Genomic DNA, 72089 nt, shown 5'->3' with positions numbered 1-72089 from the left:
GTGTGTTCTGTGTCTATTTACCCTATGTTGTCTCTTGTAAGCTTTTGTGATTATAATTGGAGGTGGTACATTGTTTTACGCAGTTTTTATTAGCACGACGTTGCTGTTGATGTAGTGCCTGAACCTTTTTTTTTTTCGTGTTGATTTTTTTATTTTTTATGAGGAGCCTTGTTGGTACTGCTGCAGGTATGTGTACATGTGGGTATGAGAGCCTGTTTGGGGAACTGAGAAAGCTTTGTTGTGTGTAAAAACCTACACTTCAGTAAGTGGTACTGCTGTTAGATTCCTTCATCGATGAATGCTAGTTGGACATGCAGTAGTTATGTAGATTTTTTAAAAACAGGTGTGTATGTGGGGCTGGCGGAATTTACTGCTGCCTGAAGTGATCCCCACACTGGCGCATTGGCTAATTTTAAAAAAAAGCTGTGTATTTGGGGCTGTCAGAATTTATTGCTGCCTAAGGTAATCCCCACGCAGGAATAGTGGCTGTTTCTTGTGGCCACAAACTGCGAGCAGGCACAGTGGCTGTTCCTTGTGGCCATGACAGAATTTACTGCTGCCTGAGGTAATCCCCACGCAGGCGCAGTGGCTGTTCCTTGCGGCCACAAACTGCAAGTAACATACACGTCATCGTTATACCCATGTAGGTGCGGTAACAGCTGCGTCGTTACTACACATGCGTGAGAATAGCGCTGACGTGTATGTCACTTGCGCAAGCGCAGTTCGCACGAACTGCGCCTGCACAAGTGACATTGACGTCACTGTTATTCTCACACATGAGTAGTAACGACGCTGCTGTTACTGCTCTCGCACAAGAATAGCGGTGACGTGAATGTCACTTGCGCAGGTGCAGTTCGTGGCCGCAAGGCTGTTCACAAACTGTGCATGCGCAAGTGGGACTGCCGTAGTGCCTTATGGGATTCGGCGACAGCGGCCAACTGGTGATTATTATCTAGATTATAGGCAGTTTTAGCATTGTCCCCATAGGCGCTGTGAATTTCAGAGTCCATCCTTCAAAAACTAAACAGAAAGTATCTCATCACATCACACGCATCACATGCCCAGATAAGGTAGAAAATGCTAAAATTACATTTGCCGGTCACTACCTGTGGGTGTAGTTTTATTCCCCCTTCACTAATACATCTACTGTACTCATGATGATGAGGAAACATGGTCAGAAATGGCCCAGCTATTAAGTGTTGGATGGGGCGGAGTTTCTTTTCTCTTTTTAATTTTTCTATATATACAAGTTATTATACAGGAAATAATGTTTCCTAACATTTTTTCCTATAAAATCCAGTTTATCTTCGGTTTTGTATGTTTTATTGTCAGTCTGTAAAAGTGGGACAATACTCTAACAACATTGTTCCCAACAGCGACCTGGAAGTCCGAGATGCATCCAGGCGTCTTCCCTATGCTGTTCCCATTCCATTTGAGTGCTGTTTCCATCCATTTCAATGATTTTTCTGCCTCTTCTGTTAGGGTGTTCTGGAAAAATGCTTGAATTTCACATTGAGTTCTATAATACTCAATATTCGAGTTGAGCCTGTCTGAGCATCCACCTGCTTGTTTCTAGTACCAAGTACTGTTAGTGTTTAGTGCTCGATCATCACTACTTTTTAACAATAAAAAGTTTGAAAGCCTTGCTTTGTGGTTGATATAGGGATATAATTGATAAAACATTAACACTCAAGGTAATAAATTATTGTATTTTATGAATAAATGAAATATTTTATTATATTAAGCTAATTTCAAGCAGGCATTGACAGCTAACATGCAGTCATACCAATACGAAGCTGAAAATTACAGCTCTCAAGGCTGGAGTTCAGTAGCAGAAAACTATGATTTGTTCCATGCTAATGGCATGTATGATTATTATTTCCGTTCTTCCTTGTCAATGTCAAACGTAATCTTGCGATTATCAATATGGTTACACCAGCAGCCACTGGCTATAAGGGCCTCCCAGCCACAATTCTGAGCTTGTGTCTCATGTTACATAATAATCATTAAAGGATGCTCCAAGGAGAAATCTGCAATATTAAGCTGTACTGTAGCTAAAAAGAAACAAAACATTTTTCTACTTGGAAATACCACTATTTTCAAAAATATGATATAAGTGCTAAGTATAATTAGGAGGGCATAAGAAGATATTTGACAGCAGAGGAAGACTGTTCGGCAAGCATTTTTGCTTTTCATCCACTGTTCTCGATTGAAATAGAAATAACAGGTATACACAAATTAACGGAACAAAATTGTAAGATTGGGTCTGAAATTTTTATTCAACTGTGTAGGTCATAATTCAGGAGTGTTTCTCATTTTCTTAGATGGGTAAACTTGTAAAAACTAGCAAATTTACAGTTTACTTATTATTCAAATGTATTCCCACTTCCCCAAATCTTTAGTTTTTTTGTTTTTATTGTTTACTGTTCGTTGCCAAAAATATTGGCCAGTGCTGCTGTGTAGGAGCCGTCCAAAGAAATGAGCGGCAACACGTTGGTACAGTACAAGTGCAGTGCAGTGTGTAGGTGCACATTCACAGTGTGGCCATTTAGAAGAAAGATGCTAAAATAAAATCAAAATGAGCAAATACCCTTTAGTAAATAAACAGTAATAGTATATGAAAATAAGCTTGGGTACTTAGCTGACACTATTTTGATCAAAAGAGCATAAAAGCCATCCCACCATGACATGTTGTACCCAATCCGGATTGCAACTACCATTTAGTTCACCCTTCTATGTGTAAACAGATCTCAAAATAGATGGGGCAGAGCAGGACCCTGATCTTCCTGTTCAGAAACCTGACTGTGGAGAGTTGCGTAGACAAAATGCCATGTCCAAAAAAGAGGGAGACACACCACTGTTTGTACAAAGTACAAAAAACAAAAGCAAAACCAAAGACATGAGCCGAAACACATGTTGGCATAAGTAAAATTTGTGGGTGCACAGTCACACTATTGCTATTTAATAGATCGATCTTGGGATAAAAACAAAATGAGCAAATACCTTGTAGTAAGTAAAATATAGCAATAGTAGATGTAATAACATAGGGTACTAAGTTGAAACTGTTTTGATCAGAAGAGTATAAACGCCATCGCATAAAGTGTACCCAATCAAAATGGACTCTAACTCTTGTAGTTCACTTGTCTGTGTGTCAGTAGACCTCAAAATAAACAGTGGCAGGACTCTGACCTGACTATTTAGGCACCTTAACCCCTTCACGCCACAGTCCATTTTCATTTTTTTGCTTTATTTTTTACCATCTCTTTTTCCCAGAGCCATAAGTCTTTTATTTTTCTGTCCACATACACATATGAGAGCTTTTTTTGCGGGACGAGTTGTACTTTTAATTGACGTCATTAATTTTACCATGTAGTGTATGAGAAAATGGGAAAAAAATCCAAGTGCAGTAACATTGTGAAAAAACACAATTCTGACATTGTTTTGGGGGATTTGTTTTTACAGTGTACATTTTGTCTTAAAAATGACCATGCAAAATGATTCTCCTCATCAATACGATTACAGCAATACCAAACAGGTCCAGTTTTTTTTTAGCATTTTAGTGGTGAAAAAAAATCTGATGTTTGCAGAAAATTTTTTTGGGAGTTGTGTTGCCATTTTCCAAGACCAGTAAAATTTTTCTTTTTCTTCTAATGAAGCTGTGTTATACCATATTTTTTTGGACTATAATACGCACTTTTTTCCCAAAATATTTTTGGGGAAAATGGGTGGTGCGTCTTATAGTCGGAATATACTTACAAATACTGTGGTGGCAGCAGGAGTCAGGCGATTCTGCCTTCCCAGGCTGGTGTAGCAGGTGCGGCAGGTTCAGCGGTGGTGCCTCTGTGGTATGGGGGGGCTCCGCCGGCATTTTGTGAAAGCCCGGAGGCCCCGCACATTCATTGCTGCGATGTGGTGGCCTCCAGGAAAATGGCTGCCAGGGGCGACACATGCTCAGATTGAGATCTCGGCAATGAGATCTCGTCCCGAGATCTCATCTCCCGAGATCTCAGGACAATATCTTTTTGCCGAGATCTCAATCTGAGCATGTGCCGCCCCCCGGCGGGCATTTTCTCAGAGGCCACCGCATCGTAGCAATGGATATGTGGGGCCTCTGGGCTTTTACAAAATGTGTGAAACAGGCCTAATCTTCAGTGGGTAAGGAAATTCTATAGCTATAGAAAAAGAATTGACTGGCATGGATTGTATCACTTTGCCAGTTGTTCCTAGTGGAGAGCCTAGCTGAACAATGAAGATTAATGGGCATGCAGGGGGCAAGGAGGGGATTTCATAGAATCATAGAATCGCAGAGTTGGAAGGGACCTCCTGGGCCATCTGGTCCAACCCCCTGCTCAAAGCAGGATTTGCTAAATCATCCCAGTCAGATGTCATATTTTTTGGAGAACTTGGCCATTTGATGCATAAAGAGTTCATTCATACCTTCAGCTTGCACAGGCGGCCTGTAGTAAATGCCTACAATGGAGTCCTTTCCATTGTTCTGTCCTTGTATTCTTACCCAAACAGTTTCCACAGAACTCCCAGTCTCTGAAGCTTCAATCTCTGTGCAGTTATACGCGTTTCTAACATACAATGCGACATCCCCTCCTCGTTTTTCAAGTCTGTTTCTTGCAAATAAGTTGTATCCTTCTAGTCTTGTATTCCAATCATGTGTATTGTCCCACCAAGTTTCAGTGATTCCAATTACATCATATTTCTTTTCCTGTGTTAGTAGTTCCAATTCTCCTTGTTTGTTGCCCATGCATTGTGCATTAGTATAGAAACATTTTAGTTTGTGATTGGTTTCTCTTTCGCCAATATTTGTATTAATTAGATTCTTTTGTCTTTGTTCTTCCTTTCCACTTCTAATAGCAGAGTTCTCAATAGCATTTGTCAGGTGTATGGCTTTTTCTGGTCTTTTGCTTCCCTTCCCATGTTGTTCTAGTTTAAAGCTCTCCTTACAAGTGTAGCAAGGCAACTTCCAAATACATGTTTTCCAGTCTTCGTAAGGTGCACCCCATCTCTAGCAAGTAGTCCATCATAAAGGTAATTCAATCCGTGATCCATAAATCCAAATCGTTGCTGACGGCACCATCGACGTAGTCAGTTGTTCACCTGCAGAATCTTATTCCACCTCACTGTTCCATGGCCATCCACTGGGAGGATGGAAGAGAAGACCACCTGCGCTCCCAGTTCTTTCACTTTCTTGCCTAAGTCTTCAAAGTCTCTGCAGATGGTTTCCAGGTCGTTTCTTGAGGTGTCATTTGTCCCCACGTGTAGTAGCAGGAATGGGTAGTCATCTGTAGGTCTGAAGAATCCTGATATCCTGTCAGACACATCTTTAATTTTTGCACCTAGAAGACAGCACATTTCTCTTGAAGTTATATCCGGTCTGCAGATAGCGGCCTCTGTTCCTCTCAACAGGGAATCCCCCATGACCACCACTCTCTGTTTCTTCTTCACAACATTTTTCTTTCTCCATCCAGGAGGACTCTGAAGGCGTACAAGGTTGCTGTTTGTGGGCAAAGTCTTATCCTGATGTATATCTTCATCGTTTTCCTGCGTGAGAGCCTGGTACTGGTTCCTGAGAAGTATGGGTGCTGACTGCCTCCTGATCCTCTTGCTTCTCTGGGTCACATGTTTCCATTCCTCTGTTTCTTCAGGTGCACTTCGAATTTCTTCTCTTTCTGTAACATGAAGAGATAATTCTGCTCTGTCTAAGAACTCTTCACCTTCCTTAATGATCTTCAACGTAGCTAACCTCTCTTCGAGATTTTGCAACTTTTCCTCCAACAGGGAAACAAGCTTGCATTTGTGGCATGTGAAGTTTGGCTTTTCCACTGGTAAGTCTGTGAACATGTAGGAATAAATGCAGCTCACCAAATGGCTTCTGGCCTCTTCCATATTGAGATTTCTTAAAAACGATGAAAGATGAGCCAAAATTCACGCACCGATCGGCACGCGGTTTTCCGATTTCCTCTTTTCACCTGCAACGGCCAAAACCCAGTGATCGTTGAGCTCGCGGAGACTCTTCACTTATCCCAGAAGGCACTGGGAATATGCAAATGATCTCCTCAAGACTCTTCCCCTGGTTTTCCGATTTCCTCTTTTCACCTGCAACGGCCAAAACCCAGTGATCGTTGAGCTCGCGGAGACTCTTCACTTATCCCTGAAGGCACTGGGAATATGCAAATGATCTCCTCAAGACTCTTCCCCTGGTTTCTGAAGGGTATGGAATAGATACCTCCTCAAACATTATGCACATATTCAACAATCCTTACTTTTATTATGCAAATGAGGGCGTTGCTAATGATCTATGCCAGGAGATGAAGGAAATCTGATGATATCCGACCACTTCATCTTACTGTTTAAAAAGTGTTTTTATCTATTAGTATGCATAGAAGAATTAATATTTTATTTACATGATGGGATGTAATTGTACATGCATGAATGGCTTGCACAATTAGAATAATTTGTTCTTACAATTAATGTTTACTTAGCGGGATTTACAGCTAGAACATATATGCCTTAAGAACATTAACAGTAAATCATATTTCTTCTTACATATTTTTGCTCACATTAAAGTAAAAAAGAGCATGGAATGTCATAAAAGTAAGAAATTAGTTATACTATAAATCCCCCATCACTCCAACACCAGCTCTCCTGTGATAGCTGACAGTCATAATAATAATAATAATAATAATAATAGAATCATAGAATCATAGAATCGTAGAGTTGGAAGGGACCTCCTGGGCCATCTGGTCCAACCCCCTGCTCAAAGCAGGATTCGCTAAATCATCCCAGTTAGATGTCTGTCCAGCCTCTGTTTGAAGACTTCCATTGAAGGAGAACTCACCACTTCTCGTGGCAGCCTGTTCCACTCATTGATCACTCTAACTGTCAAAAAGTTTTTTCTAATATCTAATCTGTGTCTCCTCCCATTCAGCTTCATCCCATTGCTTCTAGTCTTTCCTTGTGCAAATGAGAATAAAGTTATAATATAATTATATCTCAAGCACCAATCCTATGAACGATACAACAAATCACTGGCTTGAATGGTCACACTTGAATGTAGGACACATGATTATAGAGTCCAGTGATTGGTTCTTGTGGTCACATGACTAATATGCAGTATCAGATAGGATGGGCAGCACGGTGGCTACGTTTTCCTCTGATCCAGAGTTCAGATCCCATCATGGACATCTGCAAGGGGTTTGTATGTTCTCCCCATGTTTGCGTAGGTTTCCTCTGGGTTTTTTGGCTGCTTCCCACACTCCAAAAACATACGGATGGGGAATTTATTTTGCAAGCCCCAAAGGGGACAGTGATATTTGTACAGAGCTGCAGAACATGTTACTGTATAAACAAGCATAATAAATAGGCATGAGTTAACACTAAAGGGAAAGTTCAGGGTGAATACTGGACACCTAGTGCACGGTTCCGAATCCCAAAAACTCCTTGTTCAATGTTATGAAACCTTGAGTGAATCCACTGGATCACTGTACCCACCGACCCTGGGCAAGCTGGCCAGGTGGAATCGACCCCTATACAGGGACCGTTAGGGACAGGCCCAGGAGGAAAATATACCGCAATAGCTAGTGCCAGAAGATCGGCTCAAAGACAAGAAGAATCAGGATACTCACCAAGATTGAGACAGAGCTGAGCAGCCGCAGAGAGACACGGGATCCAGGACAAGGCAGAGTTCACAGAGCAGAGAGACATGGGGTCTGGGACAAGGCAGAGTTCATAGTGGGTGCGAGATCCTGGGCAGATCAGAGCATGCCCTGGCAGGCGTACTGGGACAGAGCAGAGCAGAGCACACACTGGAGAGCGTACTGGGAAAAAGCAAAGCAGTGCACGCACTGGAAGCGTACAGGGACAGAGCGGAGCAGAGCACGCACTGGAAGCATACAGGAATAGAGCAGTGCGCACACTGGAAGCGAACAGGGACCTGGGAGAGCACCTACACAGGCAAGTGTAGGAAATAATCAGGCACCGAGGAATGGCCGAAGCCATCTGATATACCTGACACCGGGTGCCCAGCGAGATCATTTGCATGTCAGGACTCTGGCAGAAGCCTAGTGAACCTGGCAAGCAAGTGGCCGAGGCCTAAGAGTGCACATTTGCGGACAGTGAGGAACCTGGGGAGGCTGCAGGGCCAGGATCACAGTGACAGTGCTGCACGCCCCAATCCCAGCAGCCTGTCGGGAGACCGGAGCGCGGGGAGCATGGGCGGACATGGTGGTAATAGTACCCCCTCCCTTATGTCCCTCTTCCTTACGTCTGGAGAGGAACCTCTCGGAATACGGGGGGCATGAGTGTTCTCTCAGGGCTCCTAAAATCTCTCCTCAGGACTGAAACCCCTCCAGTCTATCAAAAAGAAGGTTATAGGGGGCGTGGCGATGCAGAGGAGCTCAGAGGACATGCTAAGGCAGAGCTCCTATGATCCTGACTCAAATCCTGTCTTTATATCACCCGAAAGACCCACCTTGATAATACTGTGGACCCCCTGGGCTCCGGGGAACCTCCGGCTTCCGAGGAGGTGCGGAGTGTGGCTCCAGTCAGGGACAGATCACAGGGGACTCGGACAGAAAGCAGAGCCTGCAAGGAGGCAGCGGCGATTTTCTACCGTGTGCTCTGTAACTGAGATGCAGCCTGGAAGACCATCTCAGGTGCGGCGGGTTGGACGGATCGCAGGACGCAGGACGTACACAGGAGGGTACACACGGTGTGAGCTCTGAGAAATGAGCCCCGTGCTACCTCATTGAAGTTATACACTGCCTGTTGATTACATTCACCGCTCTCATCACCTCTCGGTTGCTTGGGACTGGGGCTGCGGGCTCCGTGGCAGTTTGCTGACAGCACACTACATTAGATCGCACGCCAGGGTCTGTTGTAGGACCTTTATAATATGATCTCACTGCCCTAAAGCTAAGGTAGCATTGGGTATTATACCCTGTTGATAAAACTACATAACAGACTGTGCTGGTATCTCTGTACTTTTACTTTCAGTTCTCCAATTCCCTGAGGCTGGAAGGGGGAATAACGCAGTGATTTGCTGACAGCAGCATGTTATCATATTAAAACTGAAAAAGAGTTGCACAACTGACCCGATAAGTTTGGTTGTTCTATCTCACTATAGTAAATTCAGGCAAATTAAGCTCCTGCACTACAAGAGAGTTGCTATAAATTAGGGGCAAAGGAAAGAGACAATTAACTTCACCAACTTGCTATACCACATAACTCTTAACCATGAGCCCGCCGAGGAGTTCAGGGGCGATTGAAAAATTAAAAGAATTTGCAAGTCCCAACACCTCTGATAATTCAAGATCCCGCAGAAATACTCCATCAAATGTTAAAGCTGTGGACCAGTGTAAAAATCGCAATTCTAATGGCAGAGAGGGAGGGGATCAAGAAGACTTGATTCTAAGGCAAGCGGCTGAACAATTAATGCAAGCCATATCTCTAACTAGAACATCCCTGACTGGGAAAATAGAGGAGGTACATTCGGAAGATGGGCATCTTCAGCAGGATATGCAAGCCATGAGAGGGTGCATTACGGAAGTAGAAACGAGAGTCTACAGCCTGGAAGATACCCTTACACCTTTGGAAACTAAACTGACAAAAGTAGCTGGCTCCATGAATGCCTGGAGGCAGAAGGCGGACGACCTGGAAAACAGGTCGCGCAGGAATAATATCTGAATCATTGGATTACCAGAACACTCTGAAGGTAAACGGCAGGATCAATTTTTGGAAAATTGGCTTAAAGACACTCTGAGAGACGCTATCCACTGCATGGCAAGGCAAAAAAGCCCCATTAAATTCAATAATGCCACAATATCCATTTTTCCAGATTTTTCCATGGAGCCACAGAAGCAGCGGGCTCAATTTATGGAGATCAAGAAGCAATTCAGAGAAAGAAACATCTTATACTCAATGATTTACCCAGCTCGACTCCGTATTGTTTACAAGGGCTCTTCCATATTCTGCACCACCCTGGCGGAGGCCGTGGAATGGCTGCGGTCCTACGTGTGAGTGACCGGAACGTCACCCTGATTTGACTGCTGCTGTCCCCTATATGGGTACATAGGGGGAAAAGGGGCTCTTTCCGCCAACGTCCAATGTAACACCGATAGCGGACACCATGTTCAATGAGGGTACCCTCTTTTTGGGAATATGACAGGAGCTTGGGACTGTGCTGCTCTTTGAACTTTATTTTGTTTTTTTCTTGTTTCAGTCTTGTTAGTTGATGTTTATATAGATACTGCTGCCAAGATACTAATTATGCTGCCTGTAAGGATCAGTCTGCATGACACTGTATACCATATTAGGACAAGGGACCATGGGGTCTGAATTAATATGCATGGCTTATTAGTTAGGGTGATCAATGAGTGGGACAAGCTACCACGAGAGGTGATGAGTAGTGTTGAGCATTCCGATACCGCAAGTATCGGGTATCGGCCGATATTAGCGGTATCGGAATTCCGATACTGACTTCCGATACTTTTGTCATATCGGATACCGGAATCGGAATCGGAAGTTCCCATCATGCTATGAGCCTGCTTGCTTTGATTAAGCCAATGGGAATCCTCCGATGTGTGGGCACATCCTGTTAGGCATGTAGGCATGTTAACTATTGGCATGGCTGTGATTGGCTGCCGAAATGATGTCATGATGCACTATAAAAGCCACCGCAGCCGCCATTTCTGGTTCACTCTGCTGTGAATTCAGTTAGGGACAGGCTGCTGTAGAAGACTGTGAGGGACAGTTAGAAATAGCGATTCCACCAAACATCTAGTGCTTTACCCAGGCTACATAAACCACCACTGCAGCCTTCTTTGCCCTAGCAGCAGTGTTCACAGCTGTCTGCAAGGGCTGTGTGAGTGCAGCTCACGCTGTGGAGTGGGTCCTGCAGCCACATCAGGTTGTAGGCTGCCCAGCGTGCCTCACTGCTGCCTAGAGTTGAGCGATACCGTCCGATACTTCAAAGTATCGGATCGGAATGGATCGGCCGATCTTTAAAAAAAGTATCGGTATCGCCGATTCCGATACCGGAAGTCCCATTCAAGTCTATGGGACTTCCGGTATCGGAATAAGAAAAACCCTGTTTTTGCCTTGTACAGCCTCTCTGGGGTCTGTACGGGCCTTTCGGGGGGCTGTGCCGGCCTGCCAGGGGGTCTGTGCAGGCTCCGGTGGTCTGTGCCGGCCTGCCGGGGGGCTGTGCAGGCTCCGGTGGGCTGTGCCGGCCTGCCGGGGGGCTGTGCCGGCCTGCCGGGGGGCTGTGCAGGCTCCGGGGGGCTGTGCCGGCCTGCCGGGGGGCTGTGCCGGCCTGCCGGGGGGCTGTGCAGGCTCCGGGGGGCTGTGCCGGCCTGCCGGTGGTCTGTGCAGGCTCCGGGGGGCTGTGCCGGCCTGCCGGGGGGCTGTGCAGGCTCCGGTGGGCTGTGCCGGTCTGCCGGGGGGCTGTGCCGGCCTGCCAGGGGGCTGTGCCGGCCTGCCGGGGGGCTGTGCCGGCCTGCCGGTGGTCTGTGCAGGCTTCGGGGGTCTGTGCAGGCATCGTCCGATGGGACTACAAGTCCCATTGGGCGATGCCTGCTACCATGACAGTGATTGACACATTAGCCAATGATGGGACAGTAGTAGTCCCATCATCCGGCTAATGTGTTAAATGTTAAAAAAAAAAAAAATTACATGCTACATACATGCTACATACATACAACATGCATACTACATACATTCTACATTCATACTACATAAATACTACATGCAACATACATACTACATATATACTACATACATACTACATGCATGCTACATACATACTGCATACTACATACATGCTACATACATACTACATGCATGCTACATACATACCACATACATACTACATACATACTACATACATACTACATGCATGCTACATGCATGCTACATGCTACATACATAACACATATATACTACATGCATGCTACATACATACTACATGCTACATACATACCACATACATACTACATGCATGCTACATACATACTACATGCTACATACATACTACATGCTACATACTACATATATACTACATGCATGCTACATACATACTACATGCTACATGCATACTACATATATACTACATGCATGCTACATACATACTACATGCTACATACATACTACATATATACTACATGCTACATACATACTACATACATGCTACATACATACTACATACATACTACATGCATGCTACATACATACTACATACATACTACATGCATGCTACATACATACTACATGCTACATACATACCACATACATACTACATATATACTACATGCATGCTACATACATACTGCATGCTACATGCATGCTACATACATACTACATACATACTACATGCTACATACATACCACATATATACTACATTCATACAATACATACATAGACATACAGTACATATAACATAGAGTAACATACTTACCAATACTTGTCACATTGTTCCCCGAAGCCATTGTCTTTTCCGGAATAAATATTAACATAACAAACCACAAAAATACTCACCCACGATCTGAAGCAGTCCACGAGTGTGTCCCACGACGATCTTGGGTAGAGAACGGCAGCATCAGCTGTTGCTGCCGTTCTCTACGGGCTGCAGGATCCAATGACGGAAGGTAGGTATCCTTCCGCACTGTATTCCTCCGCCACTTAAAAAAAAAAGAAAAAGTCCCTAGTCTCACTTTATGCCATTGCTGTGTGGGAATTTCCCACGCAGCAATGGCATAAAGTGAGACTAGGGACTTTTTTTTTTTTAAGTGGCGGAGGAATACAGTGCGGAAGGATACCTACCTTCCGTCATTGGATTCCTGCAGCCCGTAGAGAACGGCAGCATCATCTGATGCTGCAGTTCTCTACCCAAGATCGTCGTGTGACACACTCGTGGACTGCTTCGGATCGTGGGTGAGTATTTTTGTGGTTTGTTATGTTAATATTTATTCCGGAAAAGACAATGGCTTCGGGGAACAATGTGACAAGTATTGGTAAGTATGTTACTCTATGTTATATGTACTGTATGTCTATGTATGTATTGTATGAATGTATTGTATGTATGTAGTATATATGTGGTATGTATGTAGCATGTAGTATGTATGTAGTATGTATGTAGCATGCATGTAGCATGCAGTATGTATGTAGCATGCATGTAGTATATATGTAGTATGTATGTAGCATGCATGTAGTATATATGTAGTATGTATGTAGCATGTAGCATGTATGTAGTATGTATGTGGTATGTATGTAGCATGTAGTATGTATGTAGCATGCATGTAGTATATATGTAGTATGTATGTAGCATGTAGTATGTATGTAGTATGTATGTAGTATGTATGTGGTATGTATGTAGCATGTAGTATGTATGTAGCATGCATGTAGTATGTATGTAGTATGTATGTAGTATGCATGTAGTATGTATGTAGTATGTATGTAGTATGTATGTAGCATGTAGCATGTATGTAGTATGTATGTGGTATGTATGTAGCATGTAGTATGTATGTAGCATGCATGTAGTATATATGTAGTATGTATGTAGCATGTAGTATGTATGTAGTATGTATGTGGTATGTATGTAGCATGTAGTATGTATGTAGCATGCATGTAGCATGCATGTAGTATGTATGTAGCATGTAGTATGTATGTAGCATGCATGTAGCATGCATGTAGTATGTATGTAGCATGTAGTATGTATGTAGTATGCATGTAGTATGTATGTAGTATGTATGTAGTATGTATGTAGTATGCAGTATGTATGTAGCATGTATGTAGCATGTATGTAGTATATATGTAGTATGTATGTAGCATGTAGTATGTATGTAGCATGTAGTATGTATGTAGCATGCATGTAGTATATATGTAGTATGTATGTAGTATGTATGTAGCATGCATGTAGTATATATGTAGTATGTATGTAGCATGTAGTATGTATGTAGCATGTAGTATGTATGTAGCATGCATGTAGTATGTATGTAGTATGTATGTAGTATTTTTTTTTTTTTTTTTTTTTAACATTTAACACATTAGCCGGATGATGGGACTACTACTGTCCCATCATTGGCTAATGTGTCAATCACTGTCATGGTAGCAGGCATCGCCAGATGGGACTTGTAGTCCCATCGGACGATGCTTGCACAGACCCCCGGACATCAGCACAGCCCCCCGGCAGGCCGGCACAGCCCCCCGGCAGGCCGGCACAGCCCCCCGGCAGGCCGGTACAGACCCCCACAGGGTGCACAGACCACCGGCAGGCCGGCACAGCCCCCCGGCAGGCCGGTACAGACCCCCACAGGGTGCACAGACCACCGGCAGGCCGGCACAGCCCCCCGGCAGGCCGGTACAGACCCCGGGCAGTCCACACAGCCCCCCGGCAGGCCAGCACAGCCCCCCGGCAGGCCGGCAGAGACCCCTGGAAGTCCCGAAATGACGGCGCATCATGATGCGCACACACCGCGCATCATGATGACGTCAGGCTGTCAATCATTTTGAACTTCCGATTCCGATGCCGAATTCCGATATTGAAAAAATATCGGAAGTCGGTATTGGAATTCCGATACAGCAAGTATCGTCCGATACCCGATACTTGCGGTATCGGAATGCTCAACACTACTGCTGCCTCATACATCTTTTAATTTTTGAGCTGCATTTTTTACATAATTTCAATCTAGTGTGCTTCCATCCGTATCCATATACGTTGGTTGCAAACACTAGTAGTTGACAGCGGAGCCTTTCTGCAGCCTTTCAGTGCTAGTGTCCACTTTGCTGCACTGTTCACGGCTGTCTGAGAGGTCTCTGACTGTGTGTGAGTGCAGCTCATGCTGAGTAGTGTGTCCTGCAGCTACGTCTGGTTGTAGGACGCTCAGCGTGTCACTGCCTCACACATTTTTCTTTTATTGCAGCTCATTTTTTCTTCTATTAGTGTGCATCCATCCATCTCCATCTACGGTGGTTGCAAACACTATATAGGAGTACACAGCGGAGCCTTTCTGCAGCCTGTCAGTGCCAGTGCCCACTTAGCTGCACTGTTCACGGCTGTCTGAGAGGTCTCTGACTGTGTGTGAGTGCAGCTCACGCAGAGTAGAGTGTCCTGCAGCTACGTCTGGTTGTAGGGCGCTCAACATGCGTCACTGCCTCACACATATTTGTCTTTGAGTGCAGCTCATTTTTTCTTCTCCTATTAGTGTGCATCCATCCGTATCCATCAACATTGGTTGGTTGCAAACACTATATAGGAGTAGATAGAGGAGCCTTTTTTTCTGGCTTGTGCCCTGCCGGAGCAGCCAGATTAGTATTACCCAATTTTTTTGGAGCCTCATCTTTTGCATTGTAGGTTACCTGCCTGCATTGTAATAGCTCCAAAAAGTTGGTGATACTATCAGTTTCAATTCTTTGTTCACATACTTTGAGTTTGTTTCCAACAAAGAAACCACAAAAAAAGTTCACCAAACACTACATTTGGAACTTGTGTAGGCCACATCAGCTCCTATTAAAGTGTAGTCCACACACACACACTTCATAAAATTAGTGTTTCTTGTACCTGTAACCAGCTGTTCAGGAATAAGCACACTAAGGCCCCCCTTTGTACTTTTCTGCCTATCTTAAGCAGTCTGGCAAGATGAAGAAGGCAGGGAGTAAGGCGCGTGGGCGTGGGCGTGGGCGTGGAGTTTCAGCAGGGAGAGGACGTGGGGATTCTGCAGGGAGAGGACGTGGGGATTCTGCAGGTAGAGGACGTGGGGATTCTGGGCCTGCTGCGGGCACCAGTGGATCAGCATCCCCCAGTTTTAGCAGGCAACAGTCCTTTATGCGCAGCTTTGTAGAGCCTCAATGTACCCCACTGCTGCGGGAGGAACAAATTGAAGCCGTTGTCGGATGGATGGCAGCTAACACATTGACTTCAATTACTTCCACAGCCTCTCAGGACCAGAGCACCGAAGAGCAACCATCTGTCTCTTCACCACCTGCCAAAGTGCCCAGGCAGTCAGAGAGACATGGACAGGAGCCATCACAGTCTCTACTTCTGTTCTCGGAATCTGTTGGCTTGGAAAGAGGGGGCCAGCCAAGCAGCATTCCTGAATGTGAAGAAGAGGGAGTATGCAGTGATGCGCAACTTCTTTGTCCCTCTGAATCTGAAGAGGCGAGTGGGCCAGTGCCTATGGTCAGCACACCTCAGTACGCATCAGATGATGACGAGACTCAGTTGCCACTTTCTGGTGCGTACGGTGCTGGTGAGACAACCCCGGAGAAGCAGCTGTTTGAAGAGGGGAGGGAAGATGATGAGCTCCTTGACCCATCATGGCGTGAGGAACAGGAAGGTGGTGGGAGCAGCTCGGAGGAAGAGATTCCCCTACCGGCCAAAACAGGAGGCAGAGGGAGGGGGAAGACTTGGTTGCCTGTACCCTCCACTTCGGCACCCGTTAGGAGCATTCCTCATTCCAAAGGCAAAACGGGTGCTCCCAAGACTTGCAGTGCGTGGTCCTTTTTTGACACAGTTGCAGATGACATTTGCTTTGTCAAGTGCAAGCTGTGTCATCAGAAAGTCAAAAGAGGGAGAAATGTCAGCAACCTCAATACCACAAATATGTGGAAACATGTGCGCACCAAGCACGAGTTGGAGTTGCAGAGACACCCTGAAGATGTAGGCCAACGTACAGCACCACCTACCACCTCTTCAGTTCGTGTTGGGGCCTCTTCCTCCAGCTCACACACTGCTGGTTCGGCTTCCTCACAGGATCGCCAAGGAAGAACCTCTGCCACTGTTGTCCGGAGACCCTGTCAGATTCCACCCATAGCAGCACGTTCCCATCCATCACAGCCATCGGTAGCACAGGCATGGGATAAAAGGCGCCCTTACTCGGCAAACCATCCCCGAGCACAGTCTCTGAATGCTGGCATTGCCAAACTTCTGGCAGTTGAAATGCTGTCATTCAGGCTGGTGGACACAGACACCTTCCGGGACTTAATGGCATTGGCAGTCCCCCAATACAACGTGCCCAGCCGCTTTTATTTCAGCAGGCGAGCCGTCCCTGCCCTGCAGAAACATGTTGAGGGCAAAATAAAACATGCGCTACTAAACGCCGTTAGTAGCAAGGTCCACCTGACCACCGATGCGTGGACCAGTAACCATGGACAGGGACGATACCTTTCCCTCACTGCCCACTGGGTCAATGTTGTGGAGCCGGGTACAGATCTGGAGAGTGGCGCTGTACGTGTTCTTCCAACGCCACGGATTGCAGGACTCCAGTCTGTACACATAGACTCCTCCTCCTACTCAAGTTCCTCAGAAACAGCAGAGCAGGAGCCTGTTACGACCGATATGAGCACAGCCGTGGCCAAACGTCAACAGGCTGTACTCAAATTAATTTCTTTGGGGAATTGAAGCCACACAGCGCAGGAGCTCTGGAATGTTATCAAGCAGGAGAGCGATGTGTGGTTTGGGCCAGCGAATCTCCAGCCGGGCTTCGTAGTGTGTGACAATGGCCAAAATCTGGTGGCAGCTCTTGGCCTAGGCAACCTCACACACATCCCATGTCTGGCACATGTGCTTAACTTGGTCGTGCAGAGCTTTCTGAGGGACTATCCGGATCTTGATGCACTGTTGCACAAGGTCCGCATAGAGTGCGCTCACTTGCGGCGTTCCAGCACGGCAAGATCGCGCCTCGCTGCTCTGCAGCGACGATTTGGCCTTCCGGAACATCGCATCATATGTGACCTACCCACCCGGTGGAATTCAACGTTACATATGTTGGAGCAGTTGTGTGAGCAGCAGGCAGCAGTCATGAAGTACCAGCTGCATCAGGCGCAAACAAGTCGCACTGTGCGCCGTTCACACTTCAGCACCATTGAGTGGGCCTCTATGAAGGACATCTGCCAAGTTTTGCGTGCCTTCGATGAATCCACGCGGATGGCGAGTGCAGATGATGCACTAGTCAGCATGACTGTCCCCCTTATCTGCCTGCTTCAACAAACACTGCAAGCACTAAGGGATGAGGTTTCGGAAGAGGTGGAGGATGAGGAGTCCCAAATGCCATCTGCTTCTGGACAGTCTGCGCTACGTGTTTCCTCACAAAGGCCTTGGCAGGGGACACTTTGTGAGGAGGATGAGGAGGAGTCGATGGAGGAGGAAGACATCTCTCCAGAGGAGGGAGGTACACAAACCTCTACTCAGTATGTACAGCGAGGGTGGGGTGATGCAGAGCAGGCCGAGGTCACGCCTCAAACAGGGGACAGCGGTTCTTTGACAGTTGGGAGTCTGCAGCACATGGTTGATTTCATGCTGCAGTGCCTGAGAAACGACCGCCGCATCGCCCACGTTCTCGTCTCGGCTGATTATTGGGTGTACACCCTCCTAGATCCTCGCTACCGGGACAGCGTACAAAGGCTCATACCAACGTTGAACCGGGAGCGTAAACTGCGGGAGTACGAAGAGTCACTGGTGCAGTCCATAATGTTTTCCATTCCACCCGACAGCATTGTTGCTAGTGCTTTACAAAGCAGCTCTGTGCGTCGAGGCAGTGGAGGAAACTCTGCACAAAGAGGGAGCAGAGGCAGCGCCGCAGCACAAGGCAAGACCACTATGGCCCAAATGTGGCAAAGTTTTGTGTGTCCACCACAATTGTCTACACCATCAGCGACGCCTCGAGTCAGCAGGAGGCAACGCTTCCGTCAGATGGTGTCAGACTACATGTCTTGCCCTGTCACTGTACTCCCAGATGGCTCTTCCCCCTTCAAGTTTTGGGTCTCTAAGCTGGATACATGGCCAGAGCTTAGCCAGTATGCATTGGAGGTGCTGGCTTGCCCTGCTGCCAGTGTATTATCGGAACGTGTCTTTAGTGCCGCAGGTGGTGTACTAACAGACCGTCGCACGCGACTATCTTCCGATAATGTTGACCGGCTGACTTTTCTGAAAATGAACAAGGCCTGGATCTCCAAAGACTTTGCCATTCCTCTTACAGACTAAATTAGTGGTTGGCAACTGTATCCAGGTCTGCTGGTGTGTTCATTTTTCTACCACCTGAACTATAATCCCTGTGCTTCAACACAGCCAGTTGTCGCTCAGATGTGTCATCTGCACAGAGAAACACACTAGCTCCTGTGTTAGTGGGGTTCAGTAACGCCAGCTGATCCCCTGCTGTGTGGACGGCAAAGTCACCAGCTCCATCAACATTCAAACCACTACTGATTTTTAACCGTGCCCAACTTAGGTCTCTGGCTCCACTGTCTCTACTATTTCCCCTGGCCTCCAACCCCGCCATCTACATCTCTGAAGTGGCGTCAGCACAATCTACACTTGTTCCTATGTTCCTGTGGCTCAGTCACATCAGTTTATCCCCTGATGTGTGTCCGGCAAGGTCTCCTGCTCTGTCCACATTCCCATAACCAGTAGTGGGAATGAGGACAGAGCTGGCGAACTTGCCGGACAAACATCAGGGGATCAACAGACGGGACTGAGCACCAGTAACACAGGAACAAGTGTGGATTGTGCTGACGCCACTTCAGAGATGTAGCTGGCGGGGTTGGAGGCCAGGGTAAATAGTAGAGACAGTGGAGCCAGAGGCCTAAGTGGAGCATGGTTAGAATCAGTAGTAGTCAACAACCTCCATAAAAACCGCTGCCCATTGGCCTCTGCATGCGGCATGCGTAATCCTGGGCTCCAACAGTGTCAGTTGGTGTTCAGAAGTGTCGTCTCCACAGAGCCAAACACATTCGTTCAAATGTTAGTGGGGTTCAGCACTGCCAGCTGTTCCCCTGCTGTGGAGATGGCAAGTCTCCTGCTGCCTTCACCTGCCAAAAGCAACAGGCCCCAGCCTGCTCCTCGCCTAATCCTGGGCTCCAACAGCGTCAGTTGGTGTTCAGAAGTGTCGTCTCCACAGAGCCAAACACATTCGTTCAAGTGTTAGTGGGGTTCAGCACTGCCAGCTGTCCCCCTGCTGTGGAGATGGCAAGTCTCCTGCTGCCTACACCTGCCAAAATCCAGTAGGCCCCAGCCTGCTCCACGCCTGATCCTGGGCTCCAACAGCGTCAGTTGGTGTTCAGAAGTGTCATCTCCACAGAGCCAAACACATTCGTTCAAGTGTTAGTGGGGTTCAGCACTGCCAGCTGTTCCCCTGCTGTGGAGATGGCAAGTCTCCTGCTGCCTTCACCTGCCAAAAGCAACAGGCCCCAGCCTGCTCCTCGCCTAATCCTGGGCTCCAACAGCGTCAGTTGGTGTTCAGAAGTGTCGTCTCCACAGAGCCAAACACATTCGTTCAAGTGTTAGTGGGGTTCAGCACTGCCAGCTGTCCCCCTGCTGTGGAGATGGCAAGTCTCCTGCTGCCTACACCTGCCAAAATCCAGTAGGCCCCAGCCTGCTCCACGCCTGATCCTGGGCTCCAACAGCGTCAGTTGGTGTTCAGAAGTGTCATCTCCACAGAGCCAAACACATTCGTTCAAGTGTTAGTGGGGTTCAGCACTGCCAGCTGTTCCCCTGCTGTGGAGATGGCAAGTCTCCTGCTGCCTTCACCTGCCAAAAGCAACAGGCCCCAGCCTGCTCCTCGCCTAATCCTGGGCTCCAACAGCGTCAGTTGGTGTTCAGAAGTGTCGTCTCCACAGAGCCAAACACATTCATTCAAGTGTTAGTGGGGTTCAGCACTGCCAGCTGTTCCCCTGCTGTGGAGATGGCAAGTCTCCTGCTGCCTTCACCTGCCAAAAGCAACAGGCCCCAGCCTGCTCCTCGCCTAATCCTGGGCTCCAACAGCGTCAGTTGGTGTTCAGCAGTGTCGTCTCCACAGAGCCAAACACATTCGTTCAAGTGTTAGTGGGGTTCAGCACTGACAGCTGTTCCCCTGCTGTGGAGATGGCAGTCTCTCCTGCTGTCTCCGCATTCCAAAGACAGTAGGCCTCTGCCTACACCCTCCTATTTCCTGGGCTTCAACACAGCCAGTTGTAGCTCGGAAGTGCCGTCCACACGGAAAGAGACACTTGCTCCCGTGTCTCAGTGGGGTTCAGTAACGTCAGCTGATCCCCTGCTGTGTGGATGGCAGTCTCTCCTGCTGTCTCCACATTCCAAAGACAGTAGGCCTCTGCCTACACCCTCCTATTTCCTGGGCTTCAACACAGCCAGTTGTAGCTCGGAAGTGCCATCCACACGGAAAGAGACACTTGCTCCCGTGTCTCAGTGGGGTTCAGTAACGTCAGCTGATCCCCTGCTGTGTGGATGGCAGTCTCTCCTGCTGTCTCCACATTCCAAAGACAGTAGGCCTCTGCCTACACCCTCCTATTTCCTGGGCTTCAACACAGCCAGTTGTAGCTCGGAAGTGCCGTCCACACGGAAAGAGACACTTGCTCCCGTGTCTCAGTGGGGTTCAGTAACGTCAGCTGATCCCCTGCTGTGTGGATGGCAGTCTCTCCTGCTGTCACCACATTCCAAATACAGTAGGCCTCTGCCTACACCCTCCTATTTCCTGGGCTTCAACACAGCCAGTTGTAGCTCGGAAGTGCCGTCCACACGGAAAGAGACACTTGCTCCCGTGTCTCAGTGGGGTTCAGTAACGTCAGCTGATCCCCTGCTGTGTGGATGGCAAAGTCTCCTGCTGCCTACACAGTCCTACTACTACTGATTTTTAACCGTGCTCCAATTAGGCCTGTGGCTCCACTGTCTCTCGTATTTCCCCTGTCCTCCAACCCTGCCAGTTACAGCTCCGAAGTGGCGTCTGCTCAATCCACACTTGTTCCTGTGTTACAGGTGTTCAGTCCGGTCAGTTAATCCCCTGATGTGTGTCCGGCAATGTCGCCTGCTCTGTCCACATTCCCATAACTAGTTATGGGAATGTGGACAGAGCAGGCGACATTGCCGGACACACATCAGGGGATTAACTGACCGGACTGAACACCTGTAACACAGGAACAAGTGTGATTGTGCAGACGCCACTTCGGAGCTGTAACTGGCGGTGTTGGAGGACAGGGGAAATACGAATATCAGTGAAGCCACAGGCCTAAGTGGAGCTTGGTTAAAATTAGTAGAAGTCTACAACCGATCTTAAAATTTCTTCAATGCAGCCTCAGCCTGCTCCGTGCTTGTCCCTGGGCATCAACACAGCCAGTTGTTGCTCGGAAGTGCCGTCTTCACAGAGTAAAACACTAGCTCCTGTGTTTGTGGGGTTCAGTAACGTCAGCTGTTCCCCTGCTGTTTTGATGGCAATCTGTCCTGCTGCCTCCCAATTGACAGCACATCAGGCCTCAGCCTGCTAAGTGCTTGTCCCTAGGCTCCAACATCGCCAGTTGCTGCTCATAACTGACTTTGGCACGGGTACTCCCTCCTGCCCAGCTTGGTTCCAGCCCTGCCTGCTGTTTCCAGGAAGTGTCAATGTCAGTTTGCCACCCCAAGTTGCCATGTCGTGTTGCGGTTGGGTTAGCCGAGGCTAGGGTGCCAGCAGTTTAGGTGCTTCCTATGTGGACTGTGGGTTCTGGTAAGAAAGGCTTGTTCCGTAGTGCCAGTAGGACAAGCACCCCCTGTAGGACTGTGTGATTCGGTAACTGCGGCCAGCTTGCGGCATGCCAACTTTGCTTTTCAGGGGTAACTTCAGCTGCCCTCCGGGTTCCAGCACTGTCAGCTGGTTCTCGTCAGAGCCTTTGGCCTAGGTGCCTCCATCTCGGTATCCGAGTTCCGGCAACGTCTGCTGGTCCTTGGTAGTGCTTTGTAGCACAGGTACCTCCTGCTTAGTAACCGGGTTCCAGCACCATCAGCTGGTCCTCGGTTGTGCCATTGGCTCTTATTCCTTCTGCTGCCCCTCCGGGTGCCAGCACTGTCAGCTGGTCCTCGCTATTTCCATTTGCTCTTGCAGCTTATGCTACCCCTCCGGGTTCCAGCACCGTCAGCTGGTTCTCGTCAGAGCCTTTGGCCTAGGTGCCTCCATCTCGGTATCCGAGTTCCGGCAACGTCTGCTGGTCCTTGGTAGTGCTTTGTAGCACAGGTACCTCCTGCTTAGTAACCGGGTTCCAGCACCATCAGCTGGTCCTTGGTTGTGCCATTGGCTCTTATTCCTTCTGCTGCCCCTCCGGGTGCCAGCACTGTCAGCTGGTCCTCGCTATTTCCATTTGCTCTTGCAGCTTATGCTACCCCTCCGGGTTCCAGCACCGTCAGCTGGTTCTCGTCAGAGCCTTTGGCCTAGGTGCCTCCATCTCGGTATCCGAGTTCCGGCAACGTCTGCTGGTCCTTGGTAGTGCTTTGTAGCACAGGTACCTCCTGCTTAGTAACCGGGTTCCAGCACCGTCAGCTGGTCCTCGGTAGTGCCATTGGCTCTTGTTCCTTCTGCTGCCCCTCCGGGTGCCAGTACCGTCAGCTGGTTCAAGAGGACAAAGAACAGGAAGACAACCACCAAGATGCAGAACAACAAGAGAGAGAAGACAAAGAAGCATAAAAAAACAAAGCAGAAGAACATTAAGCATAAGACTAATACTCTGAGCAAATGATATTATCTTATTTATAAGTAGAAGAAGACTAAGCAGTGTATGGGGGTGAGTCCATTCCTCCTCGTGGTGCCCCTGGAAAAGGCCTGCTGCTGCAGGCCAAACTGAACGCGGACAAATCCTGTTGTAAATCTTTTGTGACAGGCAGAACGGAAGGTGTAAACTTCTAACTTTTCTAGATAACAACTACAGGAATGCCTGACACAAACAAGAATATGATGAAGAAGAATAGGAAGAAGATGAAGAAGTTGAATATGTAGAATAATAATTGTTGAATAAGAAGAATATGAAGAATGTAAGAAAAGGAAGAAGAAGAAGAATGTAAAAAAAGAAAGTAGAAGAATTAAAAAAAGGAAGAAGAAGAAGAATGTAAAAAAAGGAATAAGAAGAAGAATGTAAAAAAAGGAAGTAGAAGAATGTAAAAAAAGGAAGAAGAAGAATGTAAAAAAAGGAATAAGAAGAAGAAGAAGAAGGTAAAAAAAGGAAGAAGAATAAGAAAGAAGAAGAAAGAAGAAAGAAGAAGAAGACATACATGTCTGGCAAAATATAATGAGGCTAACATAGTCAATATCTTTGTAACTCCTAACGTCTTTAAAAAAAAAGTTTAATTCCTGCTATTCCATTTGATTGGGCTAAACCTCTATGGCTTTAATGTCTCCTCCACCTCCCACAATACATTCTACATTATTCTTAGTTGTTTTTCTTCATGTAGAATTAACCTACAAGGAAAGAAAGGGTTTTTTTTAATTCCGATATTTTGGCCCCATTGACTTGCATTGGTTCCCGGTATCGGAATCGGCGATACCGATACTTTTTTTTTTAAGATCGGCCGATCCATTCCGATCCGATATTTTCAAGTATCGGCTGGTATCGCTCAACTCTAGTGATGAGTTCTCCTTCAATGAAAATCTTCAAACAAAGGCTGGACAGACATCCGTCTGAGATAGTTTACTGAATCCTGCATTGAGAAGGGGGTTGGACACGATGACCCTTGATGTCCCTTTTAAATCTAACATTCTATGTTTCTATGATGGATGAGGGTTGATTATTGAGTGGCAAAATTTTGACGCTAATGATCGGCAGGGTTTGGTCTCGCTCTTGGAGCTAAATGTAGGTAGTCATCTAATGTGGCATGCTGCAGCACATAGTTTGAAGTGCGTCATGAGCTGTCATGATGACTAAGTTCGGGTCAGAGTCTTAAGCTGACACTTCTACTATTGCAACATGCTGCTTCTTCTAAAGCCTGTACTTCAGCTTCTGCCGCTTCTGTGTCCACGGCTAGTTTTGCAAGGTCGGCTTCTAGATGTGCTATTTCCTTCTTTAATTTCAACTCCTGCTCAGCAAAGGCAGCTCTAACTTTGGGACTTCCACCTTCACCCTGGCGCTGGCAATTCCAGTGCTGTTCACAGACTTCCTTGAAGCTGGTGAGCTTACATAGGAGCAGTCTTGCATAATTTTCAGATTCTCTATATGACATCATGTCTATATGCAGCTTGACTGCTCTACGATAGAAGCCAGTGTCTGTACTTCAACCCTGTTTTATAGCAGTTGTTTTACTGTTCTGGCACCCTCACTCTGTGCTTAAGAAGAACGAGTTGACAGACAGCTAAACTTTTTCCTATCAATGCGTTGATGTAGATGCAGGGGGTCATTTACAACTTTTATTGATAGGATCAGTGTAAAACTACAAGAAAAATGAAAGTACTCAGTAGAAGTCATACAGCATATCTAAAGTACATAGCATTATGTATGGTACAGGACACACACAGTGTAATTATACAACATGGCGGTAGTATAAATAGCTATAAGAGGATTCATATGATTGAGAAATTCATGTCTATATCCAGTGAGAACAGCTTTTATTCTCCTTTCATTTAGTTTCCTTTAAAAGCATTTTCGACCTAGGCTGTAATCAGGAGCAATTGGAGTATGGCATCTTGCACGCTTAACTTGACATGCAGCAGCAACAAATTGACCTGGAGGCACAAAACATATACTTACCACAAACTATGACACATAAATGCATGTAACACTATATACAGTTGTGCTCAAAAGTTTACATACCAGGAATTTACAGGAACTGGAGGCTTTTTGCCAAGACGAGTGGGCAGCTTTACCATCTGAGAAAATAAAGAACCTCTTTCACAACTACCACAAAAGACTTCAAGCTGTCATTGATGTTAGAGGGGGCAATACACGGTATTAAGAAATGGGGTATGTGAACTTTTGATGAGGGTCATTTGCCTTTCTTCTGGTGACTCGACCATGCAACCCATTTTTCTTCAAGTGCCTCCTTATTGTGCATCTTGAAACAGTCACACCGCTAGGTTTCAGAAAGTCCAGTATTTTAGCTGGTTATTTGTGGGTTTTTCTTTGCATCCTGAACAATTTTCCTGGCATTTGTCACAGGTCACAGGAGAGCATGTTACCTTTAGCAGTCATTCAAACCCATTTTTGTCAACTTCTGTGCATGTTTTCAGGCCAAAATCACCAGGGTATGTGAACTTTTGATCAGGGTAATTTGGATGTTTTGGGTTGTCATTATGATTTAAAAGGAGAAAACAGAGTAGTTTGACAACAAATGGCTTCACCCAACCACTACCCAAGAGTGGAGAAAAAGTTTTGGTGTTATCATTCATATTCTCTGAAAAAAGGCCAAGAAAGCAAAAATTCTGCTGGGGTATGTAATCTTTTGAGCACAACTATATATGAGGGAGCAGGTATGAGAACAGTCATAGCTCCTATAAATAAGGGAGCAGGTAGGAGGTTGGACATAGCTTCGGCATATCAGGGAGCAGTTAGGAGGTCGGCCATAGCTCCTATATATGACGGAGCAGGAAGGGGAAGGGCCATAGCTCCTATATATGATGGAGCACGTAGGAGAGCAGCAATAGCTTCTATAAACACATGGTCAAAATTGTTGGCACCCCTGGTTTAATGACAGAAAGACCTAAAATGGTCACAGAAATAACTTGAATCTGACAAAAGCAATAATAAATCAAAAATCTATGAAAATGAACAAATGAATGTCAGACATTGCTTTTCTCTTTAACAATAATTTTTATTAGAATTTTCAGAATAGTAGGCAAAATGTAAAATTTACACTTGTACAGACCCATCTAAGTAAGTTATTGTATTGATGTAAAAAAAATATGAATACATCACAATATGATGACATTTCAATAGTATATCAACATTGAGAGTAAATATAGTAAACACTAAACAAATAGTACCAGAAAGAAATAATAAAAAGAAAAGTAAATTTAGGCACTTGAATATGTGAGATATTGGCACATCATAAACCATAAGAAGTAAAATATGAGTTCAGGATATGAAATCTTTTTCTATTTTAGACTTTAGTTCCATCCATTTATACCATCTGTCATCAAATATTTTAATTAAGCCTTTATTAATATAATGAATTTTCTCGTAGACACAGTGTTTGTCCACCAATAAAATAAGGGTGACAATGTCTGGAGGTTGCTTCCTGTTCCAACCCTTCGCTATAAGGAAGGCTGCAGACATAAGGATATGAGCCGCCAGGAATTTATTTCTTTTAAGTCTATGTATATCTATTAGTAACAAGGCTAGAGCAGGTTGTGGTTGAATACACCAATTGCATATGAGTGAAAGCAAATCGAACACCCTGGACCAGTACAACTTCAGCATAGGGCATCCCCAAAAAACATGTAATAAATCTGCCTGAGATCCACAGTTACGCCAACACATTCCAGATCCCCCCCCTCCAAAATGTTTCAATCTATTTGGGGTAAGGTAATATCTATGAATTAATTTGTAATGCGTTTCTAGTATATTCATACATCTTGTGGATTTGATTGCAATTTTAAGAGAGGAGATCCACTGAGGACCATATATCTGTCTCTGTAATGTGGTTTCCCATTTTTCAAAGCATCCTTCATTAGTGAAGGTGTCTTTGTTGGTCAGGCTATTGTATAAGGGTCTAAGATAACTCTTATGTCTAGATGACATATTAAATAAAAAATTGTTAATAGTATGGTCAATTGGAACCACTCTAAAAAGGTATTTCTTATATTTGTTGTATTCTTCCTTGAGTAGGAGATATGTCATATACTCCGAATTGGGAACCCCAAATCTATTCTTTAATGACTCAAAGGGTATGACTCTGTTATTGTCCATCAAGTCATCTACAAAAGTGATCGGAAATTTGGTCCAGCTGTCGAACATAGATCTTAAAGAAGTCCTGACAGGAGACAGATAAGGGAGTCTCAACCTCTCGAGTGAAAAAGAGGAAGAGTTAGTCTTTCTTTTGCATACACACGACCAGCACAACATAGAGGCCTTAAGTATGGGATTATCTATTTTCATAATTTCCCTTCTATGTAGAAGGAAGTAGGCTATGAATAAAACTGGTTCCCTATTGGGCATCATATCCCTTTCAATATTTGGCCACCCCAGGTCTGTCTGTTCCACAAACCAGCCTTTTGTCAGTTCAGTCATAGTGGCATAATAATATGCCTCAAGATCTGGTATGGCCACCCCCCCTTTCTCCTTGGATTTAAGTAAAGTGCGCTTTTTCACTCTAGGTTTCCCATTGTTCCAAATAAATTTGTTCATCTGGTGTGTTAGTTTTTGTATATACTGTACAGATATAGGCAGAGGGACGTTCCTGTATAAAAACAGGACTTTGGGTAGGCAGAACATCTTGTATAGCACTATTCTGCCCATCCATGCGGCTGGGGTCTTCGACAGTTCCTTCAACTTAAGGTCGAGAGACTGTAGAAGATGGTCCATGTTTACCTCACTCATATGCATGGGATTACCTGTGAGCCAAATTCCTAAGTACGGTATCCTGGTACAGTCCCAATTAAAGGGATACTTGTCTCTTAGTTGCTGTTTCGTAGAGGCTGAAAGGAAAAGTGATAGAACATTAGTCTTTTTTACATTTAATTTATAGTATGAAACTGAGCCAAATAAATTTATGATATCCCATATCTTTTCCAGGGAATCAGTTGGATTTGTCAGTGTGAGTATAATGTCATCTGCATAGAGGTTAATCTTATGCTCTGAATCTTTCAATTGTACACCGTGTACTTCACCAGAATCCCTTATCATTTGAGCCAAAGGTTCCAGGCTCAGGATAAAAATTATTGGGGATAGAGGACATCCCTGTCTTGTCCCATTAGTTATAAAAAATGTATCTGACATCGTGTTGTTGACCAGCACAGAGGCAGATGGCCGAGAGTATAAAGCTCGAATACTTCTCATCATCTCCCCACCAAAACCCATTTTCTCCAATACTGTAAAGGCATAGGCCCAATTGATCCGGTCAAAGGCCTTTTCAGCGTCAAGAGCTACAAACAAACTGGAAATCCTATTTTTGTAGCATGAATATAAGTGATGCAGGACACTTCTAGAACTGTCTGAAGTTTGCCTAGATTTTACAAAACCGACTTGATCGGGATGTATAAGGAATGGAACAACGTCCTGTAATCTTTCTGCTAATATTTTTGCATAGATCTTGATATCCACATTTAGGAGAGAAATAGGCCTATAATTTTCGATTTTGGTCGGATCTTTATCTGGTTTGGGAATCACCACTATTGTGGCTCTCAGCATATCTGTGCTGCACTTTCCTTCTGATTTAATAAAATTCAGGGCATTAGTTAAGTGTGGGATGAGTTCCTTTTGAAATTCTTTATAATACTCTATAGGAAAGCCATCTGGACCTGGAGCCTTGTCATTTTTAAGATTATTCATCGCAAGAGAGACCTCACCCTCAGTAAAGGGTGCGTCAAGTGACTCCTTCTGCTCTAGAGACAAAGATCCCAGCTTTACTTTTTCCAAAAAATTATTTATCATCTCTGGTGAAGGAGAGGGATGAGCTCCATTGTTTCCTATGTTGTATAATTTAGAATAGTAGCTCTCAAAGGCCAGGGCTATCTCTTTGGGTTTTTCTATAGTCTTTGAGCTTTGGGTTATTTTTTTGATTGGATGTTTTTTATTTATGGGTTTAAACCTATTTGCCATATTTTTGGAGAACTTATTTTTATTAACATAAAACCCTGCCCTATTAAATAAAGTCTTTTTCTCATATAAGTTGATGAGGAGATTCCTAAGTTCCAGTCTGAGGGAGTACAATTCATTATATTTAGCAAAATTTTTGTCTGCTTTAGCTTGGGATTCTAATTTTTGGATCTGTTCTAACAACATCCTCTGTTGGCTCTCTCTTGCCCTTTTTTGTCTCGAGGCAACTTGGATCAAATGACCCCTAATGACACATTTGTGTGCTAGCCACAATGTTTCAGGTGTAATTTCTTGGGAACAGTTCTCTTTGAAGTAGTTCATTAAGACATTCTTTGCTAATGATATATTTTCTGGGGAGTCAACAGTGAATTTACTATATCTCCAATTGTATTGTTTAGGGATCATGGAGGAAGTATGTAAGGTCAGAAGGATTGGGGCATGGTCTGACCATGTAATAGGACCAGTCTGGAAATCTATGTATAAGTCTAGTAGCGAGAAGCTAGTGAACACATGATCAATCCTAGTGTAAGACTTGTTGTGTGGACAAAATCTTGTGTACTCTCTTGAGGTAGAGTTCAATATCTTACAGCTGTCATGCAAATTGGAATCTCCCAACCACTTTCCCAGATTCACGCTTCTATAATATGGGGCATCAGATGAGCAATCAGTACTTGGGTCAACTATACAATTAAAATCTCCTCCCCAGATTATGTGACCTCTACTAAAATTGGACAATTTCTTCTTGACCTTATTTAGAAAACTAATTTGTCGGACATTAGGGGTGTATACGTTTACAACTGTATATTCCACACCCTCCAAAGTAAAATTAATAGCAAGTTGTCTTCCATTGCTGTCCCTATATATGTCTGAGACCACTATTGGCAAATCTTTGTGGAAGGCGATGGCCACCCCAGCTTTTTTCCTTCCCTCAGTGTTAGAAAAGAAAATCTGAGGGAAGTCTTTATTTTTGAGTCTTGTGTTATCAATTTCTAGAAGGTGTGTTTCTTGTATCATTGCTATGTTGGCCTTCAATTTTTTAATCTCCTTCCACAAAGCAAATCTCTTGAATGGGCTATTGAGCCCATTTACATTAAATGACAGTACCCTCAATTCCATAATGTGTCAGGAAGGAAAAAAAGCATTAGATGATTCACTGAAACAGAACATTTCACCCGAAAATACATCCAAAAGACAGTGGGTTTCCTTAGTGATTTTTTGTTAGTGCCTGGTGTGCCTGTAAACAAAAACATGTTACAACCTAGAACAGAACAAAACTTATGAACTAGATAAATTTAGATTTCTCAAAAGAAATGGTACCGAGAGAATGTCTCTCAGTTATCACGTGGGGAGTGAAAAAGAGAAAGTTCAGGCCTAAAGCCAGGGTCAGTACCCACCAAGTCTATTTTCTTTTCTTTTGCGTATTCCAGGACTGGGAAAGGCGTCTTTGCTGCTGCAAGGGGATATTCCTTTCTTGATTGTAGAATGATGATGATGATGGAGTCTCCAGTGGAGGGATACCTAAATCTTGGAAAAAACTATTACAGTTATCAATATTAGACAAGGCAAAAGTGGTATTCTCTTTCATGACTAGAATTTTTGTAGGGAAACCCCATCCACCATGCTTCAACAGAATTTAAAAAAAAAATAAAACTCATAAAATAGGCCTGGACAGAAATGATGGTACCCCTGAAAATTATGTGACAAAAGGTACATGTTAAATCTAGGTGTGTCCACTAATTAGCATCACAGATGTCTACAATTTTGGAATCAGTGAGTGGCCTGTATAGAACACTACAGATACTCACTGTGCTGTTTGGTGACTTGGTGTGTATCACACTCAACATGGACCAGAGGAAACAAAGGAAATTGTCTCAGGAGATTAGAACGAAAATTATAGACAAACATGTGAAAGGTAAAAGTTATGAGACCATCTCCAAGCAGCTTGATGTTCCTGTGACTAAAGCTGCACATATTATTCAGAAATTTAAGCTCCATGGGACTGTATCCAACCTTCCTAGACGTGGCCAAAGGACGAAAATTGATGACAAATCAAAGAGATGGATAATATGAATGGTAACAAAAGAGCCCAGAAAAACTTCTTCTAAACAGATTAAAGGTGAACTTCAAGCTCAAGGAACATCAGTGTCAGATCGCACCATCTGTCGTTGTATGAACCAAAGTGGACTTCATGGGAGATGACCAAAGAGGAAAGGAGGACACCATTGTTAATAATAAATTTTATTTCTATAGCGCCGACATATTCCGCAGCACTTTACATTTGATTTAGCTGTTAGTAGATCATTAGAGACTTTAGTGAGGGCAGTTTCAGTAGAGTGTAAAGAGCGGAAACTGGATTGGAGAGGGTCGAGAAGAGAGTTATTAAAGAGATAGCTGATAAGATGGGAGTGGACCAGGTGTTCCAGAAGTTTAGAGATGAAGGGAAGATTAGAGACAGGTCTATAGTTAGTGGCACTGTTTTGGTCGAGGGATGGTTTTTTAAGTAGTGGATGTATGATGGCATGCTTAAATGAGGAGGGAAAGATACCAGAAGAGAGGTTAAATATTTTAGTTAGGTGAGGGGTGACAGCAGGGGAAAGGGACTGGAGGAGATGTGACGGAAATGGGTCACTGGTGCAAGTGGTTGGGTGAGAAGATGCAAGGAGCATGCTTACTTCTTCTGTGACTGGTTCAAAATCAGAGAGTGAGCTATATGCAGTGGGGAAGGGAGGACAGTGCATGGCATGATGTGATTGGGAGATTGTTTCCTGTTGGATCTGGTCAATTTTTTCTTTGACGTAATTGGCCAGATCGTCAGCTCGGAGCTCCGTGGTTGGGGCCTGTACTCTTGGGTTGAGTAGAGAATGAAAAGTGTCAAAGAGACGTTTAGGGCTATTGGACAGTGAGGTGATGAGGGTGTTGAAATAGGTTTGTTTTGAGAGGTGAAGGGCAGTGTTGTATGTTCTAAGCATAAACTTATAATGGATGAAATCTTCGTGTAGATTGGATTTTCTCCACAGACGTTCGGCGCACCTGGAGCACCGCTGCAGGAAACGTGTTTGCAGGGTGTTCCAGGGATGTCACCATCTGTGTTGTGTTGTTCTATGTATAGGAGGTGCAAATTCATCCAGGGCACTTTGACGTGTTTCATTGTAATGCTTCAATGCAGAATCAGGACATGAGAGGGAGGAGATAGGGGCCAATGAAGACTGCAAGTTCTTCATAAGTTTCTGGGTGTTAATGGCCTGTATGTTTCTATAAGTATGGACAGTGGGGGTGACCTGAGCGGCCTGGCAGTTTTTGATAGAGAATGAAAGAAGGTTGTGGTCAGAGAGCGGGAGAGGGGAGTTTGCAAAATCATCCACTGTACAAAGCCGAGAGAAGATCAAGTCGAGTGAGTTTCCGTTTTCATGCGTTGGAGAATTCGTAAGCTGCGAAAGGCCAAAAGAGGAGGTTAGAGATAAAGAGTGAGTAGCAGATGGGGAGAGGGGAAGAGCAATGGGGATGTCGAAATCGCCCATGATGAGGGTAGGGATGTCACAGGAGAGAAAATGTGGAAGCCAAGTGGCAAAATGATCCAGGAACTGATGGGAGTGGCGGGGAGGACGATACACCACCGCCAGTCGCATGGAGAAAGGGGTGTAGAGTCTGACAGCATGGACCTCAAAAGAAGGGAAGACAAGTGAGGGTACTTGAGGGATAACCTGAAAGGTACATTTTGGTGATAGGAGCAGACCAACACCTCCACATGCTCTATTGTCTGATCTTGGGGTCTGAGAGAAGCGTAGTCCCCCATATGAAAGAGCAGCAGCGGTAGTGTCTGACTGCTGGATCCAGGTTTCAGTAAGAGCCAGAAGGTTAAGAGTATTAGAAAGGAAAAAGTCATGAATGAAGGAGAGTTTGTTACACACTGAGCGAGAATTCCAAAGGGCACAATTAAGAGAGACAGATGGCATGCAGGGAATATTAATAAGATTAGAGGGGTTTCTGAGTGTAGCAGTTGGGGGGTTTGACTTTCTATAACATTATTGAAAAAAATCATAAAAAAGCCAGACTGGAATTTGCCAAACTACATGTTGACAAGTCACAAAGCTTCCAGAAGAATGTCTTATGGACAGATGAGATAAAAATAGAACTTTTTGGCAAGGCACATGAGCTCTATGTTCACAGACAGAAAAATGAAGCATATCAAGAAAAGGACACTGTCCCTACTTTGAAACATGGAGGAGGCTCTGTTATGTTCTGGGGCTGGTTTGCTACATCTGGCACAGGGTGTCTAGAGTCTGTGCAGGGTACAATGAAATCTCAAGACTTTCAAGGGATTCTAGAGAGAAATGTGCTGCCCAGTGTCAGAAAGCTTGGTCTCAGTTGCAGGTCATGCGTCTTGCAACAGGATAATGACCCAAAACACACAGCTAAAAACATCCAAGAATAGTAAAATAGTAACATACAGTCATGGCCAAAAGTATTGACACCCCTGCAATTCTGTCAGATAATATTCAGTTTCTTCCTGAAAATGATTGCAAACACAAATTCTTTGGTATTATTATCTTCATTTAATTTGTCTTAAATGAAAAAACACAAAAGAGAATGAAGCAAAAAGCAAAACATTGATAATTTCACACAAAACTCCAAAAATGGGCCGGACAAAAGTATTGGCACCCTCAGCCTAATACTTGGTTGCACAACCTTTAGCCAAAATAACTGCGACCAACCGCTTCCGGTAACCATCATTGAGTTTCTTACAATGCTCTGCTGGAATTTTAGACCATTCTTCTTTGGCAAACTACTCCAGGTCCCTGATATTTGAAGGGTGCCTTCTCCAAACTGCCATTTTTACATCTCTCCACAGGTGTTCTATGGGATTCAGGTCTGGACTCATTGCTGGCCACCTTAGAAGTCTCCAGTGCTTTCTCTCAAACCATTTTCTAGTGCTTTTTGAAGTGTGTTTTGGGTCATTGTCCTGCTGGAAGACCCATGACCTCTGAGGGAGACCCAGCTTTCTCACACAGGGTCCTACATTATGCTGCATAATTTGTTGGTAGTCTTCAGACTTCATAATGCCATGCACACGGTCAAGCAGTCCAGTGCCAGAGGCAGTAAAGCAACCCCAAAACATCAGGGAACCTCCGCCATGTTTGGCTGTAGGGACCGTGTTCTTTTCTTTGAATGCCTCTTTTTTTCTCCTGTAAACTCTATGTTGATGCCTTTGCCCAAAAAGCTCTACTTTTGTCTCATCTGACCAGAGAACATTCTTCCAAAACGTTTTAGGCTTTTTCAGGTAAGTTTTGGCAAACTCCATCCTGGCTTTTTTATGTCTCGGGGTAAGAAGTGGGGTCTTCCTGGGTCTCCTACCATACAGTCCCTTTTCATTCATATGCCGACGGATAGTACGGGTTGACACTGTTGTACCCTCGGACTACAGGGCAGCTTGAACTTGTTTGGATGTTAGTCGAGGTTCTTTATCCAACATCTGCACAATCTTGCGTTGAAATCTCTTGTCAATTTTTCTTTTCCATCCACATCTAGGGAGGATAGCCACAGTGCCATGGGCTTTAAACTTCTTGATGACACTGCGCACGGTAGACACAGGAACATTCAGGTCTTTGGAGATGGACTTGTAGCCTTGAGATTGCTCATGCTTCCTCACAATTTGGTTTGTCAAGTCCTCAGACAGTTCTTTGGTCTTCTTTCTTTTCTCCGTGCTCAATGTGGTACACACAAGGACACAGGACAGAGGTTGAGTCAACTTTAATCCATGTCAACTGGCTGCAAGTGTGATTTAGTTATTGCCAACACCTGTTAGGTGCCACAGGTAAGTTATAGGTGCTGTTACTTACACAAATTAGAGAAGCATCACATGATTTTTTGAACAGTGCCAATACTTTTGTCCACCCTCTTTTTTATGTTTGGTGTGGAATTATATCCAATTTGGCTTTAGGACAATTCTTTTTGTGTTTCTTCATTTAAGACAAATTAAATGAAGATAATAATAAGAAAGAATTTGTGTTTGCAGTCATTTTCAGGAAGAAACTGAGTATTATCTGACAGAATTGCAGGGGTGTCAATACTTTTGGCCACAACTGTATGAGGGAGCAGGTAAAAGAGCAGCCATCGCTCTTATGTATGAGGGAGCAAGCAGGGGAACAGCCATAACTCCCATATATGAGGGAGCAGGTAGAAGAGCAGCTATAGCTCTCATATATGCGGAACCACAGCTTCAACTACAGATAGTTTTCAGAACTGCCATATCACTGTATAGTAACTGTGTTTGCTGCATAACAATGGAACCTTAATCTGGATGTGCCGTGTATTCTTTGGAGTCCACCACATTACACCACATTAGAGGTTAATTAAGTCGCTAACTTTTTATTATGTCACTGCCATGACTGAGTAATAACTTCCACACATCACAAATATAGCAGTTGGAAGGGCCATACATGTACAAGAACAGTGCATCATTTTGTAGGGAATTACAAGTTGGTGTTTCTGCCATGTTGCAACATTGTATGAGTTCCCTGAGTTCCCTGATATATACTGTAGCTTTTATTATGGCTGTTTGTTTTACTTTTTCTCATTCTAATAGGACAGTAGATGAATATATTGTAATATAATAGCTCATATGTATCATTTTACAAGGTAAACTTTTTAAACTTATTGCTAATACAGTGGGTACGGAAAGTATTTAGACCCCTTTAAATTTTGAACTCTTTGTTTCATTGCAGCCATTTGGCAAATTCAAAAAAGTTCATTTTTTTCGCATTAGAGGGAACCTGTCACCAGTTTTGAGTCATAGCAGCTATAAATATCGCCTTCAGCATCTGCGCTGCATTCCCTACATTCTTATAGAACCCTCTGACTCCCCTTCTATACTCGCAAAACATTTTTTACCGTCTCCCGCACTGTATGGTAATCTTCTCACTTTGGTCCTATGGGCGTGGTTTCGGGACTCTACGTCACTCCCATTGACTGTTGCTCGCCGTCCTAATTCATGGATAACGCCTCTTGCACCATGCGACATCTCGCGCCTGCTCAGAAATATTGCATTTCGCACCTGCGCAATACGCTTTGTCCAACTGCAGGCATAGCTGAAAAACAGAAGTGTCATGTGCCGACACACTTCCAGCTGGATGGTGAACGCTGGTGGATTGCCATTTTCAGGTCTCTCCAGAGATGCTCTATTGGATTTAGGTCAGGGCTCTGGCTGGGCCAGTCAAGAATGGTCACAGAGTTGTTTTAGCTGTGTGATTAGGGTCATTGTCTTGATGGAACGTGAACCTTCGGCCAAGTCTGAGGTCCAGAGCACTCTGGAAGACGTTTTCATCCAGGATATCTCTGTACTTGGCCGCATTCATGTTTCTTTCAATTGCAACCAGTCGTCCTGTCCCAGCAGCTGAAAAACACCTCCATAGCATGATGGTGCCACCACCATGTTTCACTGTTGGAATTGTATTAGGCAGGTGATGAGCAGTGCCTGGTTTTCTCCATGCATACCGCTTAGAATTATCACCAAAAAGTTCTATTTTCATCTCATCAGACCAGAGAATCTTATTTCTCATAGTCTGGGAGTCCATAATTTGTTTTTTTAGCAAACTTTATATGGACTTTCATATGTTTTGCACTGAGGAGAGGCTTCCGTTGAGCCACTCTGCCATAAAGGCCCAACTGGTGGAGGGCTGCAGTGATAGTTGACTTTGTGAAACTTTCTCCCATCTCCCTACTGCATCTGTAGAGCTCAGAAAAACCTGTCTGTTCCACTATAATCCCAAACTGCAGGGAGAGAACAGAATAAACACAAAATCCAAAAATCTATATATAATTGCCTTAAATTGTCTGTCATCCACTTCCGTCTGGATGTCCCCGAATACCATAATCCACTGCGCCGCACTGGAAGTACGCTGACTGCCATTTTGGTATGCTCAAGTGATGCCACCCGGATCCAGGCCGCAGCTGCGATCCCAACTGCCGCTGGGATCCCAGCTGCCGCTTGGATCCAGGCCACCACTACAATCCCAACCGCCGCTGGGATCCCAGCTGCCGCTTAGATCCAGGCCACCGCTGTGATCCCAACTGCCGCTGGGATCCCAGCTTCTGCTCGGATCCAGGCCACCGCTACGATCCCGACCACCGCTGGGATCCCGGCCACTGCTTGGATCCCAGCCGCCGCTTGGATCCCGATGGCGCTCGGATCCAGGCTGCTGCTGCGATAATGAGGCTGTGAAAGGGGTGTAACGAGGGGGTATAACAAGAGGGGTGTAATAAAGGGGGTATAATGAGAGGGTGTAATGAGGGGGGAGTAATGAGTGGGATGCAGCCGCTGCCTGACTACACGTGCCGGATCCCGCCACTGCTTACCCACCCACCTCCGTGCAGTCACAGCCAGCAGGAAAGACCGCGGCTTGAGGCCTGTGCTCGAGATTGGGTGCAGCCACCCTCTGGTGGCGCTGCACACCATCTCCTGCACAGACCGCAAAACACCATCTTTCCTGCTGGTTGTGACTGCATGGAAGTGGGTGGGCCGCCACCCCCAGTGCCACAAAGCTGCCCCCATCGTGATGTTACTGCCCTCCCGATGCGATAGGACCGGGCACATATCTAGTTTAGAAATAAATGAACAAAACGTATTGAGTATTAAAATACATAATTATAATTCAAATCTGTAGTGACCTCACGTAGTGAGGAACACAAAATGCTTCTGGTTCCTTCAAGCACACTTTTGAGTATACAAGATGGAGTAAAAAATGCTAACATAGGGCTAATTAAATCAAAATAAATAAAGTGCAACGTGCCAGAATCAGGAGAACAATAATATGAAACTATACATAAAACGTCTATTGATGTTATTCAGCATGTATAATGTATAGACAAAACATATAGCTCAATAGGTCCACAACATCTGATACAAGAGCCATAATTATAGACATAAATAAAGCCTCTCGTAATATTACTCACTCTGTGTGTCGAGTACGTGCTGTGTCCCTCCACCACGAAGCGCGTTTCGTCCACACATCTTTAGGGGGCGTCCTGATTTTTATTTTATTTTTTTAATTTTTAAACACTTTTTTTAAACTTTTGGTATGCTTTAATAGAAGCTGCCATAGCTCGATCACCTCTGTTACATAGAGGTGATGCATAGATTACCTCTATGTAGTAGAATTACAGCATTGCTATGAGCGCCAACCACAGGGTGGCACTCATAGCAATTTGCCATCAGCAACCATAGAGGTGTTATAACAGCTGACAAGTCGCGGTTTTGAGGTGGACTCACCGCCGGAGCCCACCTCAAAGCGGGGGATACTGGCCGCTGACGTACTATCCCGTCAGCGGTCAGTAAGGGATTAATGGTTACTCCCATATTTCCAGGATGTGCCACAATAGTAGATGTAGTTCTCACAAATGGAACAGGCATCTGTTTCACTGTTAGTGGAGAGATGGCTAGAATTTTGACTACCTCACCACTTACATCACTGTGTGACGGGGACCCATGCTCAAGGTAGATGCAAGTTCCATTTGTGGGACTTATACTTTAAGGAAATGTACCTTGAAAGTATTTATTGTTGTGTTATGCAACTTTCCAACAGACCCTGAATGATTCATATGTGTTTCTTTTTTGCCTGGAGTGTTTCTTTAGTTTATTATTTATACATTAATTTAAATTGGTTATTTATTGACTAATTATAATTATTCACAATCATAGTGCTATTTATTCCATGGCGCTTTACATGTGAAAAAGGGGCACACATAGACAAGTACAATAAACATGAGCAATACAAGGCACACAAGTACAGAAGGAGAAAGGACCAAGCCCACAAGGGCTCACAATCTACAGGGGATGGGTGAAGATACACTAGGAGAGAGCAGAGCTGGTCGTGTGGCGGTTCAGTAGACTGAGGATCACTGCAGGTTGTATGCTTTTTGGATGAGGTGGGTCTTCAGGTTCCTTTTCAAGGTTTCCGTGGTATGCTAACAAGCACTATGTTTGATATTACCCCCTTTTTGCAACAGAATTGGTATTATTTCTATATAACTGCAAGGTGGGCCCCAAGAATGATTTTTCTCTGGTGGGCCCAAGGTACTCCAGCCCGATGATGCTTAGCCAGATCTGTGCCTTGCCACAATTCTGTCTCTGAGCTCCTTGGCCAGTTCCTATGACCTCATGATTCTCATTTGGTCTGACATGCACTGTGAGCTGTGAGGTCTTATATAGACTGGTGTGTGTCTTTACAAATCAAGTCCTATTAGTGTAATTAAACACAGCTGGACTCCAATGAAGGAGTAGAACCATCTCAAGGAGGATCACAAGGAAATGGACAGCATGTGACTTAAATATGAGTGTGTGAGCAAAGTCTCTGAATACTTATGACCATGTGATATTTCAGTTTTTCTTTTTTAATAAATTTGTAAAAATTTCTACATTTCTGTTTTTTTTTCAGTCAAGATAGGTTTAGATTGTACATTAATGAGAAAAAAATGAACTTTTTTGAATTTACCAAATGACTGCAATGAAACGAAGAGTAAAACATTGAAAGGGGTCTGAATGCTTTCCATACTCACTGTATATAGTAAAAGATGTAATACTGAATAGATATACAGCAATTTTAGCAATTCTTAGCACGTCTGCGGGGCTCATAGGAAAAGAAGAGTTCTCCTAGACTCCTAGAATAGTTGGCAAATGTCCCGGCATTTGGAAAATATTCCCCAAACCTCCTTAGAAGCAGAACTTGTGGAGCGAGGTCTGAAAAAAGTGGTTTGCTATAGCTTGGCATGCCACATGATGAAACCTCCTAGGAAGACTTGCCTGAATGTTGTCAAATAGAATATAGATTTAGCATGTCCTGAGAAAGCATCATTGGAGACAGTGACAATTGCATCACATCCTTGTGATTGTAGCTGTCTAGTAACCACAGGGCTTGCAAAGTTTGTCTTATTAATACAGCTGGCTAGAATTATAGGGAGACTGCTGCTATGGATATAATCATTCAGTTGTCTACAAATAGTTCACATGAAGTTGCAATATTGAGTTAAGTCTTTTCCAGACCCATGAATATTATCTATTGATATAGTGGGTATTTTTACTTCAGGACTCTCATTTTTTAGCCAAAGTGTAGAACAGCTACAAAGAGTGTCTCTGAGTCTCTCACTTTGGAGGATCTGACTTGACCACCTCATTATTTCCTGGGGAAAGTCTGCAATGCTTTACTCCTTCCTATGGTGGGGCTGCAGGGAAATTGAACACTTTCTGTCTGTTGCCCTTATAGATTATAGCTGACTGCTGAGGGCCTTAGCAGTGAAACACTGGGATCAGCTTAAAAAAATCCTATCACTAATCTGTGGTTGCCCTTGTTATTTAACAAAAGTGACCAGAAGCAACCTTAGTGCCCTCCGAAAAGATCAGGTATTCTAGCGAAAGTCAGGCCCGAACTTCTGGGAAGTGGGAACCTGGCATGTAGAGCAGGAGCTCATAATCTCACAGTGAAGGAGCAAGATGTTACTTTCTGCACTAACCCAGCACTACTACATACGGTACTTTACTAAGCTGTTAAACTATTACATCATTAGTAGTGATGGGCGAGAACTAAAATGCTCGGGTGCTCGTTGTTGGGATCTAGCAAATTGTAATACTCGGGTACTCGGACAGAACAACGAGCCCAATGTAAGTCTATGGGAGACCCGAGCATTTTTGCCGCGATCCCCCGGGGGTCCTTTTAAGGTCTAAAAACGTCTGAAAATGATGGAAGCACTGCTCAAATGACATGGGAACATCATGGGGATCGCCCCTGGAAGCATTCCTGACTCCTAGCTCACAGCTTTAAACAATTTTTTCAGAGTTTCATGCCACTTTTTTACCTGTGCACCAAAATGACATACCAAAATGCAAGCGCGCCGGATGGGAACTTGTACTGGGCGCGCAGCCGCAGAGTCAATAGCGCGCGGGACGCGCGTGCACCCTACGGGACCTCAGCACCAGACATGAGACCAGAAGTGAAGAAGTCGGGCAGCGTGCACCTGCTGCTGAGGTACACGGTGAGAGTGGCGTAACAGTTTGGAATTTGACACTTTGGCTGTAGCAGCACGGAACACGTTAACCCTGTTGATCTAGTGGGGGTGGATGATGAGATGTGGAGGAAGGCCTGATTTAAAACTATGCCCAATTTAAAGGAGCCTGTCTTCTAGACTTTGAATGCCCATACACTAAGTGTATGGGCTGGCAAACATTTCCCCTTGGGGGTACATATCAACATAGTGTGTAAAAAAATTTCTTAGGGGCATCATAAACACCTTGCAAAACTATAACATTGTTTCCTACACAGTTGCTGCTGGGAAGGTGCAGGTTTTTATCAAAAATATGGCGGACGAATCGTTGGATGAAGTGATCAGGAAAAGGGGCATGGTGATGACAGGAATGGAAACATACATGATTAATAACAGCAGTGGCTATGGGAGGTATGAGATCTAGGATACATCCTACAATTATTCGTCGTTTTGCCACCATCAATTACCAGAATGGGTTTCATGCCTGTCAGAAGGTCGGTGTAACAGATGCGCATGTGAGACTCGGCCTAAGAAATGCCCGTCCAAAATATGTTGCCAAAGACACATGTGTCTGTATAAAGGTCAAAGTGCAACATGTTCATGAGATGCTGAATTAGAGAAAGCAGATCAGTGTTGGAGTAAAACCGAACAAACTGATGGATGCTCGTGAAAAACTAAGTTGAAAGAGGAGTGCACCATGCACCATACACACCCATGGTACAAGCTTCTTCATCTTCAGTTATACATATTACCAATGATATCCAAATGTCCCAGTCGAAAATTATTTGCCCTAGTGTAACGAACACTGTTAAAGGAATGCCTCTAAACGTACATAACCACGACCCTTGAAAACACCAGATTTCCTCTTTACAAGATATGGATGATGATGGCACTAATGCCGACTTTGAAATTTACCACATCCACACCAAGAAGATGAAGGTTCACAGCTGCAAAAAATGTGCAAAAAAGGCCATGAATTTCTGGAAAATCATTTTCTCTTGGGCAAAGTTTCCCTCTTACTAAAGTGGTACCGAATGATGCATACACAGCTCTCATGTCTACTCAGCATGAGATGATTGAAAGATGATGTATTCTGATTTATCCATGTTCACTTTTTGAAAACAAGCAGAAAAGAAGGATGATATAGTGGCAAGACGTGTGATTTCGGTCTGTAAGGAGGTGATGTCAGGTACAGATAGGTAGATCTGCATGTCATTGGCGTAGTGATGATATTGCAAACCGTGCCATTACATCAGCTGTCCCAGGCCGAAGGTGCAGATGGAGAAGAGTGGAGGTCCTATAACTGAGCATTGGGGAACACCGAAAGACAGGTGTCGAGATGAGGAGGTGGTGTGGGAGAGGGAGATAATGAATGTCCACCTAAAAGTCTTGTTGTTTTTTAAAGACTCGCCCAATAACCCCAAAAAGGCCATTTTAACCACTGGCCATGCGCGCACCAGCAGGGGTTACAAAACTGCCAGCCTTACCACCACTAGCATGATCAGGCACATGGCAGCAAAGCACCCGACTTTGTTGGTTGAACACCAGGCTCCAAGAACATATCTGCGGGTGATAACACTGATTCTTCCGCTGTTATGCGTGCAAGCCAATCCTTTGTCCATGGTGCATGCAAAGATGCCTCCTGCCCTGTATCTGTAGTTGCACACAAACTCAACAAGCACCATTATCAAGCACATCCACCTCCTTGTCCCAACGCAGCATTCAGTTGTCCATACCCCAGTACTTGGAACGCAAGCTGAAATACACAGTCAATGCCACAGTACTAAATTCACACCTTTCTCTTCTGCTTGCGCTCAAAATGTTTCATTTTAGGCTCATGGTAGACGGAAGCTTTCCGCAACCTGATGGCGTTGACCATCACAAGGTACTCGGTCCCCACCCGCCACAATTTCTCCATGTCTGCCATCACGACATTACACAAGCAAGCACGTGTCCCACATTACCCGGGCCCTCAACAATGCTGTTACAGGGAAAGTGCACCTAACCACAGACACGTGGACAAGTCCTGTGGGCAGGGATGGTATATCTCGCTGATGGAACAGTGGGGTAGCGTAGAAGAAGTCATGACCCAGTTGGACATTGGGAGACCATGTCACAGATGTATGGAGGTGACAGGCTGTGGAAGGCTTTGTATGTCAAAGTTAGGGATTTGAACTGTAGCCTATGGGCAATGGGATGGCAGTGAAGGGCTTGGCAGAGAGGAGAGGCTGGGGAATAATGGACGGACAGTTGGATTACTCTGGCAGCAGAGTTTAGGATAGATTTGAGTGGTGCAAGAGTGTTAGAGGGGAGGCCAGAGAGTAGAAGGTTGCAATAGTCTAGGCGGTAGTTCATGAGGGAGTGCACAAACATTTTTGAGTTGTAGTGGGCAGGAGGAGGCAAGGGCTTGGTTAAGTAGCTTGAAAGAGAGGGCAGAGTTGAGGGTCACCCCGAGGCCACGAACATGCGGGACTATTTGTCCCGGTGTGCAGTCCCGGCATTACACAGGCACGTGTCCCACAACATTACCCGTGCCCTCAGCAATGCTGTTACTTGTAAAGTTCACCTAAACACAAGTGCATGTGGTCAGGGACAGAACATCTCACAGAGGGCACACTGGGTTAATATAGTGGAAGCCGGGACCCACTCTGACCTTGGTATGATGCACCTCCTCTCAAACCCGAGTATTGCGGGCCCTACGTCAATCTGGGTTGCCCCCTCGTCTACAGCTCCTGCACCTCCTCCGCCTCCTCTTCAGCTTCCATCTCCAAAAGTTGCACATCAGTCACAAGCTGGAAGTACTGCAGCACTGCCTCATCAAAGCGGTAACAGGCTGTGCTGAAGCTAATATGCTTAGGTGGCAAACCGCACAATGATGAAGAGTTGTGGACAGCTCTGAAAGAGCAGGCAGATCTGTGGCTGACACCGCAGAACCCACAGCCAGGCATGGTTGTGTGTGACAATGGCTGGAACCTGGTGGCTGCTCTGTGGTGAGGCGAGCTCACACACGTGCTATGCCTGGCTCATGCGCTTAAACTCATTGGTCAACGTTTTAGGAAAAGTGACACGGAGCTGCCAGATCTGCTAGGAGAATATAGCGCTCTGCGTACCCATTTTAGAAAGTCATCTACAGCTTCTTCCGCCCTTGCTGTGATTCAGCATCGCTTGCAGCTTCTGGCTCATCGACTGGTGTGTGATGTCCCCAGGCATTGGAACTCTACACTGCAGACGTTGGAAATGATTTGTGAGCAGAAGAAGGCAGTTGGTGACTAGTCTACCAGCATCAACAAGATTTTCGGTATTCAGTTCTGACTTCACACATAAGATCTCAGGAGTGGACATGGATGTCTGACATGTGTACCATCTCCAAAACTTTGAGGAATCCACCAAGAGGGTGAGCATCAATTACACCATAATTAATGTCTCCATCCTGCTTATTTGTGTTCTAATTTGAATATTGAAAGTTATTACAGAGCGAAAACATATTTACAGTTTAACAGTTTCAAACACAACAGTCCTTAATAACAGCGATAACAATAATCTAATAATTTAACCCAAATAAAACTACCCTGCTCGTGACAGCTTATAATCTACACTAAGTGACAATGATAACAAAAATTTAACCCAAACAAAACAATTCTGCTCGTGACAACTTACAATCTAAAAAGAGGTGGGGGAGCTTAAAAATACAGGGGTGTACTTACAAGAAGGTATTTACAATGATGCTTGAACTATGATCTTACTGAGGTTTGTTGTAAGTGTAGTAGGCCTGAGGACAAGGAGGAGGAAGACAGCATGGTCGTCATTGTTGACGACATGGAAGTATTGACTGTTAGCAGTCTTGCATGCATGGTTGAGTTTAAGTTATGCTGCCTTTCCTGTCACCCTCGCGTTATCAAAATTTTGGGTGATGGCCAATACTGATTTTTTTCAACAGATTCAACAATAAATGTGCCATGTCAACAGAGGAGAGGGCCGGGGAGAGACGAGCAATATCAACTGGGGGGAGGAAGTCGGAGTCTTTCTTGATCTCCGAAAATGATGTGAGGGAACAGTTTAGTAAGCTGGTCATGGGTAAAGCAGCAGGGCCTGATGGTATCTGTCCACGTGTCCTCAGAGTGTGTGCGAATCAGTTGTGCACTGTCTTCCAGCACCTGTTTAACTGGAGCTTACAATCACAGAGAGTACCAGTTCTATGGAAGACTTCTTGCCTGGTGCCGGTTCCCAAGACTACCTTCCCGAGCTCCCATAATGACTATAGACCGGTGGCCTTAACATCGCATGTGATGAAGTCCTTGGAGAGAATTGTACTTGCCTACTTGTGTCCGAGGGTGTCTGCTTTTACGGACCCCCTTCAGTTTGCGTATCGGCAGAGTCTGGGGGTGGACGATGCTGTAGCGTATCTACTACAAACAGTACATTCCTTTTTGGACAATGATAGAACCACTGTGCGTGCCATGTTCTTCGATTTCTCCAGTGCATTCAACACCTTACAGCCACTATTATTACGTAAAAAGCTGGTTGAAATGGCGGTTGATGAGGGACTAGTGAATTGGATCATTGATTATCTGTCGGACAGGCCACAGTTTGTGAGGTTGGGGGCGGCCGTATCGGATAGTGTGCGGAGTAGTGTTGGAGCCCCTCAGGGAACGGTGCTGTCGCCATTCCTTTTTACGTTATACACAGCTGATTTTCAGTATAAATCAGACCTTTGTCACCTTCAGAAGTACTCTGATGACTCAGTGATAGTCGGAGGTATTGAGAGAGACCGGGGGGAGGAGGAATACAGAAGGGTGGTTTTGGACTTTGTTGACTGGTGCCAGGCTAACCATTTAGAACTCAACGTAAAGAAAACCAGGGAGCTGGTGTTGAGTTATGGAAGGTGCATGAAGGATTGCTTACCTATCACTATTGATGGTCAGGATGTGGAGATGGTGGAGAATTTCAAATATTTGGGGGTTCACCTGGACAGCAAGCTTGATTGGAGGTGCCATATGGAGAAGGTTTGCAAGAAAGGGATGAGTAGACTTTACTTCCTAAGGAAGTTAAGGTCGTTTAATGTGTGTAGCAAAATGCTTGAAATGTTCTACCAATCCATTGTGGCGAGTGCAATCTTTGATGCAATTATATGCTGGGGTAGTAGTGTGCGCACAGCTGACGCGAATAAGCTGAATAAACTTATCAAGAAGGCTAGTGCGGCGGTGGGTCTACAACTCAGGACTTTCGAGGAGGTATTAGAGGATAGAATTACTAAGAAATGCAAGGCTATAATGAGCAACAATACACACCCGCTCTATGAACTGTTTGCGAAGCAAAAGAGCACATTCAGCAAGCGTCTACTCCAACTAATGTGTAAAAAGGAAAGATATAGAAAATCGTTTGTTCCGACAGCTGTGGGGATGTTTAACAAATGTATAAGTGTAAAGCATCCCAAGACTAAATGAAGTTCAAAGTGTATGGGGGGGAATTGGTGAGTTACAAGTACCAGTCTATCCGCATCTGCTGTCCATATAGACTTATTTTGTAAAGTGTGTATTGTTCTTGTAATGTTCTTGATCTTTGTTCTGCTGCTGTAATACTGTAATTTCCTCCGGGATCAATAAAGTTTATCTAATCTAATCTAATCTAACACTTCTAGACCTACGCTACAATAAGAACTTGACATCTCTTATTCCAGAGGCAGACAGGTGTACTAAAATGTTGCAGGAACAGAGTGCCCTTCTTGAGGAAAGATTAAACAAATTCACATCTGAACACGTTGGCAGCAGAGGTCAAAGTTTATTGGCCAAGCAAGTAGTACAGGTGAGAGAGACACAACTCCAAGACAGCAAAGGCAGCGGAAAACTAGCAAAGTTTGGGGAGAGTTTTCTCAGACCCTCCCATTGCCCTGTCCCTGAGGTGCTTGGGATTCTCACATGGAGTGCACTTTTTTGAAAATGCTGAGGGAGTACCTTGCTGATCATACCAACGTCCTCTGTCATTCCTCTGTGCCTTCTAACTATTTGATATCCACGCTGAACACGTGGCATGAACTGTCTCTCTCTACTGCACAAACATCCTCCGGGATTCCACTGTGCCTTTTAATTATTGGGTATCCAAGCTGGACACGTGACATGAACTGGCTCTCTGCACCTTGGAGCTCCTGGCCTACCCTGCTGCTAACATTCTGTCAGAGAGGGTTTTTAGTGCCGCTGGTGGATAGCGGAATTTTAACAGATAAGCGCATCCGCCTGTCAACTGACAATGCTGACAGGCTGACTTTTATAAAAATGAACAAGGGCTGGATTGGGCAAGACTTCTGTACACCACAGAATGAAAACAGAGAAACATAATCTCAAATACATGTCTTTTTTGTGGAGGTGTATTCTCATGCACCTCTTCACAACCACACATGGGTATCCACTTCCTGATTTGGTCTGTTTGGTGTTATCCTCGTACTTATCCTCATTCTCATCATCCACAACCAGTAGAACACCAGGGTGAATGTATTCCGTGATGCAAAAGTCACTCAATTTTTGTGCAAGGGTGTTTTTATGATGATAATTTGAAACCAAAGCAAATGTTACCCCCCCCAGGGGGAACTTTCATAAAAATGAGATGTACGTATATTCTTCCCATTTATTCTCATATTTTCCAGTTTTACTATCTCTGGACCATCCTCTTAGGACCTAGTGTATACCTCTACAATAGAAAAATATGGAAATACTATTATATTATATATTAATTTATATCCCTGTCTCTGAGCTGTTGCTAGGGACAAACATATCTCGTTGGACACATTCTGGCTTCATATCTATGAACCTGTGTTCGCCCCTCCCTTTTGTTATTTTTATTTTCTTTCATAGGTGGATTCACATTTTTTATTTATTTGTTTGATTTCAGTTTGATTTATCATTATGTCTCCTCATTCTCCGCCACTAAATCACCAGGGTTAACGTGTTCTGTGCTGCTACAGGCAGTCCAATTTTTGGTGTCTACGATGTCCATAGTATATTTTTTAGAAATGTACCCCCCATTGATGATTGTTTGTCAGCCCAGGCACTGTGTGTATATAACAAGAGTGACAGACCGCCCAAAAAAGGGAATTTAGGCCTAAAATGCCTCAAATTATGGCACACGGATGTATGAGGCGTGTCAGAGATAGACCCCACTGTAAAATGTGGCCTGTTTTTTAAAATAATGCAACATAGTGCTTTATATAATTTTAATAACGATAGTCAAAATAAACACTATATATCCAAAATGACTAAAAAAGCCATAACTTCTATCCAAAGACTAAGACTCAAATGCCAGTCATGCATAAAGGATGGAAAAGCTCCCACTGATATATGATAAACAAAAGACAAATTGGAGCAGAGAAGACCACCTGTATTCCCCTTTTGAGAAATCACCTAACGTGAAACGCGTGTCAGGGGGTCTGCAGGGAGACACACAGACATACCAGTGACCATGGGTAAGCGGCATTTATATTCTTAAAATTGGGCATACCAATCTGGGTGTTTATGTACATTTGCATATGACTTATTTGCCCACTTTTGCCTGAATTTACCATCTTGTGCTTGCCTTTTACCGTTAAGTACTTTTGGGACTATTTATAATTATTAATTTTGGTCTCTTGGTCGTCTTTTGTGTACTCCCCCTCTATGCCTGCAGTTTTCAATATCCTCTCCCTTTCTTAGGCCTTTAATATTGGCATGTAATTTGTAATTTTTTATCTATTGGATTAATAAAAGTTTTTTTGCTGTTATATTTGATGGTCTTCCCTGCTCCAATTTGTCTTTTGTTTATCATAGTGCTGTATATAAGTACAGGTTCAACCAGGACAAAAAAAGAAAGCCACTGTAAACTGGCCAAACTTTGAGCACGCACAGATATGAGCTGGCACGGAGATACCAAACCAAAAATGTGTGGCCTGTATTTTTTTGGGGCTAATTACTGCTGTATTTAACCAAAAGTGACAGCCAGGCCATAAAAAGAAAACAGCCGTAAACTGGCAAAACTTTGAGCACGCACAGATATGAGCTGGCTGGGGACCCAGTTCATGTCGCAGCTGATGGAGTCCCTCTGTAAGCAGATACAGGTGCAACATCTGGTGACCAGTCTGTACCCACAGACAAATGGCCTGTGCAAATGGTTCATTGGCACCATGAAGCAGATGCTTAAGATGTTGGTTGACTCCCATGGGTAAGACTATGAACGGTGCCTCCCACACCTGCTATTTGCCTACTGTGAGGTCCTTCAGGCCTCAGCGGGGTTCTCCTTTTGAGTTCCTGTGCAGGTGACGTGTATGGGGGCACCTGGCTCTAGAAAAAGAGATCTGTGAAGGAGACTTAGCTACCGCTGGAGTGTCAGTCATCGATTCCAAGCTGGCTAGAAGCGATGGTATGACCAGAATGTTTGTGAGAGGACCTACAAGGCGAGTCAAAAAGTGTGGGAACTAGTCCCCTTGCCCCAGGACAAGCTTTAGGTGGCCTGGGAAGCCCCATACCTCATGCCTCAGCAGATCAATGTTGTAACATACCTGGTCACCATGGACTACACGCAGGGAAGGCGGAAGGTCTTCCACGTGAACATGATGAAGGCACATCATGATTGGAAGGTCTACGCCCTCCCCATATGCAACCTTCCAAAAGATGGAGAGGTGGAGACCCTCCCGGATATGCTCACCCAGGCTAGGGCTGGTGGGACCATCAAGCATATGGAGCTTTGACACCAGCTCTTGTCGGACCAATGGTACCAGCTGTGGGCAACCCTACATCCCTTCTGGGATTTATTCAGCAACAAGCCGGAAAGCAGAGAGTCAGCCATACATCATGTGGACATTGAGGATCAACCCCCAATTAGGCGTTCAACATATTGAGTATCTCTGAAGGTGCAGCAGCACATGCGCCAGTAAATAGACAAGATGCTGAAGCTTGGGGGGTCATCCAAACATCCAGCATTGCTTTGGCATTGCCCGTAGTCCTCATCCCAAATAAGGACTGGACAACCAGTTCTGCGTAGACTGCAGGGGGCTCAACGCTTAGGAATCCTTTGCAGTTGTTTTTTGGCAATTATTCTAATTTACTGAGATAATGACTTTTGTTTTTTCATTGGTTGTAAGCCATAATCATCCACTTTAACAATAATAAACACTTGAAATAGATCACTGTGTTTGTAATGACTCTATATAATATATGAGTTTCACTTTTTGCATTGAAGAACTGAAATAAATAACCTTCTTGATTATATTCTAATTTTGTGAGATCTATCTATCTAATATATACACACACGTGGTCAAAATTGTTAGTACCCCTCGGTTGTGTAGGTGGGATCGGCGGCAGCGCTCACTTGCTCTTGCCGGACTTGCTGCTCTCGGTCTTCTTGGGCAGCAGCACGGCCTGGATGTTGGGCAGGACGCCCCCCTGGGCGATGGTCACCCCACCCAGCAGCCTGTTCAGCTCCTCGTCATTGCGCACCGCCAGCTGCAGGTGTCGGGGGATGATGCAGGTCTTCTTTTTGTCCCGGGCGGCATTACCGGCCAATTCCAGGATCTCAGCAGTCAGATACTCCAGCACAGCAGCCAGATAGACCGGAGCGCCGGCGCCCACCCTCTCGGCGTAGTTGCCCTTGCGGAGAAGCCTGTGCACACGACCCACCGGGAACTGCAATCCTGCCCGGGATGAGCGGGTCTTGGCTTTAGCGCGGACCTTCCCTCCTTGTTTGCCGCGTCCAGACATGGTGGTGATCGCTGAAGTCTTCGAAAGAATTATGATGTCCCACCTGATAAAATTCACGCAGAAGCTATGGGACCCGCTTCAGTTTGCCTATAAGGAGAATCGTTCGGCAAACGACACTGTCAATCTGGCACTGAAGTACATTTTGGATCATACAGATGAACTGCACTCATATGTCCGGATTCTTTTCATGGACTTTAGCTCAGCGTTCAATACCATTGATCCGAATTTACTTCATAAGAAAATGGTAGCTCTTGGATTCCCTCTCAACTTATGCTTGTGGATTTATAACTTCCAGACAGCCAGGATACAGAGTGTAAAAGTTGGACCATTCACTTCGGACACCTTGGTCACAAACATCGGGGCACCTCAGGGGTGTGTTTTGTCCCCGTTACTGTTTTCTCTCTATACGAATGATTGCATCTCTTCAGCAGACTCAGTAAAAATCTTGAAATTTGCCGATGATATGACACTGATTGGTCTCATCAGGGGAAATGCTGAAGACTTGTATCGGAGTGAGGTGAAAAGAATATGTGACTGGTGTAAAGCCAATAATCTTGTACTCAACACTAAAAAAACTGCTGAGATGGTTGTGGATTTCAGGAAAGATCAACATGAGATACTTCCAATCTACATACGTGACGAAGTGGTTCTTAGGGTCACAGAGACCAAATTCCTTGGTGTTATCATCTCTCATGATCTTAAATGGGGGAAAAACGTGGATGCTGTTATAAGAAAAGCACAACAGAGGATGGTCTTCCTGCGTCAGCTGAAAAGATATGGTTTGTCTAAGAATCTGCTGATCTTATTCTTTAATGCTGTCATCAGATCTGTGATTTGTTCCTCTCTGATAGTCTGGTATGGGGGAGCCACTGCGCATGACAAACTCCGCTTACAAAGGACTTTCAGAACAGCAGAGAGAATTATAGGTTCCCCCCTGCCTAAAATCCAGGATCTTTATGATAAGAGTATTCGATCCCACGCATTGAAAATTTCATCCGATCCCTCTCACCCGGGACACTCCTCATTCCAACTACTCCCTTCAGGACGTCGCTTCAGAGTCCCCAAATGCAGCACCAACCGCCATATGAACAGCTTCTATCCACTCTCTGTTCAACAATTAAATCGTCATGTGTAGACTATATACTGTATGTGTCTTGTTAGATGTTACTTGTTGTATCTGTTGTTATATATTATGTTGCCTCTTTGCCACAAAGAATTCCTTGTATATATGTAATATGTACTTGGCGATAATAAATTTGATTGATTGATTAATGACAGAAAAACCCACAATGGTGACAGAAATAACTTGAATCTGACAAAAGTAATAATAAATAAAAAATCTATGAAAATGAACAAATGAAAGTCAGACATTGATTTTCAACCATGCTTCCACAGAATTAAAAAAATAAAACTCATGAAATAGGCCTGGACAGTAATGATACTACCCTTAACTTAATATTTTGTTGCACAATCTTTTGAGGCAATCACTGCAATTAAACGATTCCTGTAACTGTCAATGAGACTTCTGCATCTCTTGACAGGTATTTTTGCCCACTCCTCAAGAGCAAACTGCTCCAGTCGTCTCATGTTTTAAGGTTGTTTTTTCAAGATGGCATGTTTCAGCTCTTTCCAAAGAGGCTCAATAGGATTTAGGTCAGGGCTCATAGAAGGCCACTTCAGAATAGTCCAATGTTTCCCTCTTAGCCATTCTTGGATTTTTTTTAGCTGTGTGTGTTTTGGGTATTATCCTGTTGCAAGACCCTTGACCTGCGACTGAGACCAAGTTGTTATGATGAGTCACCGAAGGAGGAAAAAACAAAATACTAGCTAACTCCAGAAAAACCAGAGAGGTTGGCATCTATCGGATTGCAGACCCCTGAACCTATCCACAACAACTAGCAGTAGCCGTGGGGGGTTCCTACGGTGCCCTTGACCCCTCGATCACAGCCAGAGAACTACATAGCCTAAAGACAGAAAGGGGAAAAACTAAACTGCCCCAGAGCAGACCTGAAAGCAATAGGCAGCCCCCAACATATAATGACGGTGAAGCAAGAAGAAAACACTAACACAGAAAGAAAGGTTGAGCAAATGATGGGGCCCAAGCTAACTAAAATAGGACAGGATAGGAAAGCTGCTGTCTGCCATCCGCAAAAACCCTATCCAAAATGTGCCAACCGACTGGTAGGAAAAACAGGCCCTGAAGTCGCTAGGCTTCAAAAGACTAAATCAGCACCCAGGTACATTCCGAAGACAGAGCAAAAGATCAACAGATCAGAGACAAAAATGGAACTCAGCTCACCCCCGGCCGGGGATGGCAGAACTCCCAAAAAACAAGGCAAAACAAAAACAAAACTGAAGTTGTCAAAGCAGAGCAGAAAAACTTAGCTTTGAGACGCAGGAATCAGACTGGTCTCCAAGAATCCAGCAGGATCACCAGCAAGGCAGAAGGGCGTCGGCTGCCTTATATCCAGTCCTCAATTCCAGCCACCCAGTCATCATCTAGCTGCCCAGGTGTTTCGTAATCAGCCTCACTACCTTCCTTCACCAGAGGAGGGAGTTCATCAGACCTCAACGGTGAAGGGAAAAATGAACTCACAACAACAAGCTTTCTGACACTGGGCAGCATATTTCTCTCTAGAATCCCTTAATTGTCTTGAGATTTCATTGTACTCTGCACAGATTCTAGACACCCTGTGCCAGATGCAGCAAAGCAGCCCCAGAGCATAACAGAGCCCCCTCCATGTTTCACAGCAGGGACAGTGTTCTTTTCTTGATTTGCTTCATTTTTCTGTCTGTGAACATAGAGCTCATGTGCCTTGTCAAAAAGTTCCAGTTTTGTCTCATCTGTTCATAGGACATTCTCCCAGAAGCATTGTGACTTGTCAAATTTGTAGTTTATGTAGTTTAGCAAATTCCAGTCTGGCTTTTTTTACGATTTTTTTTTCAACAACGGTGTCCTCCTTGGTCGTCTCCCATGAAGTCCCCTTTGGCTCATATAACGACGGGTGGTGCGATCTGACACTGATGTTCCTTGAGCTTGAAGTTCACCTTTAATCTGTTTAGAAGTTTTTCTGGGCTCTTTTGTTACCATTCATATTATCCATCTCTTTGATTTGTCAGTTTTCTTTCTGCGGCCACGTCCAGGGAGGTTGGCTACAGTCTCATGGAGGTAAAATTTCTGAATACTGTATATACTCGAGTATAAGCCGAGGAACCTAATTTTGCCACGGAAAACCGGGTAAGCTTATTGACTCGAGTATAAGCATTGTCCCCTCATCCCTGTCCTGGTAAGCATGGCTTCCTATCGCTGTCCTGGTATGCATGGCTCCCTGGTCCCTTTCATTGTATGCATGGCTCCCCGGTCCCTGCCATTGTGTGTATGGCTCTTCCGTCCTTGTCCTGCTATGCATGGCTCCCTGCTATGAACGAGTCACCGAGGAGGAAAAAACCTAAACATGCTAAGCCCACAAAAACCAGAGAGGTTGGTAACTATGCAGATTGCAGATCACTGATCCTAACCACACAACTAGCAGCAGCCGTGGAGCGTACCTGCGATGAACCTAGACTCCTCGTCACGGCCGGAGGACTAAATGAGCCTAAAGCAAGAAAAGGGGAAAGCTAACAGCCCCAGAGCAGACCCCAAAGGAATAGACAGCCCCCACACATGTATTGACGGTGAAACAAGATGAAAACACAAACACAGGCAGGAAAATAGGCTGAGCAAACGATGGGGCCCAAACTAGCTAGAAAGGAGAGGAAAGGAAAGACACTGTCTGCAATCTACCCAAAACCCTACAAAATAATGTCCAACACTTCTGATAGCAAAATTAACCCTGAAGTCACTAGACTTCTCCCACTATATCAGCACTCTGAAATATTCTGAGACAGAGCAAAAAGAGGCCAATCTAATAAGGGACAAAAAGCAAATTGGCAAATACAGATAAATAAGAGTGGAAATTCAGCACAGCCCCAGCTGAGGCTGGCTGACCACACAAAAAACTGAATAGAACAACAAAATCAAGTGTGAACATTAGCAGAGAAACTTACCTTGAACTGACTGGAACAGAGCTGAGAACCAAGACCTGACAAGCAGAAGGAATCACCAGCACCAGAGTAGGGCGTCGGCTGTCTTAAATCCAATCTGAGATTCCTGAGGTCCAATCGTCATCCTCATTATCAGGTGGCAGATCTCTACTGATTAAATCAGCCTCACTACCTCCTGTTACCACCAGAGGGAGCCTGGAAGGAGAACTCACAACTGGTAGACCAGAAAATGAACTCACAACAGTACCCCCCCTTGAGGAGGGGTCACTGAACCCTCATCCACACCACCAGGCTGATCAGGATGGGCCCGGTGAAAAGCACGAAACAATCTATTGGCATGAATATCAGAGGCAGAGACCCAAGAATTATCCTCCTGGCCATAACCCTTCCATTTGACCAAATACTGGAGTCTCCGTCTAACCAAATGAGAGTCCAATATTTTCTCTACCTCATATTCCACATTGCCTTCAACCAACACAGGGTCAGGAGGTGCTGCCATAGGAACCACTGGCTCAACAAACCTCTTCAACAGAGATTTGTGAAATACGTTATGGATCTTGAACGGAACTGGAAGAGCCAATCGAAAAGAAACAGGATTAAGAAGCCATTCATAAAGGACTGGAAGACAGAAGGGGCATTAGGCTAATTTCACACTAGCGTTTATGAGCGCAGCGACGGCCTGCGCACGGCCGCCGCTAAGCCCCGCCCCCTACCGCGCCCCGCCGGTAGCTCCGCCCACCGGCGCATGACGCTGCATGCGCCCTGTGTTCCCTATCTTTATCACTGGGGGCGCAGGCCGTGCGCAGTATGCATTTGGCGGCGCATGCGCCTTTTTGACGGTGCGCCGACGCAACCAAAATGCAGCAGGTTGCGTTTGGCGCAGGTCGGCGCACCGTCAAAAGGACGCATGCGCCGCCAAACGCATACTGCGCACGGCCTGCGCCCCCAGTGATAAAGATAGGGGATGCAGGGCGCATGCAGCGTCATGCGCCGGTGGGCGGAGCTACCGGCGGAGGCGCGGCAGGGGCGGGGCTTAGCGGCGGCCGTGCCCTGGCCGTCGCTGCGCTCATAAACGCTAGTGTGAAACTAGCCTTAGTGAGCCCAAAAGGCATCACCAGGACTCAAAATGTCCCTCCGGAGTATTAAACGCCGTCTTCCATTCATCCCCGTGCTTGATGCAAATAAGATTATACGCCCCCGTGAGGTCAAGCTTAGTAAACCAGCAGACACTCGTAACTCTGGAGAATAAATCAGACATCAGAGGTAACAGGTACTGATATTTAACCATCATCTTGTTAAGGGAACAATCAATACACGGTCTTAATGAACCATTTTTCTTGACCACAAAAAAACCAGCACCTAAAGGTGACGAGGATGGTCTAATATGACCCTTCTCCAACGACTTCTTAATATAGGATCGCATAGCATCATGTTCGGGTACTGATAAGTTGAAAAGCCGACCCTTGGGAAATTTACATCCAGGCATCAACTCAATTGCACAGTCATAACTCCTATGAGGAGGCAAAGATGCAGACTTACTCACTAAATACATCAGAAAAATCGTCCAGATAATCAGGAATATCATGAGACTGAGGAGAGGTGGAGAAAACAGGAGCATCCCCAAGAACACACTGACAACCCCAACTCACCACAGAACCAGATTTCCAATCCAAAACTGGATTATGAGTTGGCAACCAGGGAAAACCCAGAACAATAGTATCATGCAAATTATGCAGCACCAAAAATTTACAATTTTCTTGGTGGTCTGGGGCAACTCGCATTATCACCTGGGTCCAAAACTGAGGTTTATTCTCCGCCAAAGGAGTAGCATCAATACCCCCTCAAAGGAATAGGCATCCACAGAGGCGTCATGGAAAAACCACAACGTTTAGCAAAGTCCAAATCCATCAGATTCAATGCTGCTCCTGAATCCACAAAAGCCTTAGTGGAAAATGTGGATAAGGAGCAGATCAGAGTAATTGCCAAAAGGAACTTAGGTTGTACACTGCCCACAGCAAATGTGTGTGCAAAACGTTTCTCTCGTTTAGGGAGAAACAGAAATAGTATGAGAGGCATCTCGACAGAAAAAACACAGCTTATTAAGCCTTCTAAAGTCCTGACGTTGCGCCCTAGACAAAACCCCATCACATTGCATAGGTTCAGATGTTTGTTCAAAAGGTGGCAGCGCCTCCCCGTGTAGTTTTACGTTCACGTAAACGCCGATCAACTTGAATAGCTAATGACATGGAATCATCCAGACCAGAGGGAACAGGAAATCCCACCATAACATCTTTTACGGTCTCTGATAAACCCTTCCGAAAGAGAGCTGCCAAAGCACTATCATTCCATGTAGTAAGGACCGCCCACTTTTGGAATTTCTGACAGTATAACTCTGCAGAATCCTGACCCTGGTTTAATGTCAACAGAGTTCTCTCAGCTTGATCAACAGCATTAGGTTCATCATACAACAAACCCAAGGCTTGAAAAAATGCATCCACATTAGTCAGAATAGGATTTTCATGTGTCAGAGAAAAAGTCCAATCCTGGGGATCGCCGCGCAGCAAGGAGATGACAATTTTAACCTGCTGCGCAGAGCTCCCCGATGAGTTAGGCTTCAAGTCAAGAAATAATTTACAATTATTCTTAAAATTCAGAAATTTAGACCGATCCCCAGAAAACACATCAGGAGTAGGGATCTTAGGTTCAGCAGCATGTGACTGAATGAGGTAGGTGGAAATTCCCTGCACTTCAGCAGCAAGTTGCTCCACACGATCAGACAATTGCTTAATCTCCATTAGGAAAACAAATCCTCCTATGGCCCCAGAGAAAAAGAGGAAAAATTACATTAAAAAAAAAATTCTGACACTTTTTTTTGTTTTGTTTTTTTTTACAACGTTTTCCTGTTTTTGAGTACCCTAGAATCTGCGGTATGGCTGGTGATTCTGTTATGAACGGGTCACCGAGGAGGAAAAAACCTAAACATGCTAAGCCCAGAAAAACCAGGGAGGTTGGTAACTATGCAGATTGCAGATCCCTGATCCTAACCACACAACTAGCAGCAGCCGTGGAGCATACCTACGATGAACCTAGACGCCTCGTCACGGCCAGAGGACTAAATAAGCCTAAAGCAAGAAAAGGGGAAAACTAACTGCCCCAGAGCAGACCCCAAAGGAATAGACAGCCCCAACACATGTATTGACGGTGAAACAAGATGAAAACACAAACACATGCATGAAAATAGGCTGAGCAAACGATGATGCCCAAACTAACTAGAAAGGAGAGGAAAGGAAAGACACTGTCTGCAATCTGCCCAAAACCCTACAAAATAATGTCCAACACTTCTGATAACAAAATTAACCCTGAAGTCACTAGACTTCTCCCACTATATCAGCACTCTGAAATATTCTGAGACAGAGCAAAAAGAGGCCAATCTAATAAGGGACATAAAGCAAATTGGCAAATACAGATAAATAAGAGTGGAAATTCAGCACAGCCCCAGCTGGGGCTGGCTGACCACACAAAAAACTGAATAGAACAGCAAAATCAAGTGTGAACATTAGCAGAGAAACTTTGTTTGAGCTGACTGGAACAGAGCTGAGAACCAAGACCTGACAAGCAGAAGGAATCACCAGCACCAGAGTAGGGCGTCGGCTGTCTTAAATCCAATCTGAGATTCCTGAGGTCCAATCATCATCCTCATTATCAGGTGGAAGATCTCTACTGATTAAATCAGCCTCACTACCTCCTGTTACCACCAGAGGGAGCCTGGAAGGAGAACTCACAACTGGTAGACCAGAAAATGAACTCACAACAGCTTCCTGGTCCTTGTCCTGCTATGCATGGGTCCCCGGTCCCTGTCCTGCTATGCATGGCTCCCCAATCAATGTCCTGCTATGCATGGTTCCCCTGTCCCTCTCCTGCTATGCATGACTTCCCCAACCCATCCTGGTATGCATGGCTCCTTATCCCCTATCCTACTCACCCACCTGCGTGCCCTCGCAGCATCTCCATGGTTCCGGCTTCCAGAAGCTCTTCCAGCGCGATCACGTGGCGCTGCTCATTAAGGTAATGAATATGCGCTCCATGCCTATGGGAGTGGAGAAGCATGCATATTCATTACCTTAATGAGCAGCGCCATGTGATTGTATCAGAAGAGCTGCTGGAAGCTGGATCCAGTGAGTAGGCTGTCTTTTGGAAGACGGTGGCTGTCACTGTGCCCTGCTATAAGAGAAATGAATATTCATTTCTCTTTAGCGGCGGGCACAGTGACAGCCGCCGGCTCGTGTCTCCTGTGACCAGCTCCTCCACCGCTCCCTCTCCTCCACCGGCTTTCTGGACAATTGACTTGTGTATAAGCCGAAGGGGGCGTTTTCAGCACAAAAAATATGCTGAAAAACTTGGTTTATACACGAATATATATGGTAATATGTGCAACTGTAGTCACAGGAACATCAAGCAGCTTGGATATATACAGTATATATGCATGTGTGTGTGAGTTTTCACAAATATTTCCTTTGAAACCGATGTGTAAATAACAGAGAATTGCTCTATATAAAAGCTCATGTTAAAATCGCATTTCAATCGGATGTAAATCAGATGCTAGGTGTGAAGAATCGGATTATACTAGCATGACACTCGCATTACACTCATGCGACTCTTGGCAGGGAGACTCGGACCAATTTTTCATACGTTTAGGGAATGTGCACACGTTGCGGATCCGCTGCAGATTTCATAGTGATTTACAGTACAATGTTAATCAATGGGAAATAAAAACCGCTGTGCACATGCTGCGGAAAAATCAGTGTGGAAACGAAGCGGCTTATTTTCCGCAGTATGTCTATTCTTTGTGTGGATTCCGCAGCGTTTTTACACCCATTCCATTATAGGAATCCGCAGGTGTAAAAACGCAGGCGAAATCCGCACTAAATCAGCAATAAATCCGCAGGAAAAACGCGTGGATTTTGACCTGCGGATTCTGACAAAAATACCGGATTCTGCGTGGAAAATTCCGCACAGCAATCTGCAATGTGTGCATATACCCTTAGGGTGACTCCGACCCAAGTGCTTCTAACAGCAGTATTACTACTGATTGTCATTAGCCCTAAGAAGGGGGGTTGTTGTTCTTAAATGAAATGTTAATGTGGTTGAATCCCTGGCTAATACGCAGCTACAGTTCTGTCCTTCTTTCACCAGCACCTCTCACTATTCCATTTGTTTACGGCTACTAGAAGAAGCTTAGCAGTCAGAGCGATAAATTTTAAAGTTTTGGTGATGCTTTTGATCTACAAAATAGTTTTAGATCTACAAACTATTTATTATTTTCTTGGAATCTCCTGGTAACCAATGGAGGCCACTGAGCAGTACCAGACTCCAGAGGGACAATTACAATATTCAGTCCTTTAATGGCAATACAGGAATGATCTTATCATGTACAATTCATGTGATCTATAATAGCTATGGAAGAATGTCCAAGTGGATAATGAGGAATGACTAAAGGGAAAGATATGTCAACTGAGGCCCTATGGCTTGAGAACCACCCAAGGTCTGTTGTAATTTTTGTTCAACATTTCTCTAAACCTCATACAGGAAATTAATAGAATTAACATTGATCATTTCTGCTGGTGACGAGCACAAAGAAAGAAAGCTGGCAAAAAAACAAGTTTTTTTTCACCTCTTTAGAACAAGTTTACATCATGTTATGATTAGGGAAGATTATAGATAAGTGTTATGATACCAGGAGGATACAAAACCTCATCTGGCTGCCATTTTTAACAGTTAATGCCTTGATCATAGATCAAGCCTCTGTTTATATAAAAGTATTATGAATTGTACATTCGATACTGACGTAACGGGCAGGAATTGACATTCAGCTAATCCCTTTTTTAACCATATTGGAAGGAACAGATTTTCCTGTGGAATAAAAAACATGTTTCTCTCCTTGAGCCTCCGATGCTGCAGGATGATGACGTCAGCGGTGGGGAACAGATATTTCTGCAGCAATGCACTTATTTAGTCTTCAGGTACGGCAATGTTAACACGCTACGTCCAATATTACTCAGTGCCGGACCCAGCAGGTGCTGTGTTTGCTTTGTATTAGAGTAAGCTAAGCAGCAATAGTAGAAGTCAGCTGAAAGCCTTTCCAGCAGAGAAGAAAGGAAATCCTGATGACTATATCAGAAAAATAAGTATGAGAAAATAGGTTCCTCATTGATAATGGGATAGGATGTCTTCCCCATGGGGACAGACATGAAACAATACTCTAATAAAGTGGACCCCAGTACATCAGTGCTCCAAGGGGGCTTCTATTTGTTCTTCTGCCAGATGTATTATTTACCTACTAACATGCTGCCTCCTACAGTCTGATTGTATCCACTTTGAAAGTTCCTATTAGAAACTATTTTATTTGCTTTTATATAGTATTGGATACAAGAGGTTTTCCATATTTCACAATTGGGATACAAAGGTTCCTAGAAAATAATAAAATATTCAGGATTGAGAGTCCTCAGTAGTTGATACCTTTTAATGGCTAACTGAAAAGATGGTAACACATTGCAAGCTTTCGAGACTACTCAGGTCTCTTCATCAGGCTAGACTAATACAAAATCTGAAGTCACATATTTATGCACAATACAGCCTAGAAAAAATGCAATAGATAAGACAAGTGACGTGAAGCAGAACTATCAATATGGGAGAGGGAGAAACATAAATATAAACATTGGACCAGTTCATAGATAAGGAGTCTGGATGTTTTATGGTCCTCTGATTGGGGTCTAGTTCTGTGTTGCCCCGCAAGGTTTTAAAAGGAAATTCCTTAATTGATGTAAAAAGACATAAATCCATGCGACACATTCATTCCAGCACTGAGAGTGTCAAAGTTCGTCATAAATTTGTACTCCCAAACTCGTCTCTCTCTCTGAGATGTGAAGTTACCTTTCAATACCAGTAATTTCATATCCACGCTGCTGTGATCAGGGATACAGAAATGTTTTGCCACAGGTAGATCCATTCTTTTTTCTCTTATAGTGTGACGATGAGCATTCATCCTTGTTCTAAGCTTTTGCCCTGTCTCCCCCACATACAGACCCCCAGTTGGACATTTAGTACAAATAATTAAGTACACCACTTACAGTACTTAATTATTTGTACTAAATGTCCAACTGGGGGTCTGTATGTGGGGGAGACAGGGCAAAAGCTTAGAACAAGGATGAATGCTCATCGTCACACTATAAGAGAAAAAAGAATGGATCTACCTGTGGCAAAACATTTCTGTATCCCTGATCACAGCAGCGTGGATATGAAATTACTGGTATTGAAAGGTAACTTCACATCTCAGAGAGAGAGACGAGTTTGGGAGTACAAATTTATGACGAACTTTGACACTCTCAGTGCTGGAATGAATGTGTCGCATGGATTTATGTCTTTTTACATCAATTAAGGAATTTCCTTTTAAAACCTTGCGGGGCAACACAGAACTAGACCCCAATCAGAGGACCATAAAACATCCAGACTCCTTATCTATGAACTGGTCCAATGTTTATATTTATGTTTCTCCCTCTCCCATATTGATAGTTCTGCTTCACGTCACTTGTCTTATCTATTGCATTTTTTCTAGGCTGTATTGTGCATAAATATGTGACTTCAGATTTTGTATTAGTCTAGCCTGATGAAGAGACCTGAGTAGTCTCGAAAGCTTGCAATGTATTACCATCTTTTCAGTTAGCCATTAAAAGGTATCAACTACTGAGGACTCTCAATCCTGAATATTTTTCTATCCACTGGCTAACACGGTACAAAGATATACATCTTTCCTGTAGAAAATAATATGATCACAAATTATACTGGTTGATTCCCAGTGATAAGGGGCATAATGACTACAGACAGTCTTAGGCCGGGATCACACATGCGAGAAACTCGGACGAGTCTCACATCTCAATACCCGACACTTGCTACCGGCACCCGGGAGCGGAGCGTGCGGCTAAATAGAAATACATGTAGCCACATGCTCCGCTCCCCAGTGCCAGCGGCAGTGCCGGGTATTAAGATGCGAGACTCGTCCAAGTTTCTCACTTTTGTGATCCCGGCCTTAAAGCGAAACTGTCACCAGGTTTGGCCGATAAAAGTTACGGCCGCCACCTTTCATTCTATAATGCTGTAGATAAGCCCCCGATTCGACCTACAAGATAAGGCTAGTTTCACATTAGCGCTTTTGAGCGCAGCGACGGCCCGCGCACGGCCGCCGCTAAGCCCCGCCCCCTGCCGTGCCTCCGCCCGTAGCTCCGCCTACCGGCGCATGACGCTGCATGCGTCCTGCGTCCCCTATCTTTATCACTGGGGGCGCAGGCCATGCGCAGTATGCGTTTGGCGGCGCATGCGTCCTTTACACGGTGCACCGAGAGCAACCAAACCGCACCGTGAAAAGGACGCATGCGCCGCCAAACGCATATTGCGCACGGCCTGTGCCCCCAGTGATAAAGATAGGGGACGCAGGACGCATGCAGCGTCATGCGCCGGTAGGCGGAGCTACCGGCGGAGGCGCGGCAGGGGGCGGGGCTTAGCGGCGGCCGTGCGCAGGCCGTCGCTGCGCTCAAAAGCGCTAATGTGAAACTAGCCTATGAAAAATAAGTTTTATTATACTCATCCGGAGGTCCTGGTCCAACGCCTCCCATCATCTTATGATCGCCGCCCTCCTGCTTATGTCATGGCTCCCCGGCACATCCCTCCTGTGCAGGCGTACTTATCTGCCCTGTTTAGTGCAGAGCATAGTACTGCAGTGAGAAGGTGCCAGGAAAGGTCAAAGAGGCCCAGCGCCTGCATACTGCAGTACTTTGCTCTGCCCTCAACAGGACAGAGAAGTATGCCTGCCAGGAGTGCGATACCTGGGAGCAGGTACGGACTGGGGCTGAAATTCAGCCCAGGCATTTGAAATCACACAGGCCCATGCTGTCCCCATCCCCAAGCACCACATGACATATATTACTAATATTACCCTGGATGAAAAAGCAAAAGTTACTACAAGACCAACATTTCCAATGATACCTGGCCTGCTGGGGTAAGTGAAGGAGTCAATGACTTTGTGCTCCGTCACAACTGTTAACAGTATGGGTGTCTTGAGAACACTGATTCTGTTAACAACGTAGCAGACAAGGCGACCCACGACCAGACAGACGATTCTCGCATTTTCCAGAATTGCCAGATGGCCAGTCCGGCCCTGCCTGGGAGCCATGGAACAAGCAGGAGGGCGGCATCGCAAGAAGATGGGAGGCATCGGACCAGGACCTGCCATCTGGGTGAGTATAATAAAATGTATTTTTCTTCTTTTGCAGGTCAGATCGGGTGCTTATCTACAGCATTATAGAATGTCTTATATCAGCCAAAACTGCTGACAGGTTCCCTTTAAGGGATCTGCTGAAAGTATTAGAGGGACCTGTGTAGAAAAGTCTGCAGCACTCCTGTCTCTAGCACTGCAACCTTTCTTTGTGCTCTGTTTCTACCTCCTCTCTGATCTCAACGCTAGCGAGCGCTATGTCTGCTGCCAGCATCTCCAGCGGTGAGTGTTATTACAAAGTCAAGAAATGCACCCAATCTAAAAGCTTTTAAAGGGGACCTGACAGATGATGCATGCTGCCCTAGGCTATACTATCTCAGCCAATTGTGTTTGACTCTCTTACTGCTGTGGCATTTCAGATAAAAACACACTTATAGGAGATAAATCAGACTGGCAGGTTCAAACCAGCTTCTTCCCGCTCGCCATCCTGAATTGACAAGTTTCTCCCTGCATGTATAAGGAGATATATATGACTACATGGCAGACGACAGGGAGAAACAACCGGGAATTCGCCTGTCCAACTTGTTTCCTGTGCAGCTCAGTCCCTGGCGGCTTTTAAAGTTTCTTTATCTCTGCAGTGTTAAAAGTAAAACATACTTAGTGGAGATCATAAGGCCAGCGATTAATACATTTTTGGGCAGATTGGGTAGAATGTATCAGCTGTCAGGTTTTTGCTTCATGCACGCCTCTAATTTCAGATCGGGACGGAACAGGTCTCATGAATTCTTTGGAACCCTGGGGAACCATTACTCAGGGCAACCATGCACTGCAGCTTCCTCGGGCACAAGATGGATTCACTTCCTCACACAGAAACAATTGACAGAGTCCTCATGAACAGATGAACAGTGTAGTTTAATATTACAGCACGTCCAGTATAATTCAAGTCTTTTAAGCACAGGCTTCATAAACAGTACAGCTGCTTCTTAAAGGCACATTGACTAACAGTCTCTTTTGAGAGCACAGTTCAAGACTCTTTACAAAGTCACAGTAGTACACAGCATTCCTTCTAGCACAGTAAGATGGAGGAGGAGGGTTTGCTGAGGGAGATGATCCCTGTGACACAATTCCTTCCAGTCCTTATCTTTCTGCTCCTGATAGACTTTCTCAACTTTCTAACAGGACAGGGGTTAGACCAGCTAATCCTGTGTCCCTATGGTTCACTTGCCTAAACGTTTGTGAGAGACAGATCACACACACTCATCCCTTGGCTGCTGTCAGAATATTAAACAAGTTCCTCACAGTCCCCCTGGGTCTCTGATAACCACTCCCTGTCTCCTGTGGCTATGTTATCCCCTCTAGTTGCTGGATGCTTTTGAAGCAACAGCACTCAGCACTACTCCTACATGTCACATTCTCATTAAATGCAAAACTGATGACAGGAGGTAGGTGGAGGGGGCATTTGAAACTTTCCAAACATTTTCAGTAACCTCTATTGAAAGAATAACCTTGATTGTTTTCAGATTACACATACTTAATGTCACGCCGCTCTCACCTGGGGGCGGGACCCCATGCCCGGCGTCACCACTTCCGGCACATTGGCCACTCTGGGGTTTCCGTCGGGTGCGCACGCGCACCTCTCGTACTTAGTTCCATGGCTGCACAACGTTGCTAGTGCGCATGTGCGCTTTTCTCGGTTCTAGCTGCAGCCTTGTCCTCTCTGTGGTCCTGGAGGACCTGACCCATGTAAGAAAACGTCTTACTGAGAGCTGGAAGAGCTGAGAAAAAGGTCATAGGCAATCCTCTTATCAAGCTGAGGTCGAAGTTTATTAAGAGATACACGGCATAACAGGTGCGGATTAGTCAGTGAAGTTGAAGCATGCAGGCACAAATCAGGGTTCAAGACGGGCAAAGAATCGCTGAGAAGTCTGGCGATGAAAAGGCCCCAGCCCTGGCCAAGGTGTGGCAAAGCGGCATAATGGCGGTGGAATGGCCCCGAGCAACAGTAACAGGGGCTTTTTATGCATTATGCAAACAAAGGAAGCTATATACATAAAATAGCAAAAGGGCATATATGGTTACATCATATCTTTTTGGACAAAGGAAGAAGTAACACAATATTACATCATTAATTAACTTTTCACCAAACCACATTAAAACCCATGAATTCAATATTCTCTCTAGCTACTGACATTATTCTTATTACTGCTCTTAGACTAAACCCATGGGCGGCACGGTGGCTCAGTGGTTAGCGCTGATTAGTGGTTAGCGCTGGTTAGGTACTGGGTTCGAATCCCACCAAGGACAACATCTGTAAGGAGTTTGTATATTCTCCCCGTGTTTACGTGGGTTTCCTCCGGGTACTCCGGTTTCCTCACACATTCTAAAGACATACTGATAGGGAATTTAGATTGTGAGCCCCATCGGGGACAGTGATGATAATATGTGCAAACTGTAAAGCGCTGTGGAATATGTTAGCGCTATATAAAAATAAAGATTATTATTTATTATTATTAAACCCATAAATTTATACATTTGCCAATTGTAGAAGTCTGTTTTCTACTAACACTATCATAAATACATATATTGACCATATATTTGTTGGTTCTATTTTATCATTGCCCTGAGGCTGATCCAATTTACCTGTATGCACATCTGCTAACTTTGTTAATGGGCATGATCTCATTTTATATCCTCCATCTGCTTTTCCAGAGTACATCGTATTAGTTCTATTGTAAAAGTTGAATCTGTTTCTTTCACAAGATGGCTGCCTGGTTGATCATGGCAGCTCAGTATATTACAGCTGACCATTCTATTACAACCCAGAATTCCCTGTGCTCCTTCTCTATATCAGGCTACCTCTTCCTATGGAAGGTGCCGGATTATTGTTGTGCTTCCTGGCTTGGTCTGCTTGGTCCTTGCCTGGCTGTATGCTGTATTCAGGTCCTCTGCCTTGTGCTCTGTTCCTGAACTCTGCCTTGCCATGCTCCCCACCACATGCTCCATACATACACTCTGCTCTGTGTTCTATCGTGCTTCATTGCACATGCTCTGCCTCTGCTCTGAGCTCTGTCTAAACTTGCACTCAGGGGTGCTCTCTGCGCACAATCTGTCTAACTCTGTACTCAGGCGTGCTCCTTTGAACGCGCCCTGCTTTGCTCGCACCCGGGCGTGCTTGTCTGTGCATGCCATACTTGCTCTCGTGTGCCCGCCTTGCACTATCCTTCACGCCTTGTATTCTCTGTACTCTCTGTGTTCCCGTACACTTGACCTGTATTGTCCTGTACCCCGCATGTCCCTGTGTCCATCCTTTGCACACTCTTGTACTCTGCACATTCCATGTTGCTAGACACACTCACTCATGAATCCTGTGAGCCGGCCACCTGGTGCCAGCAGTCGTGGTACCTTACCCCCTTGGGCTTGCTCCTGACACTCCCTGTATAGGGGGTGGTCCTCACTAGGTCAGCTCGCCCTGGGAGGGTTGGTGCCAAGACCCAGAGGGTCCACTCTAGGTGTCGTCACACTTAATATACATTGTCATGCAAAAGTTTGGGCACCCCTTGCAGCGGCGTCTCTAGAGGGGGCAGCCGGGGCATTTGCCCCGGGCGCAGCCAGCAGGGGGCGCAGTCAGGCCGCCTAATGCAGCGGTCCGCAGTGTCCTCCCTGGCGGCTGCGTTCTTCCGCCCCCCCGGCCTGGGAGTCAGCGATTCTCTGTGTCAGCTGTCAATCTGACAGCCGGCGCAGAGAAGGAACACGTGCCGGCTCCCAGGGAACAATTGTACTGGCGTCTATACAGACACCAGTAAAATTGAAGCTCTGACCGCCGGGTCAGAGTGACGTCAGCAGCGTGATCAGGTCATGTGATCACGCTGCTGACGTCACTCCCCGGCGCCCAGAGAGAACCCTGGTGGTAAGTATGCTCCACTGTGGAGCTGAAGAACCACCAAAGATGGGAGATGAGGGGGAGTTAATAAGTGGAGATGGGGGGGATTTGTAGAGGGGATGTGGGTTAATGTGTGTGAGGATTTGTAGAGGGCATGGGGGTTAATGTGTGGGGATGGGGGTTGATGCGTGGGGGCGTTAATGAGTGGGAATAAGGGTTAATGTGTGGGGGGTTAATGAATGGGGATGGGGGTTAATGTGTGGGGGCGTTAATGAGTGGGGATGGGGGTTAATGATTGGGGGGTTAATGAGTGGGATAAGGGTTAATGTGTGGGGGGGGTTAATGAATGGGGATGGGGTTAATGTGTGGGGGCGTTAATGAGTGGGGATGGGGGTTAATGTGTGTGGGGTTAATGAGTGGTGATGAGGGTTAATGAGTGGGGATGGGGTTAATGTGTGGGAGTATTTTGAGTGGGGATGGGGGTTATTTAATGTGTGGGGGGATTTGGAGTGGTGATGGGGCTAATGAGTGGGGATTGGGTTAATGTGTGTGGGGATTTGGAGTGGGGATGGGGGATTTAATGTGTGTGGGGGGATTTGGAGTGGGGATGGGGGTTATTTAATGTGTGTGAAGGATTTGGAGTGTGGATGGGGGGTTATTTAATGTGTATGGGGGGATTTGGAGTGGGGATGGGGGTACTTAATGTGTGTGGGGGATTGGGGATGGGGGATTTGGAGTGGGAATGGGGGGATTTAATGTGTGGGGAGATTTGAGGACACAAAATGAAGAGTATGTATGAGGAAACAGTATGGGGGATTGGTGCTGTCACAGTATGATGGGTGCAGACAGTATGGAGAGCGAACGGGTTAATGTAAGTGGACACAATATGGGGAGTGAGGGTGATGGGATGTGTGCAGACAGTATGGGGAGTCGGGGGTATGTGTGAGCAGACAGTATAGAGAGTGAGGGGGTAAATATATGAGGAGACAGTATGGTGAACAGGAGGGATGTTAGAGGAGACAGTATGAGGAGGGAGGGGAATAGTGTGAGGTGACAGTATATTGCAGATATTTGTATTTAGGGGCATTGTAATGACACTTCTATCTTTAAGGGGATCGTGTAGAGATTTGCTGCAGAAGACCGGAGAAGATGGAAGTCTGCAGAGACGGCTGGTGATGAGAAAACTCATCATAGGGTCTGGACAAGAAGAAGAAAAGGAGAACGACTGCAGAGACGACATCATCTATAAGGTACCTGGATGTAAATGTTATTTGTGACACTGACTAATTCTCAAGTTTTTATTTATGTTAAGAACATTAAAGGGGTTGTCCAGGCGTGTGCTGAGTCTGCATCCTAAAAGTGTGCAGTGCATTGGTTGTGAGAATTCAGAAGCTGCAATGTCAGGACTCAGCTCTGCAGGTTCCAGCACTCCTCACATGGACACTTCACTCATAAGCGATATTCATAGTTATGGTCCTGTGACGAGCTTCTCTTCCTGCTTCTCTCAGTTTTTTACTGAACATTGCGAGCATTAGGGAGAGCAGCTCGTGGGTACATGGCTAAGTATGCAAGTCGCATATGTACTTGGGCGGGGGGGGCGCCGAACCGAATTCTTGCCCCGGGTGCCAGAAAGCCTAGATACGCCTCTGACCCCTGGTCAACATCGCTGTTATTGTGAGCATTTTGTTAGAGAGTCAAATCTGAACCCTTGCTTGACTGAAAAAGACCTTCAGAAAGATTTAGCAGACTCTGGAGTTGTGGTACATTGTTCTACCGTTCAGAGACACATGCACAAATATGGCCTTCATGGAAGAGTCATCAGAAGAAAACTTCTCCTGCATCCTCACCATAAAATTCAGCATCAGAAGTATGTAAAAGAACATCTAAAGAAGCCTGATGCATTTTGCAAACAAGTTGTAACGGACACCGTAGCAGACTTACCCCCAGAGACTGTACGAGTGTCCGGGGACGTGCTGGGAAAGCCGGGAACTTCTGCTGTAACATGGGGTGCTGCTGTGAGCACGCCTGTAGGTGAACAGGACCTGCAGCACGTGACCACCGTGGGAGTGGTTTAGAGGCAGGGCTAGGTCCTGAACTCCCAGGGATGACTACAGGAGCCGGGGAAGCACAGAGAAGTGTCAAGCGAGCCAAGGTCAGACCAGAGAGCAGCGCAGTAGCCAAGGGGACAGACAAATAGCGTGGTAAGAGACAAGCCAGGATCAGAAACCAGAGAGAGATACGAGGTACCAGAGGGACTAACAAGCAGACAGTCATGGGAAAAAGCAGAGATCAAAACCAGGAGTATCACAAGAAGTACTGAATCAGGAGACAAATGCAAAACGAGGAACATACCAGGTCATACACATGCATGCAAACAGATACAAGCAATACACACAGGTATTCACAGGGTTAGCTGCTCAGCCAAGGTTGGATGTATAACTGACAATGGGCATAGCACAGGGGCAGGTAAATATGACCCTCCCCCAACCAAAGAGAGGCCACATGGTATTAACCCCCCTAGAAGCACTGTCAAAGAACGCCTGAGCAAACCATGACACAAGTTCTGTGGACCGATGAGGTTAAAATAGAACTTTTTGGCCACAATGATCAAAGATATGTGTGGATAAAAAGAGCACAGAATTTCAGGAAAAGTATATCTCGCCAACCATTAAGCATGGGGGGTGGATCAATCATGCTTTGGGGTTGTGCTGCTGCGAATGGCACGTAGAACATTTCACGGGTAGAGGGAAGAATGGATTCAATAAAATTTCAACAAATTATCGATGCAAACATAACACCATCTGTAAAAAAAAAAAGCAGAAGTTAAAAAGAGTATGGCGTCTACAAATGGATTATTATCCTAAACATACACCAAAATCCACAATAGACTACCTCAAAATGCACAAGTTGAAGGTTTTGCAATGGACTTCATAGTCCCCTGATCTGAACATCATTAAAAGTCTGTAGCTAGACCTCAAAATAGCAGTTCATGCAAGATGACCAAGGAATCTCACAGAACCAGAAGAATTTTCCAAGGAAGAATGGATGAAAATTCTTTGAACAAAAAAATTAAAAACTCTTGTCTGGCTACAAAAAGCATTCCCAAGTTGAAATACTCTCAAAATTGGGTGATATTAGGTACTAACCATGCAGGGTGTGAAGAATGGGGGGGATGTAATGGAAGCTTACAATCCTCCTTCAGCAAGTGTAGCTGTAATAGGACACATGGCTCAGCAGGTGGTCCAGCCACACCGGTTAGTATCCAAGCTCATACAAGATGACCACCTGCGGAGCCCTCACGGTAACTGCTTTGACCAGTCCGAGGGAAATTTCACAAACAGATATAAGATGAATAAGTAGTTATCGTATATTCTAACCACACACCGGTTACATTTTCAAGATCTCTGGAACAAGCTGAACGCCTCTCAGGGTTTCGATCTGTTCCAGAACCCAAGGGTGGGGAGATGCGCAAAACAGCAAGTAGAATCCAGGTATCAAAGCCTTGTTTGGTCTCCAAGTGTAATGGGGACCTGGCCGTATCTGATGTCCCCAGAACTGCCGGTGACTGACCATCTGTTCGGAAGTTATGATGCTTCATAGGTTTTGGGAGTTTTAGCTTCAAACACCCAGTGAACGGAGATAGGGTCCCTCCCAAGGATGAAAAAGGTGTGA

General features: G+C 45.1%; 1 protein-coding gene across 1 annotated transcript; it reads right to left on the bottom strand.

Annotated features, from left to right (window-relative positions):
- Positions 1–50813: 50813 nt before the first annotated feature.
- Positions 50814–51228, bottom strand: LOC141083987 (histone H2A type 1-like). Its single transcript, XM_073568383.1, has one exon. It carries the CDS (start codon positions 51226–51228, stop codon positions 50836–50838), a length of 393 nt encoding a protein of 130 aa, XP_073424484.1. The 3' UTR covers positions 50814–50835.
- Positions 51229–72089: the final 20861 nt, after the last annotated feature.

This window comes from Dendrobates tinctorius, unplaced genomic scaffold (assembly GCF_039654945.1).
Source record: "Dendrobates tinctorius isolate UK_male_01 unplaced genomic scaffold, ASM3965494v1 ptg000022l, whole genome shotgun sequence".
Taxonomy (NCBI): Eukaryota; Metazoa; Chordata; class Amphibia; order Anura; family Dendrobatidae; genus Dendrobates; species Dendrobates tinctorius.
The sequence above is the reverse complement of the archived record's forward strand: the minus strand, read 5'-3'. Positions and strand labels throughout refer to the sequence as shown.

Excerpts from the sequence above, each read along its gene's own strand:
- LOC141083987 (XM_073568383.1), bottom strand. The coding sequence starts at position 51,228 with ATGTCTGGACGCGGCAAACAAGGAGGGAAGGTCCGCGCTAAAGCCAAG.